General features: G+C 44.2%; 1 protein-coding gene, 1 long non-coding RNA gene and 2 pseudogenes across 5 annotated transcripts; all 4 read right to left on the bottom strand.

The window, feature by feature from the left end:
* Positions 1–1,949: 1,949 nt before the first annotated feature.
* LOC139377344 (GPI mannosyltransferase 2-like) lies at positions 1,950–5,352 on the bottom strand (annotated as a pseudogene).
* On the bottom strand, positions 4,487–30,354 carry LOC139367621 (AT-rich interactive domain-containing protein 1A-like). Of its 4 annotated transcripts, none has more exons than XM_071105899.1 (20): positions 29,139–30,354; positions 20,503–20,721; positions 19,736–20,356; positions 19,393–19,527; positions 18,453–18,693; positions 18,056–18,145; positions 17,562–17,732; positions 16,658–16,976; positions 14,210–14,355; positions 13,610–13,716; positions 13,160–13,369; positions 11,907–12,111; positions 10,826–10,955; positions 10,464–10,651; positions 10,213–10,372; positions 9,857–9,982; positions 9,532–9,628; positions 8,466–9,330; positions 8,132–8,262; positions 4,487–7,675 (listed from the first exon to the last, which is right to left on the bottom strand). In XM_071105899.1, exons 1-20 carry the CDS (start codon positions 30,051–30,053, stop codon positions 5,753–5,755), a joined length of 6,999 nt encoding a protein of 2,332 aa, XP_070962000.1. In that variant the 5' UTR covers positions 30,054–30,354; the 3' UTR covers positions 4,487–5,752. The 4 variants fall into 4 exon arrangements, with proteins under 4 accessions (XP_070962000.1, XP_070961991.1, XP_070962006.1 ...); XM_071105890.1 differs by having other exon boundaries at positions 13,154–13,369; positions 29,139–30,274; XM_071105905.1 differs by having other exon boundaries at positions 13,154–13,369; positions 19,420–19,527; positions 29,139–30,274.
* Positions 30,355–39,215: 8,861 nt separating this feature from the next.
* Positions 39,216–49,173, bottom strand: LOC139377334 (GPN-loop GTPase 2-like; annotated as a pseudogene).
* Positions 49,174–49,223: 50 nt separating this feature from the next.
* On the bottom strand, positions 49,224–51,422 carry LOC139367650 (uncharacterized). Its single transcript, XR_011626877.1, has 3 exons — positions 51,349–51,422; positions 49,446–49,602; positions 49,224–49,265 (listed from the first exon to the last, which is right to left on the bottom strand). It is a non-coding gene; the product is annotated as an uncharacterized lncRNA (long non-coding RNA).
* Between the last annotated feature and the right edge of the window lie 9,526 nt (positions 51,423–60,948).

Below are 60,948 nucleotides of genomic sequence, written 5' to 3'. Positions count from 1 at the left end.
ATACTCTCCCTGTCCATCTGAACTTTTAAAACAGGCCTTAAAGCCAAATTCTACAGACTCTTTCTCATAGTCCTAGTCCCAATCTGCAAAGTATTTAGCGCCATCCCACTATTGCAATTTTACTTGGCTCAATTCTAAATGTGTTTTATTGGGGAATGGCCGTGGATGTCCGGCCTTTTCTGTACCTCCTTGGGGACCAATGGGATGCTGGAGCCTCAGACACCCTCGAGGCCTGATGTGAGAGGGAGCCCAGGGGTAGAGGCCTGTGGTAGAAACCCCCTGAGCTGGACCCTCAGGAGACAGGGTAGATGATGGAGCAGGAATCTCTGGAAGCAGGTGGGCGAAATGGTTGGTCAGCAGCTCAGACATATTCCTCAATAAGCTGAGTTTCCACATTGGAAATTTGGCCAGTCAATTTTATCCCGGGACTGTGCAAAATAGGTGCAGCTCCTACATGGGATGAAATGTTCACCGTAGCCTCGGAAGGTGGTAGCCGCCAATCTGGAAAAAACAGCACGATCATTGCACAGGTGCACCTTGTGCTGGGGATGGGCAGTTTTGACAACGCCACAGATGTCTCAGGTTGAGGGAGCGGGCAATTGTCATGATGACTGCAGAAATATCCACCAAAGCTAATTTAATATTAATTCCTATACCATAACGTCGTTTGAGAATTTGGCCGCATGCTTAACCGGCCTCACAATCGCAGACTACGTGTAACCATGCCAGACCAGGACCTCCACATCCAGCTTCTGCACCTGCGGATCTTCTGAGACCAGACAGCCGATGAAAGTGTGGGTTTGCACAACCAAACAAATTCTGCACAAACTGTCAGAAACCATCTCAGGGAAGCTCATCTGCATGCTCGCCATCCTCAGCAGGGCCTTGACCTGGCTGCAGTTTGGCGTCGTAACAGACTTCAGTGGACAAATGCTCACCTTCAATGGCCACTGGAACGCTGGAGAAGTGCGCTCTTCGCGGATGAATCCCAGTTTCAACTGTACCAGGCAGATGGCTGACAGTGTGTCAACTACGTTGTCTGGTTAAACAGTTTGCTGATGTCAACGCTTTGAACAGAGTGCCACATGGTGGCGGTGGGGTTATGGTTTGGGAAGGCATAAGCTTCGGACAATGAACACAACTGCATTTTATTGATGCCAATTTGAATGCAGAGGCCCATTATTGTGCCATTCATCTGCCATCACCTCATGTTTCAGAAAGATAATGCACGGCCCCATGTCCCAGTTCTTCCATGGCCTGCGTACTCACCAGACAGCTACCACTTCCAATTCAAATGAGCTCGAAAAAAGTGAATTACATTGTGTGATAATAGAGACACGTTCTAATTGAGCGATGTGTCAAAGCGGACAACCCACCCGCCCGGCTTCAGTTGGGTCATTATAATTCAAAACAATACATTCTAAAATAAACCTTGCACACTCTCCTTTGAGTTTAGACCGTTTGTTTTTAGACTATCCATAGTTATGTGCACTGCTCCCCCTTTCAAGTTTCAATGTCATTTGCTAGTAATGTTCTAGAGTAATGATGCAAGTTTTATCAGAAGGTCAACTACAGTAGCTAGCCATGTGTGGTCTGTATTAAATTCAGTAAGCTCGCTAGCTAGCTTCATTTACTTTTGATCTTCACTTTCTAGGCGTTTCAACTAGAAAGGCTTGCTGTCTCTGGTGCTGAAATCAATGGCTGAAATGCTGCAAGCAGAATCTATCAACAAAAAACGCTAATTATTTGTGATGCTTTATTACACAATATCTCTTTAGTAAACAAAAAATGTCATTAACACCTGCACTCAAAAGCACAAACTGCACCCTGTACTTTTTCCAGATACAATTTGATATAATGGAACTTTCAAGTGAATGGAATAATTAGTGCATCAATGCTGGATTGCAAATCACATTTTTTTTTTGGGGGGGGGGGGTAATATTATAATAAGCAATTTTCTGAAAGTGAGATGGAGTGCAAATAAAACGCTTGAACCTTATTGCCTAACACTAACAGAGGTGAGTAGCCAATTGCTATCTAAAATGGCACTGTCTATTTATGAAGCAGGCAGAAAATATGGACACGCTTCAGAGCTATTATTATTGCCCTCAAATAGTATTTTGTGCACACATCAGGTCTTCAGTAGAAAGTGTCAGGTCAAGTCCACTGTAAGAAGTTACAGGCCCATAAGCCAATAGGAGATGAAGTACCCTAGAATCCAACGCGTGGGGATAGAGCATGTCTTCCAGCAGGACAGTAAATGAACAATGGGGTTTTGGGATAAGTACAAGAAGACAAGTCTTGTGTAACCTGTTAAAATCCCCTTACATAAATATTTTCCACTGATTCGTTCCTTACCTGCACATGCATGCAGAATGTTCCAAATCCCAGGATCATTGTAGCATGCACCACATATAAAAACACCCTGGGGCTGTAAAATCCAGGTGTGGGTTTGTCTGGCCGTTTGTTTGCCCCTCTGTCCCACAGCCCCAGTCTCAGACACCTGGCTGGGTTATCCCTATAGTACATGTAGGCTGCCACCATGTCCAGAGTTGCCATGGGCAGCGCCAGCAGGAAGTTGGGTATCTGCTTAAGCTGGAAGTAGAGCAGGAAGCCCACATCCCAATACACATCCTGGATATGAGAGTAGAGCAGGGGGAGGGGTCGCAGGCACCAGGGTGGGGGTGGGGGTGCGTTTTCGCCAGGGACCCTGTAGCCTTTACCCTCAGCAAGCTGGATGAGGGCAGGGGAAATCTGCTCCAAGGAGAGAGAGGGTGTACAGAACGCCCTGTACCCATAGTACTGGAAGACCAAGAAGGGGAGGGCAATAACTGCTGTGCCCAATGCAGCCGTGAACAGGAGACGAGCGATGATCCAGGTGTAGTGTAGGCATTTGATGTATCCATTATTGTCCTTACGCAGTCCCCAGTACTTGTAGAGCGCCTGTTGCAGGGGCAGATACAGCAAGAATCCTACATTCACAAGTCCATTGGCTCGTGCAGCAGTGGCTATACTCAGAGCCAGGCAGGCTCGGAGGGTGTATCCTCTCTCCAGGATAAAGAGGCCCCCCGAAGGTCAGTGCAGCAAACAGGCTCTCTTAGTAACCATCCATCATGAAGACATTGGCAGGGGTGAGACAGTAGAGCAAACTGGAGACTAGAGCAAGACGCCAGTCCTGCAGTACCACACGGCCGAGTCCATAGAGTGCTATCACACTCAGCAGGAAGAGGGCGCTGTTACCCAAGGCAACAGCCAGTAGCAGGCGTCCACGCAGTGTAAGACAGCCACTGAGGGGCAGCCCCCACAGTATTACAGGGAACAGGGGGAAGGAGGCATAGTTGTGCTCACACAGGTAGCCCCTCTCAGCAATGAAGAGGAAATGCTCTGCATCCCAGTGGGAAAGGCCCCCTAGAAACCATTGCACTGCAGGGTCCAGAAGCAGAGGCTCCTCCTCTGCGCGTGGAGTGAATGCATCAGCTTCGTGATCTGGGATTGCAGCATTTAGGAGAGCCTGAAAGGGAGGCATAGCAAACATGAGATAAGCACACACCAATGATACTTTTCTAATTGACTAACATCCAAGTCTTTCAGTCTGTGGATGCCATGCTGTAGATAACCAGCAACTATTGTAAATAAATAATTATTACTGACCTGTATTAGTAGTGACAAGCCTCTTCTGGTTGCAGGGAATTGCAGAACCGTCTTTCACGTCCATCTGTCATTACTATGAACAGCCTTACCCATAACTATCTAGCGCGAGCTAGCTTGGTGTGGATGGAATGAAGGCAACACAATTTAAAATCTACAAATACTCAAAATAGACGGTGGCAAATGACAAAACGTTGACATTCATTTACACAGGGCTATTTTTCGCTTTTTTTTTTTTTTAACGTTACACATATTTACCTTTTTGATTAGAGAAGCCAGGTCAGAACCATAGACCATAAGGTCAGAAACCTTCCCAATCTATTGTCGGAACCAGTTTGTCCGCAAAATGTTACTTCCGGGGGAATTCTCGATTTCAAAAAAAAAGTTGGAGTGAAAAAGCGATCGTCTCAAGCTGTTAAACAGAGGGGAATAATATTAGCTTTGAATGATGTTCAGTTATCATTACTGCATAATGAAATTCTACAATAACTTATGACCTTTCATAAATCAACTAATTATGATACCATATAAAGTATAGATTTATAATTTATCAACAATGGACTAGTTTGTCTTGATTCAAATCCTAGAAACTAGTCATAACCAAGGAAGCTGAGACAAAGGGGGATTGCACACAAGTGTGCAGGATTTTATCCCAGCCCAGTACTAACATAATAACCTGATTCAGCTTATCAATTAGTTGAACCAAGTGTTATAGTACTGGGCTGGAATAAAAAAATACATGTACACCCAGTACGTTCATAGAGCAAGGGGTTGTAGAAAAATGGTACATCTGAAAAAGACACTGCAAGTGCAGTGGAACAAAACCAAACATCTTACGAAGATTTAATGTACATTTATTCTTACCACGTGGAACATATAGTATAAAGATTTCATACTGAATAAATGATATTCATTGAACCAAAAAAAAAGGGGATAGGAGGAATTTACATGTTTTTAGCTACAGTCTGAAATACAAATATCCATATCGCTGGAGAAAAGAATTGTCAAATGTGTGTTTCTTCATCTAGAGTTTTTTTTGTTGTACCAGGAGAACAGATTTGATCCGAGTCTGCCGTACTAAGGAGCCGTGGAGTGAGAGGCCGGAGGGGAGAGGGTCTATCAGCAGGGACTGGATGACAGGAACCAAACTCATGGGTCACCTTCCTTTCCTCATCAACAAAAAGTGTGTGAATAGTGACACAGACAGAGACAGGAAGTGTAATGTACAACATCATATATATACACCACAGCAAAGCTGCATCTTTAGTTGAAAACCAGTCCTAAGAGGTGATTTATTTTACACGGGTCAATTCATACAATCAAGGGCTAAAGAGAGGAGGTAAGGGTGTTGTAGTAGGTTCTCGGTACTTTGGGGAAAGCCTTTTAGCTTTTAACGTCAAAACTAAAATGACCTTTTAAAACTCTAGTAGAGCTGCATTGTCAACATTTTTCTGTATGAAACTTGTTTACAGAATGCCTGACACTCAAGAGCAGTACGGTACAGAAAATGCCCTACAATCTACTGCACAGGCCTCCCAGTGAAGGTGTCTCAACAGCCAACTGAGTTGTAGGCTGACTGGTAAGCATCCAATTACAGACACTATACCATCAGATCAAGCTGTTCCTCAGTCTGCTTTACCTCCAAACATGAACCAGAGTCTGACTCACTCACTGTGCTCTCGAGGAGAGAGCAAGGGCACACATTATGCCCAAACTTACTGTAAACAAGACAGCAACTTTGGTTACAGTTTGTTTTTCAGCTATTTATTCATCTTTATTAAAAATACACCCCCCCCAAACGTGTGGAACACTCCTAAACCCGGGTTCCCGCACTATGTCATCTAGTTGGCATTAATGTTACAAGTTGTGTCAGTTTGTGGAGTCTCTGGTTTGTAAATCCACCACTGCAGCTTTGTGACGTCCCTTCTCCTTGAGTGAGAACAGCGAGAGAAGGCTCAGAGAATGGAATCTGAAGGGTTTGCATAAATTAAAAACAGTCACTTGAACTTTCCCTGTCCCCTACACACATACAAGCCAGGTTGTAACCAGGGGGTGAGGGGGGGACGAAACCAAGAGGAGGTGGAGCCAAAGCTCCCTACAGCTGTCATGACTGGCCAATCAGAAAGAGTACATCGCAGATGACGTGAGACACCACCGAGTTCATGAGAGGTGACACTGAGAGGTCAAGGAGGCGTGACTCGTAGAGTGTGAACTCTGAGTGGTTCTCCTCCACCTTGGCCAAGGCGTGCAGGGCCCGGGCTGCCCGCCGCATCATGTCATTACTGGTGGGCTCAAAGTGCATCCCCTGCAGGTGCAGCAGAGAGCTCTGGCTCTGCTGTAGCTGGGTGGCCGCCAGGCTGTCCTCCAAGAAGCCCAGGAGGTTACCCACGCTTCCCTTCTGCACGGCAATGGCGCGCGCTGCCATGCTGTCTCCCTGGGCCAGGTTGGCCAACAACACCACCGACATCTCCCTGCAGACGGCCACCTTTCTCTCCCCAACCAGCCGCACCAAGGTCCCATACAGCTTCTCTAACCGACCCAACGGCGGCGTGGCTAGGACCAGGTCCACATTGTTGTCTTGGATGCTCAGCTTGCTGAGAGTCTCCAGGACCAGTCTCTGGGGTGACATTGCGCTGTGGGGCCCCAACGTGGGGAAGGGGTCCTGGGCCTCAGCCGAAGGGCACACGGCCCAGTGGAGGAGGCCGTCCAGCAGCGGAAGGCAGATGCTCTCGGGGTAGATGGAGAGGTCCAGCTGGCCAGAGATGTTGGCAAAAGTGACCAGGCAGTTCTCCCTCAACAGCGACAGGCAGTCCCACCACCATTCGTCCCTCTGGCCAAGGCAGTCATCAGACTCCTCCTCCTTCTCGTAGGTGAGCGGGGCCTGCTTCCTCTCAGGGTGGCGGTGGTGCAGCAGCACTAGGCGACCCAGCAGCAGCATGAGGCCAGGGTGTTTGGACATCTCCTGGTCATTGCCAGGCACGAAGGAGAGGCTGCGCACGATGTTGGAGACGCAGACGCAGCGGCGGGCTAGAGCGTCCTGCCAGTTGGCCAGTGTAAGCAGTGGGCCCTCGTCCTTGCTGTGAGGCTCGTCCTCCACCACACGCTGGGGGACTTGTTGATGAGGAGGGCCGCTCGGTTTGTCATTCTCCTGCTGGCTCTGGGGCTCTTCCGTCTGTGACGTTTCCTCTGTCTCAGCGTCCGAGTGCTCGGACTTCCCCTCCTTACCGTCGGCTGAGGTGTCGGTTGTTGTTGAGGCCTTCTCTGTGGATGATGGCTGGGAGGGCCTCTGATCTCCCCCACCGTTCTGCTTATCTTTCTCTGTGGGGGTAGCATTGTCCTTGTCCCCCACCATCTCGGTTTCTAGCCTTTTCCTCTTGGCTGTTGGGACGACCAGCACTCGTTCTCGTGGGACCAGAAATTCCTCCCTCCTCTCAAAGTGGGTCTGGATGTGTTCTGTGCTGTCTCCCCCGCCGGCGCTCCAGTGGAGCAGCCCACTGTCAAACTCCTGCACTTTTCCTCTCTGGCTTGCCCTGCCTGCCGGAAACGGGTCCTTCTTCCGTACCATCTTCAGGGGGAGCTTGTCGAACTTGCTAGCCTGTTTGGGTCTCTCCTGGGGGGTAGCCGGGCCCAGGGCAGGGGTGTCCGATGAAGAGCTGGGCTGCTCAAAGTTAGAGAAGCTCTTCTCCTCATCTTCAGCGTCCTTCTCTTTCAGAGTGTCCCGTTCTGAGCACGACTCCTGCTCATCCTCTTGCTTCACCGGAGCCTGTCCCTCGATTGTCGTCCCGGCCGGCTGTTTTGAAGGTTGCACCACCACCTCTTCCTCCTCATCGTCGTCATCCTCCTCTCCCTCTATGTCCTCCACCCCTGATTCCCCATCTTCCGTGCAGCTCCAGTCTCTGTCCAGTGCGTCAGGGTCCAGTAGAGTCCTCTGGCCGGGGTCGCCCACCTCGTACTCGCGCAGGATGCCGAAGATCTCGATGAGGCAGCGCCGGAAGTACTCCACCACCAGCTCCAGCAGGCCAGGCAGCTGAGGAGGAGGAAATGTAGGAGAAGATCAAAAGTTTGCATTGTATGACATGACAGAAAATATGGAAAAGGTTTTGGGAATAGGTGAAATTTTATAATTTGTGAAAGGATAAATGTAAAAACAAAAGAAGCCCTAAATAAGAAAATATTACACTTCTGATTGTATAGGTTTACCATGCAGGTTTTTTTTTTATTTTATATTTTTTTTATAAAACCTCTATCCCACATTGTGGCCAGTGTAATAATAATTTGGTGGGTGCTTATTTGTCCTATTTCACACATGTACAAGTGTGTAAATTGTTAAGCGTTTTGCATATCCGACTCTCCCAAAGACACCGTCAGAGAGTAGGGTCACAGCTAGGGTCTGGCAAAATTAGGTTTAAGCACCTTGCTCAGGGATTCGAACTAGCGACCTTTTGGTTACTGGCCCAAATCTCTAACTGTCTTGTTAGCTCACCAAATTGAGGTTGAAGGTGGAGATGCTGTTGTCGTCATACAGGAGGATGTTGATGGTGTCGAGGGCCCACGTGCTCTCAGCCAACAGTCCAGACTTGAGGGACATCATCACCCTCCAAGCCTCTGGGGTCCCTATGGAGATAAACAAATACAGTATTTTAACTCATGCTGATACCCTTCACAGTACTGATGGACCACACAATACAAACACTTTCATATAGGGCTGAAGCAACAATTGTAGTGTCCAAATGGGATCATTAAATAGTTAATACTGTATACTGCATGTATAATAATATTGTGATTATGGGTGGAGTTCTGGGTTGTGATAGCCATACCGATATCTTTCGTGGTGAGGCGTCGGCGTGGTTTTAGGATAGGGTGGGTGGCCTCCACTGAGCCTGGGGGAAAGGGCATATCTCTACGGATCAGAGGGGACTGCACAGACTGGGGCACTATGTGAGAGGCAGGGACCGGGGGCCCTGCCTTTTGCATCTTGACGCCACTGTGCATGTAGGGAGATTTACTGGGCGAAGTCCGGCTCTCCATGGGGCCCCCACGGGGCATGGGGGAGGGACTGGACACCTGTGGAATGTGGTTCTGCATGGCCTGAGCTGATTGGTAGTTGGACTGCAGGGTGCGGGTCATGGGCGGGGCCGTCCCTCCAGGAACGTAGGGGGGCTGCCGAGGACCCATCTGACCTGGCCCCCATTGGCCCTCGTGGTTCATGCGTTGCTCCGATGACATAATTTCCTCCGAACCGCGGTTCATGCCGGGGTGTCCGGGTCCCTGGGCTGAGCCCCCTGGGGGGCCACCCTGCCGGTTGGGGTAATTGCCAGGATAGTTCATCTCCCCGCGGCCCTGCCATGCGCCACCCTGGGGGCCGTCAGGGCTTGGCTGCATCATCTGAGGGGGCATGGAGGGCTGGGCGTTGGGCCCAGTGGTGGCCTGCATGCGCTCTCTGTTGAAGGGGAAGGGGAACTGGCCCTGGGGACCAGGCAGGCGGCGGTCAGTGCCCGGGAAGGAGCCGCTGCTGTACTGTGGTTGGTACATCTCTGGCTGGCCAGCAGGGGGTGCAGAGGCTGCCCCTGGCTGCTGCTGGGGTTGTTGCTGCTGCAGCCCTGCACTGAAGGGCCCGCTGTACATCTCCCCCTCGTGTCGCTTCGCTGGTGGGTAGCCCCCTTCCACAGGACGCTTGTAGTTCTGTACAGAGCAAAGACGTTTAGGTAGGCGGTGCCATTACATTGCATCAAATGAATGTTGATGACTATTACTTTCCCCCTATGGCTATTACTCATCTATACAGTAAGTACTACTTTTTGGGGTAATAACACATGGCTAGTGGTTACCACTTTACAGTGACGTCACACTTCCAGTGCATACACAGTGAGTTGGAGCCATCACCTGTTGTTGCTGTGGGTACATTCCTGGCTGTTGATTGGGATAGGAACCACCAGGGGGAGTACCATGGCCAGGATATTGATTACCATAGGAATCATTCCTGTAAACAACCACAACACATCAGCAAGACATTCCACATAAGCCGAGTGTCTAATATTGCTACAGTATACTGCTAGTGTACCAATAAACCCTCATTGTGAAATAAACCCTCACTGTAAAAACAACCTTTACAATATTGCAGGACTATAAATGCTGGGACAGTCGGTGCATGGTGTCTGTCTGCACCAGACCGCACCTGAGATAGAGGGGTACTGGGTGGTGAACTGACCGTGGCTGCTGCTGTGATGGGTAGCGGTTTGGCGAGTACATCCCTGTGTCGGCGTTAGCGGGCATCAGGTTTGGCTGCGGTGCACCAGATCCCATGCTGCCCTCTGGGCCCATCCCCTGCTCTGGCCTGGTAAACACCACCACATAGGACAATGTTGGTTGACCACACTTAGTATAATTATTTCCATGAAAAAAAGGAAATGAGCAGACTGCTACACAGTCATGATGGTGTCTATAGAAATAGAATTATACTCAATATGGCCGCCAGTCCACCCATCGTAGACACATTGACTTGCATGTGGATGTCCTTTCTAGTAATTATATTTCTATGGCCTATAAGCGTGTGTAGGGTCTTACCTCCTCTCGTAGCCTTGTCCGTAAGGGCCTGGTCCATACTGCTGTCTCTGAGCCATCGACATGTTCCCCATAGCACCTGGTGGAGGCCCACGGTTAAACTGTTGCTGCTCAGCCATCCCACTGTTAGGACCCTGACTGGCAGGCAAGAACTGCTCCCCAACTGGAAAGAAATACAAACTACGTCAGCAAGGGACCCAGCTTCCCAGCACCATCAGTTTCTAGGGATCTTTCTTGTAGCCTCTTCTACCCACCTTTCCGCATGGCACCAAAGGGGTCTTTGTTAGGCCCTGGACCCTCATAGGGCCCTGGACCCATGCGACCTGGCATCTCTGGGGTGCTCATGCCAGACTGGTAGCCAGAGTTAGAGGTCATGGAGTTCCTTCTGGGGAAAGTAGGGTCACTACCGTCAGCAAATGGGTCCTGCAGGGCCACATTGCTCCTAAAAGATAGAGGGACGTTTAGTGAGTAAATAGGGATTTATCAAAGCGTATATCAGAGTTGGGGTGAATTCCATTGAAATTCAATAAGTAAATTAAACATCCAATTGAAGAATTGAATCTCCTGAATGCAATTGATAACTCAAAGAGGATGAGATTGAAGCGCTGCGACCCACCTGGCCCCGGGTGGCATCTGGGTGGGGTGTGGGGTGGAGGCAGGTGTGGGGGGCTTGAGGTCGCTGCCCTCGGCCATAGAGCTGCTGGTGGACTGGGGGGTCTGAGGGCCCTGGAGAGAACCTGATCCAGCTACCGGAAAAAAAGAGGGACATTTCAGTAAGAGTTGACTTTCATCGGGTGGTTCGAGCCCTTGGATGCTGATTGTCTGAAAGCCGTGGTATGTCAAACTATATACCACAGGTATGACAATAATTACTATTTACAGGTCTAATTACATTGGTAACCAGTTTATAATATCAATAAGGCACCTAGGGGGTTTGTGCTATATGGCCAAAATACTAAGGCTACGCGTTGCGTCGTGCCTAAGAACAGCCCTTTAACCGTGGTATATTGGCCATATACCACACCTTATTGCTTAATTATACAGGTCATTCAATCGACATTTCTACCAATACTAGACTGTGGCGACATTATCTATATGAATGCAGCTGCCACTTCATTAAAGCCGTTAGATACATTTAACATAGTGCACTTAGTTTTTATTATGGCGTCAGGTTCAGTACACGTCACTGCATTCTTTACCAGATAGTAAGCTGGTCCTCTGAATTCAAGTAGGTCGATTCATTGCTTTATTTTGATTTATAAAGTTCTCTTACAAAAATACCGTCTCAAGGATGGCTAACTCTGGAAATCTCTTCAGTCTCCTCAGAGTTAGGTAAATCTACAGAGTTCCCTACAACTGGATGTTCTGGTGCCTCTCAGGCAGTTCAAAATGTTGACTGGGGACCTCTTTGCTGATGAATGTGATTATTTACAAAAATATATTTTTATATTGTATTTTGTAAATTATACGTATGCAGGGCTCCCTTGTGAAAGAGATCTTGGTCCCAATGGGACTCCCTGTTCAAATAAAATACATGAACTTCACAACAAACAAAAAAATGATAACCTTTTTGCAATGAAAATTGGTTTCTCATATTGGACAAGACCAGGTAGCCCCAACCAGTTTCAGTCCGGTTTCTAACGTTTGATGCCTAATAATTACGACCCAGCATAGTGTGGATAACCATCTGCACTGACCTGGGGAGGGTGGCTGGACCTTGGCCTGGTTGGCCTTCTTGTTGTCAGTGATGATCTCAGGAGGGGGGTCCTCCCCGCGTTCAATCTTGCACTCGAAGGCGTACAGACACTGGATGTACTGCTTCTTCAGGGAGCTGGCGGCGCTGCTTGACGTGCCAACGTTCAGGTTGGTGGACAGCTCACGCCACTTCTTGTTCTTGTTCACCTGGACATAGAGCATGAAGACCGGGACATTAAAACAGAGACCAGAGAGAAGGGGATGAGCAAATAATAACCAAGAGATTGTGCATGGTGTGTTTATATGTGTTTTAAGGTGTGTTTGTGCCTGTGTTATACTTATTTATTGAACCTACTCTACCGTTCAGAAGTTTGGGGTCAGTTAGAAATTTCCTTGTTTTTGAAAGAAAAGCTAATTTTTTGTCCATTAAAATAACATCAAATTGATCAGAAATACATTGTAGACATGGTTAATTTTGTACTAATGTACTTTTCATCTTGCTCAGTTATGCACCAGGGCCTCCCACTCCTTTCTATTCTGGTTAGAGCCAGTTTGCGCTGTTCTGTGAAGGGAGTAGTACACAGCATTGTACAAGAACTTCAGTTTCTTGGCAATTTCTCACATGGAATAGCCTTCATTTCGCAGAACAAGAATAGACTGACAAGTTTCAGAAGAAAGTTATTTGTTTCTAGCCATTTTGAGCCTCTAATCGAACCCGCAAAATCTGATGCTCCAGATACTCAACTAGTCTAAAGGACGACAGTTTTATTGCTTCTTTAATCAATACAACAGTTTTCAGCTGTGCCAACATAATTGCAAAAGGGTTTTCTAATGACCAATTAGCCTTTTAAAATTCTAAACTTGGATTAGCTAACAACGTGCCATTGGAACACAGGATTGACAGTTGCTGATAATGGGCCTCTGTACACCTATGTAGATATTTGATTTAAAAAATAAAATGATCTGCCGTTTCCAGCTACAATAGTCATTAACAATGTCTACACTGTAGACATTGTTAATGATCAATTTATTAATGATCAAGTTGATGTTATTTTAATACCCCAAAAATTGGCTTTTCTTTCAAAAACAAAGACATTTCTAACGGTTGTGTATATTTATCCAGGAATTCCCATTGAGGTCAGAAGACCTCTTTTATAAAGGGAAACCTGGCCAAGAGGGCACCTCAATAGGGAAATAAATAGATCAAACACACTACAGTGCATGCATGCATAGTACAGCACAAACCTACACTGACCTGTGCGAAGCCTCCAATCTCCTTGACCGAGACGTAGAGTCTGAAGAGGTCTAGGGGTTTGCGGCCCACAGCAGGCAGGTTGGTCATGCCCATGGCTTTTTCCTCGATAAAGCCCAGGTAGCGGTCCACCCACATCTTCCTCTCGAGCTCGGGGCCCAACTCGTACAGACGGGTGATCTTCTCGTTGGTTGTCGTGGAAGAGCTCGACTTCTGGAAGGCGGCAAGAGAGAGCCGTCATGAGGGAAAGGGTTGGGTTATAAACCCATTGGTCTTATTTCCCTTTAGTAGCTAGCTCATTGGCAACTGTAATAACCACGGAATAAAGTCAAAAGTATGATGGTAACACGTGTGTTAACAGTTTAAAAACAATATGGTTTATAACGTAGTTTCTTTTAACGTACACACAAGCCCTTAAACAAAATTGGACAGACAAAGCCATTATCTTATCACCTTGGATTTAGTCGGTTCCGCTTTCGGTGTTCCGTCCACTTTGTTGTTCATCTTCTGGCCCTGGTTCATTTTTCCATCCATACCAAACTCTGGACTTGGGGCCAAACCTAGGAACAAGGGTACATTGTGGGGTTGAGCACTGTTCAACAGCTTTTGAACAACAATTCTCGGGATCAGGACATATAACAAACAACTGCTGAACGACCAGAGGCAGCTGACATTTTTTTGTATTCTAATTTCAGACATTACAGACTAACAAAGATTCCCCTATAGAACTTATTCATACCGCGGCCATTGTTCATTGACCAACGTTATCTTCAAACAGGATAGGAAGTGCTCTGGTGAAACCAATGCAAAAACTTTCCTCAAGTGTGACTTAGATTAACAACGACTGCACTAAAACAATATTTGTTTTGGAAAACTTTCAGATGAGAAAAAGGTCTAGTGTGAAAACACTGCAGACAAATTGCATCAGGCCTTACTTACTGGCCACCCCAAAGCAAACCTATGCCACTGACCACTGTCCCAACCAAAGTCATCCTGACATATCAGAAATACTTGGGGCACCATGGAGCAACAGTATTGGACAACAGTACTCACCACTGGAGTTATTGGCCATGTTGGGCCCCATAGGGAAAGGCGAGCCGCCCTGCGCGTTCATCATGCCAGGCATGTTGTTCATGGGAGGGCCATAGGGGGCGCCAGGGCCCATCATGCCAGGGGGCATGTTGGGGTAGCCAGGCATCCTGAACGATGAGGGACAACCACACTTTTAGCATGTAGCATGATTTCAGAGTGAAAAACATTCCTCTCCTGCTGAAAAACAATCAGTTATGCAACAATATCACTAAATAAGAAAGACTGTTATGAGTGTCATTGCAAGGGGGAATTCCTTGTTCTTGATGTCTAGTGACTTTGTACACCTGTGAAGACCGTAAAGCCTAAAGAGAGAGAAAATATGCTGCATCTGAACTTTCCAATGTTTGTAATGTGTTTGGATGTAATGTGAGTCAGGTATTCCTCGTAGTGACGGGCTGGAGAACATCTCGTCTGCATCTGCCTGTCTACCTCTCAGTGAGTCTGTCTTCATCTCATCTGCTCTCTCCTCTGTTCTTTATTTCCTGCTGCTCTAATCACTCCTCCTCTCACTGCCTTCACAGGACCTTCAAAGTATAGGAAAATATACTAGTTAGGGCCAGATATCACATACTCAACACATTAACAATTATTTAAAAAATAACATATTGGGTGGAGGCACACACCTGTCTATATAAGGTCCTACAGTTGACAGTGCATGTCAAAGCAAAAACCAAGCCATGAGATCGAAGGAATTGTCCGTAGAGCCCAGAGACAGGATTGTGTCGAGGCACAGATCTGGTGAAGGGTACCAAAAAAAGTCTGCAGCATTGAAGGTCTCCAAGAACACAGTGGCCTCCATCATTCTTAAATGAAAGAAGTTTGGAACCACAAAGACTATTCCTAAAGCTTGCAGCCCGGCCAAACTGAACAATCGAGGGAGAACGGCCTTGGTCAGGGAGGTGACCGAGAACCCGATGGTCACTCTGATAGAGCTCCAGAGTTCCTCTGAAGATGGGAGAACCTTCCAGAAGGACAACCATCTCTGCAGAACTCCACCAATCAGGCCTTTTTGGTACAGTGGCCAGACAGAAGACACTCCTCAGTAAAAGGCAAAACAGTCTGCTTGGAGTTTGCCAGAAAGCACCTAAATGATTCTCAGACCATATGAAACAAAGATTGAACTCTTTGCCCTGAATGCCAAGCGTCACGTCTGGAGGAAACCTGGTGGTGGCAGCAGCATGCTATGGGGACGTTTTTCAGTGGCGGGGACTGGGAGGCTAGTCAGGATCGAGGGAAAGATGAACGGAGCAAAGTACAGATAGATCCTTGATGAAAACCTGCTCCAGAGTGCTCAGGACCTCAGACTGGGGACGAAGGTTTTATCTTCCAACAGGACAACGACTAAGCACACAGCCAAGACAATGCGGGAGTGGCTTCGGCACAAGTCTCGGAATGTCCTTGAGTGGTTCAGCCAGAGCCCGGACTTGAACATCTCTAGCAAAACCTAAAAATAGCTATGCAGCGATGCACCCCATCCAACCAACAGAACTTGAGAGGATCTGCAGAGAAGAATGGGAGAAACTTCCCAAATACAGGTGTGCCAAGCTTGTAGCGTCATACCTAAGAAGACTCGAGGCTGTAATCGCTGCCGAAGGTGCTTCAACAAAGTACTGAGTAGAGGGTCTGAATACTTATGTAAATGTGATATTTCAGTTCTTATTTATAATAAATAATCAAACATTTCTAAAAAACTGTTTTTGCTTTGTCATTATTGGGTTGTGTAGCTTGATTAGGAAAAAACAACAACAATTTAATCAATTTTAGAATAACATGCTGACCACGCCGCCCACGCAAGCATTGCAAAATTAATATACATATTATACATGTTATTCAATCATTGAATCCAGACTGCTCGCACATGTCTGCATAGCCAGACACTAAAATAGAACTTGGTTCTATTTATGACGCACTGCAAGTCCTGCCTCTCCCATCTCCTCATTGGTTTATAGGAGCATATAACCACGTGTGGTCCAGTCCAGTTGGTAATGGTAATGCACCTTAAAGTTGGTTGCCAACCACCATATGCAGTCTAAAGAAGAAGCCTGAAGGAGGAGAGATTACTAGGAAAAAAACTTGTTTTACCCTTTTATCTGTGGATTAATTGTCGGAGTAGAGGACCTTGTGCATTTCAGGTAAAATAACAACCCAATGTTTATATCCCAGGACAAATGTTTATCCTTTTCTTTTATCCTGTCCCCAAATGAATATTGTTGGTTCATTTTGATATTTTAACCTACGTGTCCTGATCGCGTCTAGTGTGGGTGGACAAAATCAACATGCGTGCGAGCAAGCTGTCTGGTCAGCCTGTAAGGCTGTAACATAACAAAATGTGGAAAAAGTAAAGGGCTCTGAATACTTTCCGAATGCACTGTACATGTGTAATATGGTTTAGTAAAAAGTATAGTGTACCTGCTGTGTATGGAGTTGGTAGCTGCGTGTTGCATGACTACAGCTGCAGCCTCCTGGGCCTTCCGGTTGAGGCCGGGGGGAGGGCACATCCCTGAGCCCACCTGAGGTGGCATGTTACCCATGTTGGGTGGCATGTTGGGCCCCATGTTGGGGCCATAGGGACGCACTCCCACCTGGCCCGGAGGCATTCTACCAGGGGGAATGCCTGCAAATGGCAGCCCCCCTTGCCCAGACATGGGGTTGCCAGGGTTCATGGGGTTGCCCATGCCAGGGTAGTTGGCATTGGGCATGTTGTTGTATCCAGGTTGCCGGGGATAACCTGTAATAGAATGGACAAAAACAATGTGTGTAAAAAATGTATTTTAAAAAATAAAAATAAACACTGCTCTGGTGACATTGGGAAGATTAGTTATATGCGCAAAACAACAAACTAAATCTTTAATCAACTTGGGGTTCTATTGTGAAAGGTGTACATGACTGCTAATGTCTGTTGAAGCTATGCAAGGCACTATTCCGAGCTGACAGTGGATTTGTGCACACTGAGCTATGAGCCCGCCATCATAGTGGCAGCTCTACTGACAGGGGGGCTCTGCTATGTCAGCTGACTGTTCTCCATGGCTACAAATAGCTGCGCTAGGCTCAGAGAGGGAGGGATGAGCTGATAGGAGGGAATTCCTATGAGGCAAAAATACATATTCCATGGATTTGGCTGGGGGAACAAACAAGAAGCAACTTGACAGGATGGTGAGATAATTAAGTGGGAAGCATTTATACATTGGCAGTCAAAATGATTAAAAGTCTATTTGGTATATCAACTGAGTTGTTATTTTTCAAGTGCACCAAATGTTGATATTTTGCCACCAGCCCCTTTCCTTTGTTGCACAGTGTAACCCACAGAACTCACCTTGTGGGCCATACTGCCCACCCTGAGGTCCGTAGCCCCCCATGGAGTTGTTCTGCTGCTGATAAGGTCCCATCCCAGGGTGCATCTGGCCTCCAGAGGACTGTCGGGGTGACAGGGGAGAGGCAGACTGTGGTGAGCCGTAGGGGGGCATCTGGTTTCTCTGCATGAACCCTGGCAGGGTCAGAGAAGAGAGGGTGAAAGAGATGTTAATCCTCCAACAAAACACTGGAAATCTCTCATAAGACACACCAGAAGGCTTCGGTACAGAAATTTGCCAGTATTTACTTAGAACGTACATGGTAAAAAATGGCAATTACATGTAATATTATTTGAAGTACCAGAAAGTACCTATTGTTACCATACAATTTTCTGGTAACTACCAGGTACCATAAAAGAAAGTGCAGCCAAAGTTGCATTAAAACAGAACACTGTCAGTGATCCCTGCAGAGCGGGGTAGTACTGTGTGAGGGGATTCTCAGTTAGGGTGAACTCACCTCTGTCCTGGGCCATGGGAGACTGGCTCATGGCGGGGTGCAGACTCCCGTCAGACTGAACACTCGATGGTCTAGGGGGCATCTGGGTCCCTAAACAACAGAAGGGTCGTCTCAGTATGTAAATAAGAAGTCTGAGTAGGAACAAGGCCACAAATGTCACTACTTAAATATTGTTAACTAAGGGACACTCAAATTAATCCAACAAAATGACCATAGATTGAAACAGTGGAGCAACTGCAGCCAAGCACGGTATCGTTTTAAAAGATTATTGGCTGCAGTAGCTCCACTGTTTCAATCTATGGTCATTTTGTTGTCATCGTGTATATGTATAACAAATTGCATGTGTCCTAGTACATGTCAGAAAAACCCATGTATGTGTGCGCACTCGTGTGTTCACCTGGCATTGTGGCGGGTGAGAGGGGTCCTGTGCGGGAGGTGGTGGCACTGGCAGGGGAGCCGGCGGGCGACGGCGAGGGCCCTCGGATGCCTGGCAGATGGGGAGAGGTGTGGGGCGAGAAGGGCGACTGGGCCAGGTTGCTCTGCTCACCCTGGCTGCTTGACACACCTGAAGTGCTCACGCCAGGACTCAGAGCGCCATCCGTGCCCGTGGGCAGGTCATCGATGGAGCCTGAGAGATCCTGCAGACACACAAGACAGGAGAGAACAGGGCCTATGGTGAGGAGACGCTGTGGAAAAACGCCGGCCTGATGGAATCGACATGACAGCCATTAGCTGACTGTACAGTTAGCAGTGAGACGTCTTGATAACGACTCCATGCACTTCCTGTAGCTCTGTCTACTAGCACAACAGAAACACATACAGGATGCAAGCACAATTTAATCTCCTCAGTCTAGGAAAGCATGGCAGCACACTTTCTACTAGGTTTGGAGACATGTGACACACATCGTTATGGTTATTGATCTTGTCGAGGAAAAGAGAGAGCATATTAGAGCAGGGGGTTGTCATGGTTACGATGGATGTCTGCCGACTCAGCACGGAGCAGCCCTGCCATGTAAATTTGATACAATCTATACCGTCGCTTTCGCTCTCATTTTATCCAGGCCCGAGCTCTGGTCAAATGTACTAATATTCATCTCCCAGACTGTCACACAACATTTCTGCAAGTTCGCTACGCATGCTCAATGACATCTACAGACACACACACACACTCAAATGCCATACAAAATAAACACGGGTAGCATTAATTAACCACAACACCACACACACCGGTTTGACTATGTTAAGACTAAAATGGGTCATGGAATCACGCAAACATGTTTCAATGCATTATGATTTCAGAACAATGTAATAATTAGATTTATAGGCGTATAGTATACCTTTGCACAGGTTGGGTGAGGACTCACCGGTAGGCTGGACGGCCGGCCTTGTACGCTGACGTCCTCCGAGCCACTTTTGGGCTGGTTGGAGGGAGGGGCGCTAGACTGGGAACTGAACGAGTCCTGGGATATCTCCTGGGGGAGAGAACAAGACAATCGGAATTGAAGAGCATTCACATACACATATATGCGTACATGAGAATACACAGTGACCATACCAATGCCTTCCATCTGCTGAGCAAGTATGGCAACCGGTACTGCACGTTCAATGACGATATCAAAGGTACCTCAATCATAAAACATCAATTGTGTGCGTGCACACACACACCAAATTCAGTTGTACCTGCTGTGGTGGAGGGAAGCGTTGGTAAGGTGACTGCTGTGACTGTTGCTGTTGTTGCTGTGGAGGATTCTGGGAGTAGGATGCAGGCTGGACCTGTGGATGCTGGCTGTGACCTGGTGGTTGCTGAGGGGGTTGAGCGGGTGTCTGGGGTTGCTGCTGCTGTGTGGAGAGCTGCTGTGGGCCCTGCGTGGGTGGATAGCTAAGCTGGGGCTGCGACCCTGCTGGGACCTGGGAGCTGGCCTGCTGTGGTGGCTGGCTGGGAGGCCCCTGCTGCTGGGGGTAAGGAGGCTGACCAGACTGGGTCTGAGCCTGGACAGGGCCCTGGGAGTAGGGAGTTTGAGACTGTGGGGGCCCTTGGGATGGACCTGGCTGCGGGCCCTGGGACTGGGGGGGCATATGGGGCTGCGGATAGGGCGGCCCACCCTGGGCATGTGAGGATGACGTCTGGGAAGGGTGGGGCTGCTGAGGGTAGGGTGTTTGACCACCCTGCTGTCCTGGAGGTGCTTGGGGGTAGGGCCCTTGCTGCTGGCCTGGGTGTGAAGCCTGGCCCTGTTGGCTGTAGTAGGGCCCTTGGCCCAGAGGCCCATAGCCTCCTGGTCCCTGCTGTCCATAAGATTGCATCTACACACAAATACATACCAAAGTTAGAAATCAAACAAATGGGTAGGCATATGATAAGCAAGCCATATAGTAGTGTGTGAAGAGAAGGAGGGCTGATTTCGGTGTGAGAGAATGTAGGATTAAGTCAGCTTGATGACACCACTGACCTGCTGCCCGTAATGCATGCCTCCCATAGCCCCAGGGGTGCGGCCCTGAATGGCCACCGGGTATCTCTGGGAGCTAAGTGGACCGTAGCCTTGGCCCGGGTATGCATGACCCTGCTGGGCTCCTGGGGGAGGCCCCTGCCCAGGCTGTTGGGAGTATGGACTGCCCCCAACATACGGCTGGCCTCTCATTTTAGCCATCGGATCCATTGCACCTGGGGGCTGTGGAGCAGAAGATCAAATACATGAACAACACTTCATAACATGAACACTATAAAAAATTATGAGAGGTGCGGGTGACAGGATGTACCATAGATCACAAAAGACTTGGATACGGGCAGATGACTACACTATAGTTTATAGGCACTTTAATTATCTAGCAGGGGTCTCTCATGCAAGCCAACTCACACATTTCAAGTTTCCCAACACAGCAAGAGCTATAGGGATGCATTTTCCCATCCGGATAGGTACAAAAGCAGAAAATATGACAGAAGGCAAGAAGGCAATAGAACACGTGAATGCATTACAAGAGCCAAGGCCTGTTATTACATTTTTACCACGATCATTAATCTTTTTTGTGCCATAGTTATGGAGCAATATATATATGGCCAATACGGAGCTATATATATATATATATATATATATATATACTTTGCGACCTTTTGCCACATTTCAGGCTTCAAACATAAAGATATAAAACTGTATTTTTTTGTGAAGAATCAACAACAAGTGGGACACAATCATGAAGTGGAACGACATTTATTGGATATTTCAAACTCTTAACAAATCAAAAACTGAAGAATTGGGCGTGCAAAATTATTCAGCCCCTTTACTTTCAGTGCAGCAAACTCTCTCCAGAAGTTCAGTGAGGATCTCTGAATGATCCAATGTTGACCTAAATGACTAATGATGATAAATACAATCCACCTGTGTGTAATCAAGTCTCCGTATAAATGCACCTGCACTGTGATAGTCTCAAAGGTCCGTTAAAAGCGCAGAGAGCATCATGAAGAACAAGGAACACACCAGGCAGGTCCGAGATACTGTTGTGAAGAAGTTTAAAGCCGGATTTGGATACAAAAAGATTTCCCAAGCTTTAAACATCCCAAGGAGCACTGTGCAAGCGATAATATTGAAATGGAAGGAGTATCAGACCACTGCAAATCTACCAAGACCTGGCCGTCCCTCTAAACTTTCAGCTCATACAAGGAGAAGACAGATCAGAGATGCAGCCAAGAGGCCCATGATCACTCTGGATGAACTGCAGAGATCTACAGCTGAGGTGGGAGACTCTGTCCATAGGACAACAATCAGTCGTATATTGCACAAATCTGGCCTTTATGGAAGAGTGGCAAGAAGAAAGCCATTTCTTAAAGATTTCCATAAAAAGTGTTGTTTAAAGTTTGCCACAAGCCACCTGGGAGACACACCAAACATGTGGAAGAAGGTGCTCTGGTCAGATGAAACCAAAATTGAACTTTTTGGCAACAATGCAAAACGTTATGTTTGGCGTAAAAGCAACACAGCTGAACACACCATCCCCACTGTCAAACATGGTGGTGGCAGCATCATGGTTTGGGCCTGCTTTTCTTCAGCAGGGACAGGGAAGATGGTTAAAATTGATGGGAAGATGGATGGAGCCAAATACAGGACCATTCTGGAAGAAAACCTGATGGAGTCTGCAAAAGACCTGAGACTGGGGCGGAGATTTGTCTTCCAACAAGACAATGATCCAAAACATAAAGCAAAATCTACAATGGAATGGTTCAAAAATAAACATATCCAGGTGTTAGAATGGCCAAGTCAAAGTCCAGACCTGAATCCAATCGAGAATCTGTGGAAAGAACTGAAAACTGCTGTTCACAAATGCTCTCCATCCAACCTCACTGAGCTCGAGCTGTTTTGCAAGGAGGAATGGGAAAAAATGTCAGTCTCTCGATGTGCAAAACTGATAGAGACATACCCCAAGCGACTTACAGCTGTAATCGCAGCAAAAGGTGGCGCTACAAAGTATTAACTTAAGGGAGCTGAATAATTTTGCACGCCCAATTTTTCAGTTTTTGATTTGTTAAAAAAGTTTTAAATATCCAATAAATGTCGTTCCACTTCATGATTGTGTCCCACTTGTTGTTGATTCTTCACAAAAAAATACAGTTTTATATCTTTATGTTTGAAGCCTGAAATGTGGCAAAAGGTCGCAAAGTTCAAGGGGGCCGAATACTTTCGCAAGGCACTGTATATATATATATATATATATATATATATATATCAAATTGTGTTAAACTATAGTTTTGGGAAGTCGGTTAGGACATCTACTTTGTGCATGACAAGTCATTTTTCAACAATTGTTTACAGACAGATTATTTCACTTATAATTCACTGTATCACAATTCCAGTGAGTCAGAAGTTTACATACACTAAGTTGACTATGCCTTTAAACAGTGTGGAAAATTCCAGAAAATTATGTCATGGCCTTAGAAGCTTCTGATAGGCTAATTGACATAATGTGTCAATTGGAGGTGTACCTTTGGATGTATTTCAAGGCCTACCTTCAAACTCAGTGCCTCTTTGCTTGACATCGGAAAACCAAAAGAAATCAGCCAAGACCTCAGGAAAAAAAATTGTTGACCTCCACAAGTCTGGTGCATCCTTGGGAGCAATTTCCAAACACCTGAAGGTACTACGTTCATCTGTACAAACAATAGTACGCAAGTATAAACACCATGGGACCACGCAGCCGTCATACCGCTCAGGAAGGAGACACGTTCTGTCTCCTAGAGATGAACGTACTTATGCGAAAAGTGTAAATCAATCCCAGAACAACCGCAAAGGACCTCGTGAAGATGCTGGAAAAAAACGGTACAAGAGTATCTATATCCACAGTAAAACGAGTCCTATATCGACATAACCTGAAAGGCCGCTCAGCATGGAAGAAGCCACTGCTCCAAAACCGCCATAAAAAAAGCCAGACTACGGTTAGCAAATGAACATGGGGACAAAGATCATACTTTTTGGAGAAATGTCCTCCGGTCTGATGAAACAAAAATGGAACTGTTTGGCCATAACTACCATCGTTATGTTTGGAGGAAAAAGGGGGAGGCTTGCAATCCGAAGAACACCATCCCAAATGTAAAGCAAAGGGGTGGCAGCATCATGTTGTGGGGGTGCTTTGCTGCAGGAGGGACTGGTGCACTTCACAAAATAGATGGCATCATGAGGGAGGAAAATGATTTGGATATATTGAAGCAACATCTCAAGACATCAGTTAGTTAAAGCTTGGTTGCAAATGTGTCTTCCAAATGGACAATGACCCCAAGCATACTTCCAAAGTTGTGGAAAAATGGCTTAAGGACAACAAAGTAAAGGTATTGGAGTGGCCATCACAAAGCCCTGACCTCAATCCCATAGAAAATGTGTGGGCAGAACTGAAAAAGCGTGTGCGAGCAAGGAAGCCTACAAACCTGACTAAGTTACACCAGCTTTGTCAGGAGGAATGGGCCAAAATTCACCCAACCTATTGTGGGAAGCTTGTGGAAGGCTACCCGAAACATTTGACCCAAGTTAAACAATTTAAAGGCAATACTACCAAATACTATTAAGTGTATGTAAACCTCTGACCCACTGGGAATGTGATGAAAGAAATAAAAGCTGAAATAAATAATTCTGTCTACTATTATTCTGACATTTCACATTCTTAAAATAAAGTGGTGATCCTAACTGACCTAAGACAGAATTTTTACTAGAATTAAATGTCACAAATTGTGAAAAACTGAGTATAAATGTATTTGGCTATGGTGTATGTAAACTTCCGACTTCAACTGTATGTATGCATGTATGTATGTATGTATATATATATATATATATATATATATATTATATATATATATATATATATATATATATATATATATATATATATATATATATATATATATATATATATATATATATATATATACACATACACAGTGGTGCAAAAAAAGTATTTAGTCAGCCACCTGTGCAAGTTCTCCCACTTAAAAAGATGAGGCCTGTAATTTATCATAGGTACACTTCAACTATGACAGACAAAATTAGAAAACAAATCCAGAAAATCACATTGTAGGATTTTTTATGAATTTATTTGCAAATTATGGTGGAAAATAAGTATTTAGTCAATAACAAAAGTTTCTCAATACTTTGTTATATACCCTTTGTTGGCAATGACAGAGGTCAAACGTTTTCTGTAAGTCTTCACACACTGTTGCTGGTATTTTGGCCCATTCTTCCATGCAGATCTCCTCTAGAGCAGTGATGTTTTGGGGCTGTTGCTGGGCAACACGGACTTTCAACTCCCTCCAAAGATTTTCTATGGGGTTGAGATCTGGAGACTGCCTAGGCCACTAGGCCTTGAAATGCTTCTTATGAAGCCAGTCCTTCGTTGCCCGGGCAGTGTGTTTGGGATCATTGTCATGCTGAAAGACCCAGCCACGTTACATCTTCAATGCCCTTGCTGATGGGAGGTTTTCACTCAAAATCTCACGATACATGGCCCCATTCATTCTTTCCTTTACACGGATCAGTCGTCCTGGTCCCTTTGCAGAAAAACAGCCCCAAAGCATGATGTTTCCACCCCCATGCTTCACAGTAGGTATGGTGTTCTTTGGATGCAACTCAGCATTCTTTATCCTCCAAACACGACGAGTTGAGTTTTTACCAAAAAGTTATATTTTGGTTTCATCTGACCATATGACATTCTCCCAATCTTCTTCTGGATCATCCAAATGCTCTCCAGCAAACTTCAGACGGGCCTGGACATGTACTGGCTTAAGCAGGGGGACACGTCTGGCACTGCAGGATTTGAGTCCCTGGCGGCGTAGTGTGTTACTGATGGTAGGCTTTGTTATTTTGGTCCCAGCTCTCTGCAGGTCATTCACTAGGTCCCCCCGTGTGGTTCTGGGATTTTTGCTCACCGTTCTTGTGATCATTTTGACCCCACAGGGTGAGATCTTGCGTGGAGCCCCAGATCGAGGGAGATTATCAGTGGTCTTGTATGTCTTCCATTTCCTAATAATTGCTCCCACAGTTGATTTCTTCAAACCAAGCTGCTTACCTATTGCAGATTCAGTCTTCCCAGCCTGATGCAGGTCTACAATTTTGTTTCTGGTGTCCTTTGACAGCTCTTTGGTCTTGGCCATAGTGGAGTTTGGAGTGTGACTGTTTGAGGTTGTGGGCAGGTGTTGTTTGTACTGATAACAAGTTCAAACAGGTGCCATTAATACAGGTAACGAGTGGAGGACAGAGGAGCCTCTTAAAGAAGAAGTTACAGGTCTGTGAGAGCCAGAAATCTTGCTTGTTTATAGGTGACCAAATACTTATTTTCCACCATAATTTGCAAATAAATTCATTAAAAATCCTACAATGCGATTTTCTGTATTTTTTTTTCTCATTTTGTCTGTCATAGTTGAAGTGTACCTATGATGAAAATTACAGGCCTCTCATCTTTTTAAGTGGGAGAACTTGCACAATTGGTGACTGACTAAATACTTATATATATATATATATATATAATAATAATAATCTCAAATGGAGGGCAGTCTGCCCAATCTTAAATAAAAACATCCTTAGCTGTGCTTCTGTTTGGTTCGAGGCCAAGCCGGTTTCCCATTTGGGGGGGGGGCAATTCTGGCTCTGAATGAATGACATCATAAATGGAGGGAGAAGTAGCCTACTCACTGTTCTCTGTTATGATGCGAACACAACTATGAGTCAGGTATCGTCTCAATGGAGAAAGTTCTCTTAAATCTCTAGGCCTCCATCTCCTCAACGTTATAATTTCACTCTGTAAAATCGCTAACCTTAGGCCTATCCGTTTAACTTGCTCAACTCAAAACAACCTAAACAAGGGTCATCAAAAGATTCCATGTCGATAACAACATTAATAACAACAAATGGACAAGCTAATTAAAACATAAGCATTCATTTACCACAGTCGATTCTTATGGGCTTGGATTCTTTATCTGTACCCTTGTCAATGCACACTGCTAAACAAAGGCCTTTAGAAATGGAGGGCAAAAAGCGTTTCTTGACATTTCCCAGCTTCCAGATAATTAATTGAAATAAATAAAAGCAGCACATGGCTAATCTGCATAAGACAGAGTGGAGACTCCCTAGGCGGGGGAGAGGCGGCTGGACGGTCTCTGTGATTGGCCAAGGGGGTTAGAAGGAATTCTTAGTCACACAGAGACAGAGTGGCACATGAGATACAGCAGCTACTCATGCCACACACACGGCTCATGTTCACCTCACTATGCAGTGTCAACACAGGAATGTCATTGATAGATAAACCCATCAAATGGGACATAGTGGATGATGTCTCCCTAACATGTTAACATTGGCATGCATTACCATTACCAACCTAACAAAGATCCTATTGATGACCAAAACATTGTCAGGTAGAAGTAAAGGTGAGTGAGTATTACTGCTTTAATATGCTAGTGAGTTATGGCATGTAACCAAAGACAACTGGGCATCCATCAGATTGGCCACACTGTTCGAAGCATGTATATATATATATATATATATATATATACACATATTTCATGACAGTTGGTTAGTTCTGGGCGATATTCATGCGTAGATAAATCTGCTCTGACGACCTCAGCTTTCTATGATATATAAAGTGGTCACGCCCAAATATGATTGCGCCAGATTGGGTTCTCAGGTACTGCAGCAAGTTCTTGTTGTAGCCTACATAAGGGTTCCCCAAACTTGGTCCTAGGCCCCCCCCCGGGTGCACGTTTTAGTTTTTGCCCTAGCACTACACAGCTGATTCAAATAACCAACTCACCATCAAGCTTAGTATTTGAAATCTGCTGTATAGTAAAAGAGCAAAAACCAAAACGTGCACCGAGGGATGCCCCATGACCGAGTTAAGGAAACTCTAGCCTACAGTGGATCAAATTCAGTTGCTTCCAAATGTGAAAAATCCTGTCAAAATGGTCTGCGAACCTGACCTTCAAATAATGTTATTTTAGCAATGTCTTTATTTCATTCATATCACACCCAGTCTTTGATCCTTCAAATTGTTGTGTTAAATGTTTAAATGTGTATGATGGATTGCTCATCATCTGGCATCTAGTGTACACATCTCAACCACTAAGAAAAATTCCTTCGTTTCAAATTTGTAGCTCATAAATGCATGGTGCAGATACAAAAACTATTTAAAAGGACTGTAATAATACATTATTAACTTGAGTGATTTACCTTGTCACTTTACTTTGATCCAAAATGAGAGGAGATAGTGGATGCTTAACAATGAGGGTCAAGATACTATAGCCATTTTCATCTGCCTTTCTTTATAGGATGGTGCAAATACGGTTAGGAACTTATACGTGAAGGCTACAAAGTTCCGTAAACTCTTCTATTTGCCATGTTGGTCACGGTTGCAGTTTTGTTTATGAATCTAGAAATTCAACAGGTATGGGTTAGGCTATAGCATGTAAAATAAAATAAAATAAAAAACAGTGCCACAGAAAATGGCACACAATATCAAACTGGATTGACAAAAGTTAAAAGTAATTAACTTGATCAATGGGCCAAACTCTGATCATCTCTCATTATAGAATGCATGTGGAATAGTGCAAACAGGCGTGTCATACGTGTGGGAAACAGATGATTGCAAAGTAGTAATTTAGAGAAATTGTCAAAAATGCGTTAAGTATGAGCACTCATGGATTTGTGCAGTGTGGAGGAGTGCACTTATCAGGATTTTTTTTGCTTTACAGCATATGCAATTATAAATGGCCAAGAGCACAGGATGAGGAGCCAATCAGATCTCAGCTAGCATGTCAAACCAAGACCAACTGTCTACTGGGTTTGACAGCAGGATTTTTACCTCCACAATTCAAAACCCAGAGCAAAGCAACCTGCAGTCAGTCACTCAAATCACTAGGCCAATGTTTACATGCAGAATGCAGTGGTGGAAACAGTTCCTGACATCAGAGGCGCCAAATGACACTCATAAATAGGCCAGTGTGTGTTGATTAAAATGTAACATTTTACATAATTTAGTTACTCGTACGGTCCACTTAAAATCACTTTCAAACACACGTGTACACTTGAGTCTAGGCTAAATCTGTGTTCTGGGCTTGCTAATGCTGTGCATTGACTTCACAATTTCCATAATGATCAAAACAGACTTGTGGACATAAAAATGTATAGTCTATTCATAAACATTAAACTGTATTACAAAACGACTGACGTTAGCATTGCAAACGATAAGAAATACACTATTAAGGAATAACTGTTTAATTACGTTATATACCGTCCTTCCGAGAAACAAGTCTGAGTAATGAATATAGGCCTTTAGAGCTTTTTCACCTCTTTCAAGATTCGGGCCTCACTTCTCTCAACGTTCGAAGTTCAATCTCATAAGGAGGATTGCCGAAGAAGAGTTGCCTGAAAGTGATAGAATTCATACCAACTAAATAAATACTGTTTAATGTGATGGTGTTGGAAAAACGAGAGGCAGCCATTTTAGAGTGTCTTTGCAAGCGAACTGGCTTGCAACAATGGCTGGCCTGTTACGTTGTGAATTACATACATAAGATTACACCAAATGTACAGTAAAAAAGATTCGTTAGAACATGGGCCTTTACCTGGCTTCTACCTAGGGGTTGCCCTGTACTTCCAGGGCTCATAGGCGGCGGATGATGGGTCCTTTGTTGCCAACCCGGATTTCCCCCTCCATACTGACCGCTACTGCCCGTGTCTGTTGGTCCCTTACTAGCTCCTTCCTGATTACTATATTCACTAGATGGGTAATTTGGATATACCCGCGTGGAGCTCGGAGAGGTTAGGAGCTGGTTGAGGGTTGGGGTAGATGTTGGCTGTGGATTCCCCATATTATATCTCTGATTGTTGTAAGATGCAGCCATTGCTGTGGGTCCTCCTGTTGGTTGCTGCTTAACGTTAGCTGGCTGTCCCCCAGCAGCCGGAGCCTGGGTATTACGCGAGGAGTTCATGCCGTATCCTTGGCCAGAATAGGGAGTTCTGTTCGGGAATGGATTGTAATTGTTAAACTGGTGGTTAGAAAAGCCATGATCGTGCGAATTGGGTTGATATGGGTCCATCATATTGCTCGACTGCACGGCTGGACCTGCAGCAGCTGCCATGCCAGGGCTTTGTTGTCCGCCATGTTGATGAAAAGGGGCCCGGCCGTAGTGTTGACTGTATCCATAAGAAGGTGGAGGAAAACCGGACCCATGGTGGTGTACCATCCCGGGATGGTTATTCCCCTCGGATCCGATGGAATCATTCTGATTATTAATAGTCCTGGACGGGTTCCCGTTCCCGTTCTTCATCTCAGGTTCCCCTCCTCCCCCTGCATTTCCAACATCGGCCCCGTCCTGCAGATCCCCCCGGCCCGGAGATCCGCGCTCTAATCCCGACTGCTTGTTTTCCTGCTGCTTTTCCCCCAGTATAGAATCCTCATTTGGGTCTCGATCCGGCTTCTTTAGTTCGGAAGGCGGGCTTGTGTTGAGAGTGGCGGCGCTGGCGACCTGAGCGGCCATAATACCCCCCTCTCTCGGCGAGTCAGTCACAATCAAACGCTAGCATTGAATATAAATAATTGTTTATAACCATTTATCCTTGTCCCGATTCATTCCCACCCCTTTCACCGGACCGAATCCGGTTGTCTCCTGATTCCGATGTGAAAATAATTGGACACGTAATAATAAACCTCAAGGATGCATAAACATACATATATTCTGGGGGTTCTATTACTGAGCGAGAGTAGACGCAAGGAACGGAGCGAACCAGCACGAGGCTCCGCGAGATACAGCCATTTTACTGAGCCGTACAGGCAGAAGTAAAGTACGGATTGGCGCACAGTGGGAACACGGAGTGGATTCGTTCATTTTTACATTGCATACGGGCACAAGAGTGGTTGCATTTGTAAAGTAATGCTTGGGTTTTAAATGTAACTATTCTCAAAACATGCATAATTTATTTGTTCCATTCTATCGACAGTTTTTGAACAATTCAACATGCGACAGGCCAAGCAGGCACCTGATGATTGAGTGATTGTGTTTCATGATTTGGAAGTCTGAATAATAATTACTATTAAATACATTGTTTCATTATGATGTATCCACGTTCAAGGAATATCGTTTGGTTGAAAGACTCCTGCTCTGGGCAAGGACTGAGGGGGTAGCATTTCACCAGTGTCGATGTGTCATCGTGTGCGAACTACGGAGCGCATACTATGGGATGAGGTCGCAAGAATTAATGAGGAAGTGAAAACAATTAATAAGATAGTCACACAAATCAGCTACAATCTGGTCATGTTAGCATGTTCTAAATATCAAAATTCAGTTGAGCCTAAAATTAATATTAGCTCGGAATTTTAGAGGGAAAACCTTGCCTGAACGAGACTAATGCACCCTCTCACTAATTCCACGCCCTCTCCTTACCCACCCCCTCTCTCTCTGTCCGTCTCTCTCTCTCTCTCTCCTAACGGCAGCCGCGCAAGCAGAAACACTCCTCTTGTGAGTGTGGGGGATGGGCAGTGAACACAGCTTTCTCAGCCGCCAACATTGAACTACGCTGGCCAACCCTGACCTTGCCCTGAGGTGGGGAATCCCACTCACAACAAGAGTTAGTCATTTTTTAAATTAGCATTTTGCATCTTGTTCTTTGAGTGTATCACAATTCCTTGAGGGGTGGGGGGTGAATTGGGTTGTTGCATTTAAACCATATTCTGATCAATGTGAGGTTAATCTACAGTCCCCCCATGTACACACACACACACACACAGTTGTAAAGGGAGAGCTAATGAAAAAGGCAGTAAGTGGCAGTCAGGAGGCACAATCACATGTATAAACATTGACAACGACAACACACTTCATGAATGATGGACTTTGCCCAGTACTCTAAAATTAACAAAATCCCTTGAGCAAGGCACTTAACCCTAATTTGCTCCACGGTTGGCGTGCTACCATGGCTGATCCTGTAAAACAGCACATGTCGGTGCACCTATTCTGTCTATGTGAAAATAAAACATCTTATAGATTTGTATACCAGACAAGCAAAGTTACTTCTATGCTTGCTTCGAGGCAAGTAACACTGAAACATGCATGCTGTTCCGGACAACAGTGATCAAATCAAAAACTTTATTTGTCATATGCGCCGAATACAACAAGTGTTGACCTTACCATGAAATGCTTACTTACAAGCCCTTAACCAACAGTGCAGTTCAAGAAGAGTTTACCAAATAAACTAAAGTAAAAAATAATAATAGAAAGTAACCATAAAAATAACGAGGCTATATACAGGAGGTACCGGTACCGAGTCAGTGTGAAGGTGACAGGTTAGTTGAGGTAATTTGTACATGTAGGTAGGGGTGAAGTGAATATGCATAGATAATCAACAACGAGTAGAAGCAGTGTACATGGGGGGAGGGGGGGGGGGGGGGTGTAAATAGTCCGATGGCGATTTTATTACTTGTTCAGCAGTCTTATGGCTTGGGGGTAAAAGCTGTTGAGGAGCCTTTTGGTCCGAGACTTGGCGCTCCGGTGCCGCTTGTCGTGTGGTAGCAGAGAAAAGGGTGACTTGAGTCTCTGACAATTTTATGGGCTTTTCTCTGACACCGCCTATTATATAGGTCCTGGATGGCAGGAAGTTTGGCTCCAGTGGTGTACTGGGCCATACGCAGTACCCTCTGTAGCACCTTACGGTCAGATGCAGAGCAGTTGCCATAGCAGGCGGTGATGCAACTGTTCAGTATGCTCTCGATGGTGCAGCTGTAGAACCTTTTGAGGATCTGGGGACCCATGCCAAATCTTTTCAGTCTCCTGAGGGGGAAAGGTTTTGTCGTGCCCTCTTCACGACTGTCTTGGTATGTTTGGACCATGATAGTTTGATGGTGATGTGGACATCAAGGAACTTGAAACTCTCAACCTGCTCCACCACACTGAGCTGTAGTCAATGAACAGCATTCTCACATAGGTGTTCCTTTTGTCCAGGTGGAAAAGGTTATTGTGGAGTGCGATTGCGTCATCTGTGGATCTGTTGGGGAGGTATGCAAATTGGAGTGGGTCTAAGGTGTCCGGGACGGTGCTGTTGATGTGAGCCATGACCAGCCTTTCAAAGCATTTCATGGCTACAGATGTGAGTGCTACGGGCGGTAATCATTTAGGCAGGTTACCTTCACTTCCTTGGCACAGGGACTATGGTGGTCTGCTTGAAACATGTAGGTATTACAGACTCTGTCAGGGAGAGGATTAAAATGTCAGTGAAGACACTTGTCAGTTGGTCCGCACATGCTTTGGGTACACGTCCTGGTAATCCATCTGGCCCAGCGGCTTTGTGAATGTTGACCTGTTTAAAGGTAAAGGTTTTGTTCACATTGGCTACTGAGAGCGTTATCACAGTCATCCAGAACAGCTGGAGCTCTCATGCATGCTTCAGTGTTGCTTGCCTTGAAGTGAGCATAAAAGGCATTTAGCTCAGCTGGTAGGCTCGCTGTCACTGGGCAGCTCGCGTCTGGGTTTCCCTTTGTAGTCCGTAATAGTTTTCAAGCCCTGCCACATCCGACGAGAGTCAGAGCCGGTGTAGTAGATACAATCTTAATCCTGTATTGATGCTTAGCTTGTTTGATGATTTGTCTGAGGGTATAGCTGGACTTCTTATAAGCATCCGGATTAGTCTCCCACTCCTTGAAAGCGGCAGCTCTAGCCTTTAGCTCAATGCGGATGTTGCCTGTAATCCATGGCTTCTGGTTGGGATATGTACGTAAAGTCACAGTGGGGACGACGTCGTCGATGTACTTATTGATGAAGCAGATGACTGAGGTGGTGTACTCTTCAATGCCATTGGATGAATCCCGGGAAACATATTCCAGTCTGTGCTAGCAAAACAGTCCTGTAGTGTAAGCATCCGTGTTATCTGACCACTTCCGTATTGAGCAAGTCATTGGTACTTCCTGCTTTAGTTTTTGTTTGTAAGCAGGAATCAGGAGGATATAATTATGGTCAGACTTGACAAATAGAGGGCGGGGGAGAGCTTTGTATGCATCTTTGTGTGTGGAGTAAAGGTGGTCTAGGATTTTTTTCCCTCTGTTTGCACATGTGACATGCTGGTAAAAATTTGGTAAAACCGATTTAAGTTGGCCTGCATTAAAGTCCCCGGCCACTAGGAGTGCCGCTTCTGGGTGTACATTTTCTTCATTGCTTATGGCCTTATCGAGTTGGTTCAGTGCGGTCTTAGTGCCAACTTCATTCTGTGGTGGTAAATAGACAGCTACGAATAATATAGATGAGAACTGTCTTGGTAGATAGTGTGGTCTACAGCATATTATAAGGTACTCTACCTCAGGCGAGCAATACCTTGAGACTTCTTTAATATTAGACATCACACACCAGCTGTTATTTAAAGTAAACACACCCACCCACCCCTTGTCTTACCAGACGAAGATTCTCTGTTCTGCGGTGTATGGAAAATCTCGACAGGTCTATTTTATCTGTATCATCGTTCAGCCACGTCTCGGTGAAACATAAGATATTACAGTTTTTAATGTCCCGTTGGTAGGATAATCATAAATCGTAGGTCATACATTTTATGATTGCACGTTAGCAAGAAGAACGGATGGCAGTGGGAGTTTACTCGCTTGCTTACGGATTCTCAGAAGAAAGCGACCTTCCGCGGACCCTTTTATTCAAACAAATTACAGGGATCTGGGTCTATTCCAGTAAAGCAGTATATCCTACTCGTTGGGACTCATTAAAGGAAAAAAAGTTTATTGCGGTGAGTAATTGCTTTTCTGATGTCTAGAAGTTATTTTCGGTCATCACGCGCCCCGCAGCCAATGTGAGTAAGACCATTCAAATAGGTCAATATTCACAAGGCCGCAGGGCCAGACAGATTACAGGATGTGTACTCCGTGCATGCGCTGACCTGACATTTTTAACCTCTCCCTTTCTGAGTCTGTAATACCTACATGTTTCAAGCAGACCACCACAGTCCCTGTGCCCAAGAACACTAAGGTAACCTGCCTAAATGACTACCAACCCGTAGCACTCACATCTGTAGCAATGAAGTGCTTTGAAAGGCTGGTCATGGCTCACACCAACACCATTATCCCAGAAACCCTAGACCCACTCCAATTTGCATACCGCTTCAACAGATCCACAGAGGATGCAATCTCTATTGCACTCCACACTGCCCTTTCCCACCTGGACAAAAGGAACACCTATGTGAGAATGCTATTAATTGACAACAACTCAGCGTTCAACATCATAGTGCCCTCAAAGTTCATCACTAAGCTAAGGACCCTGGGACTGAACACTTCCCTCTGCAACTGAATCCTGGAATTCCTGATGGGCCGCCCCCAGGTGGTAAGGGTAGGTAACAACACATCCGCCACACTGATCCTCAACATGTGGGCCCCCTCAGGGGTGCGTGCTCAGTCCCCTCCTGTACTCCCTGTTCACTCATGACTGCACGGCCAGGCATGACTCCAACATCATCATTAAGTTTGCTGATGACACAACAGTGGTAGTAGGCCTGATCACCGACAACGACGATACAGCCTATATGGAAGAGGTCAGAAACCTGACCGTGTGGTGCCGGGACAACAACCTCTTCCTCAACGTGATGAAGACAAAGGAGATGATTATGGACTACAGGAAAAGGAGCACGCCCCCATTCTCATTGACAGGGCTGTAGTGGAACAGGTTGAGAGTTTCAAGTTCCTTGGTGTCCACATCAACAAACTAACATGGTCCAAGCACACCAAGACAGTCATAAAGAGGACACGACAAAACCTATTCCCCCTCAGGAGACTGAAAAGACTTGGCAAGGGTCCTCAGATCCTCAAAAGGTTCTACAGCTGCACCATTGAGAGTATCCTGACAGGTTGCATCACTGCAGGGCATGGCAACTGCTCGGCCTCCGTTCGCAAGGCACTACAAAGGGTAGTGCGTACGGCCCAGTACATCACTGGAGCCAAGCTTCCTGCCATCCAGGACCTCTATAGCAGGCGGTGTCAGAGGAAGGCCCTAAAAATTGTCAAAGACTCCAGCCACCCTAGTCATAGACTGTTCTCTCTGCTACCGCACGGCAGGAGGTACCAGAGTGCAAAGTCTAGATCCAAGAGGCTTCTAAACAGCTTCTACCCCCAAGCCATAAGATCTAATCAAATGGCTACACAGCCTATTTGCACTGCCCCCCCCCCCCCCCCCCCCTCCCTTACGCCACTGCTACTCTCTGTTATTATCTATGCAGTCACTTTAATAACTCTACCTACATGTACATATTACTTAAGACTAACCGGTGCCCCCGCACATTGACTCCGTACCGGTACCCCCTCTATATAGTCTCGCTATTGTTATTTTACTGCTGCTCTTGAATTATTTGTTACTTTTATTTCTTATATTTTGAGGTATTTTTCTTAAAACTGCATTGTTGGTTAAGGGCTTATAAGTAAGCATTTCACTATTGTATTCGGCGCATGTAACAAATAACATTTGATTTGATTATAATGGCAGTCGGGATATGACCTTTCAAGGTACTACAGTCTGCCATTATTTTCCCAATGTTAGCACTATCTGTGTCTGCGTCTACATCCCCAACTGATATGAGAAGAGGCATCTATATAGGAGGTCCATACTAAATATCAATCTTAAACGGCCATTTTTAATACCAGGGAATAGTAGCAGAAAAACCTGGAAGGATTTTGACCTTTCACTAAGGACAAAAGGTCTCAGAGGAGAGATGGAAAGAATTGTCCACGTTCTCTCAAAGCCACTATACTGTTAATACATAAGACATGCAGGGCCTTCCCATCCCAGAGAACAGACACAGGGCCAGTTGTGCAGAAACACAGATTTACTGTGGCTTCCTCTCCCCTCCTGACTTTTTTTTTGTTGCTTTGGCCACCTGTAAAAGCTGGAGTATAATTTTTTAAGGGATCTTGGGAAGGGGATTTGGATACACTGGTGCCATCTCCTGGTCAGAAAGAAACTTAAAACAAATACGTTTGTACAAATACAGTACCCAAGATCTCCTATTTATACTTAACAAAATATAAAATGCAACATTTAAAGTGTTGGTTTCATGAGCTGAAATAAAAGATCCCAGAATCTTTCCATACGCACAAAAAAGCTTATTTCTTTAAAATCTTGTGCACAAATTTGTTTACATCCCTGTAAAATAACATTTCTCCTTTGCCAAGATAATCCACCACCTCAACAGGTGTGGCCTAAGCCGATTAAACAGCATGCTCATTACATGGGTGCACTTTGTGCTGGGGACAATAAATGGTCACCCTAAAATGTACATTTGTCACAACACAATGCCACAGATGTCTCAAGTATTGAAGGAGTGTGCAATTGGCATGCTGACTACAGGAATATCCACCAGAGCTGTTGCCAGAGAATTTAATGTTCAGTTCTCAACCATAAGCCGCCTCCAACGTTGTTTTAGAGAATTTGGCAGTACGTCCAACCGGCCTCACAAGCACAGACCATGTGTAACCACGCCAACCCAGGACCTCCACATCCGGCTTCTTCACCTACAGGGATCGTCTGAGACCAGCCACCCGGACAGCTGATGCAACTGAGGAGTATTTATGTCCGTAATAAAGCCCGTTTGTGGGGGAAAAAATAATTCCAATTGGCTGGGCCTGGCTTCCCAATGGGTGGGCCTGGCTCCCAAGTGTGTGGGCAGGCCCACCCATGGCTGCGGCCCTCCCCAGTCATGTGAAATCCATAGATTAGGGCCTAATTAATTTATTTCAATTGACTGATTTCCTTATATGAACTGTAACTCAGTAATATCTTTGAAATTGTTGCATGCTGCCTTTATATTTTTGTTCAGTACACATAACTTTAAATAAAGGTATATTGTCACATTAGGCCAGAGTTATGCTTGGTCCAGTCTCCTTCACCAGCCATGAGTTTTAATCAAATCAAATTTCGGGAAGCCATTTGATTACCTTTTCGGGAGTCTTATGGCTGGGGGTAGAAGCCGGTGCCTTTTGGACCTCGACTTGGTGCTCCAATACCGCTTGCCGTGCGGTAGCAGAGAGACAGTTGCAGAGGGAGGTGTTTAGTCTCAGGGTCCGTCCTTAGTGATGAGCTTTGGGGGCACGATGGTGTTGAATGCTGAACTGTAGTCAATGAATAGCATTCTCACATAGGTGTTCCTTTTGTCCAGGTGGAAAATGGCAATGTGGAGTGCAATTGAGATTGGGGTAGTATGCAAATTGGAGTGGGTCTAGGGTTTCTGGGATAATGGTGTTGATGTGAGCCATGACCAGCCTTTCAAAGCACTTCATTGCTACAGACGTGAGTGTTACGGGTCGGTAATCATTTAGGCAGGTTACCTTAGTGTTCTTGGGCACAGAGACCATGATGGTCTGCTTTAAACATGTTGGTATTACAGACTAGGTCAGGGACAAGTTGAAAATGTCAGTGAAGACTGCCAGTTGGTCAGCGCATGCTCAGAGTACACGTTCTGGTAATCTATCTGGCCCTGCGGACTTGTGAATGTTGACCTGTTTAAGAACAGCTGATGCTCTCATACATGCTTCAGTGTTGCTTGCCTCGAAGCACACACAGAAGTTATTTAGCTCGTCTGGTAGGCTTTTGTCACTGGGAAGCTCACGACTGTGCTTCTCTTTGAAGTCCGTAATAGTTTGCAAGCCCTGCCACATCCAACAAGCATCAGAGCCGGTGTAGTACGATTCAATCTTAGTCCTGTATTGATGCTTTGCCTGTTTGATGGTTCGTCGGAGGGCATAACGGGATTTCTTATAAGCTTCCGGGTTGGAGTCCCACTCCTTGAAAGTGGCAGCTCTACCCTTTAGCTCAGTGCGGATGTTGCCTGTAATCCATGGCTTCTGGTTGGGGTATGTATGTACAGTCACTGTGGTGACAACGTCATCGATGCACTTATTGATGACTCTAAGTAGGGTTAGTTTTGACTGCCAATATCCTGACAGTGTATTGTTTTTACATGGAATAAAGGTTAACAAGAAAGCAATTCTCCATGGTTAAAACATATCAACATTAATCTATTTATTGGTTTCCCAACAAGCCTCTGGACACTGCTGGTATGAACTGTTTTCTGAGCATATGACGGTCAAGATTACTTCTACCTTTCTAGATGTACAGCAGCATTCGTTCCATTTTAGCTACATCTTTGAAAGGTTGGCAGACAACAAATCAGGACAGTGTGACTAATACTTTGGAGATAGAACTCCATTCCATGTTTTGAAAACAGCTCTACTCTATGAGCTAGGTGATTTACCAAGGTGGTTGGTTATAAGTGTATATTTGAAACCTCTATCATTTTACATCCTTAAAGCGAGCATCCAAATCAGGACTGGTTAAGAATCTTGCCTACTACGTTGCACACGTCTATTGTTTTAATCCGCCTGTGAGCTTCTTTCTGTTGGCTATCAGCTGCCACCTTTGGAGAACAAAAGGTACCTGAATAGATTCAGTAGAGAAATGAAGGGAACAGCTGCATCCAGGGACCAGTACCTATGCTGCTGATCTGACTCAAGCTCCAATCTGAATTCTCCCTCTGCCTCATCTAAATGTGTCACAGGTCTGGGGTAGATAGGGAGATAATGCTCAGTTTGAGATAGTCCACCTCACCCTCTCCTGGTCTGCACCTATTACACAGAGCTATAGGTCCACACAAACACACAAGAGGGCACATCTGTAAATGTCTGTTGTACATGCATGTAAGACCAACTCTTTAAACTTTATTCATTTAAAAAACACTTATTAACAGTTGATTTTTCTGATCTGCAAAGGGATTCATACCCAATGTACAGACTAAAGGGCTGACCAAACTGCCCTCACACACCAGGGTATTTCTCATTACAAAATGTAAATAATTTTCTGTAGTCCAGAGCTCCTGGATTTGTCCATCTTTTTCACTGGCAGAATAAGAGATGAGCATTTGCATCCAACTAAACAACACACTGTAGTCCGTACTAACACTGGAATTATAACCCAGCCACAAAGCCAAGGATATATGAATTCAAATTCTTAACCCAGACTGATCTAATTCTTGGATTGTGGGGTAAGAAGCAGTTGGTTTGGATTCTGTTTGCAGTCTGATGCTTCTAACCCTTTCTCTCCTCTATATAACCAGAACCAGCCATATCAAGTTAAAAGAGTGAACATTTACGTGTTCAGGAAAAGAGCAAAAGAAGAATAGCATTTGCTGCGTTTGACACACCACTTCCACTGGACAAATGTACTGTCAGTCCTTTGCTGGCACAGTGCAAGCAACATGGAGGTCAGCAGCATCCATTGATTGGTGTCTGGTGATTTACAGATCCATCACCACCTCCTCCAGTCTTTTCACCATCTCCAACATGCCTCTCTTGCACTCCTAGAGTTCTAGGGGTAAAATTTAAGAAAATCGAATCAAAATTATATTTGTCAAAGGCACCGTAAACAACAAGTGTAGACTAACAGTGAAATCCTTAGGAGTGTAGACCAGTCATCTATGGTAGGCAACACTCTACAGGCAGATATGTTAAGAACAGAACACACTATTCAAACCCAAATAATTGTCATCACTTGCTGAGAGACTGCTTAAAAAAAAGGTCCAAATGCAACAGTTAGTATCACAATATAAAATCCTTTCTGGGTAACTATTAAGTACCTTACTGAGATTGTTTCTTTTTTTTTTTTTTTACAATTTTTAAATAAAAACAAAAATAGATTCTTAGCAAATATCAATTTCTCAAGCAAGAATTTTGCGAGGACTGTCTGGTAGTGGTCTAAGTGGGGAGGGGAAAACGGAAAACTAGCTGCTATTGGCCTATTTAAGTGATAATGCCCGAGAAGCCGGTGTCTGGATTAATGATAATGGTGCCGCAGGAGAAAGAGACAGAGATATCAGGGACGTAGGTCTGGGTGACTTGGAAGGATCAGACGGCGAGTGGGTAATCTGCCTTTACCATCAGTCCTATTAGCCAACATACAATCACTGGATAATAAAATAGACGAACTACGAGCACGCAGGATAGAACAGCCGCCTCTGGTTAGACAAGGGGTGGCGGTCTATGTACATTTGTAAACAACAGCTGGTGCACGAAATTTAAGGAAATCTGGAGGTTTTACTCACCTGAAGTAGAGCCTTGTCATAAGCCGTAGACCACACTATTTACCAAGAGAGTTTACATCTATATTTTTCATAGCTGTCTATATACCACCACAAACCAATGCTGGCACTAAGACCGCACTCAATGAGCTGTATATTGCCTTCAGCAAACAGGAAAACGCACATCCAGAGGCGGAGTCTGGGACTTTAATGCAGGGACACAAATCCGTTTTACCTCATTTCTACCAGCATGTTAATGTGCAACCAGAGGGGGGGGGAGGACTCTAGACAACCTTTACTCCACACAGAGACGCATACAAAGCTCTCCCTCGCACGCCATTTGGCAAATCTGACCATAATTCTATCCTCCTGATTCATGCTTACAAGCAAAAATTAAAGCAGGATGCACCAGTGACTCGGTCAATAGAAAAGTGGACAGATGAAGCAGATAATTACCTACAGGACTGTTTTGCTAGCACAGACTGGAATATGTTCCGGGATTCTTCCAATGGCATTGAGGAGTACACCACATCAGTCACTGGCTTCATCAATAAGTGCATCGATGACATTGTCACCACAGTGACTGTACCATATCCCAACCAGAAGCCATGGATTACAGGCAACATCCACACTGAGCTAATGAGTACAGCTGCCGCTTTCAAGAAGCTTATAAGAAATCCTGCTATGCCCTCCGACGAACCATCAAACAGGCAAAGTATCAATACAGTACTAAGATTGAATCGTACAGGGCTTGCAAACTATTACAGACTACAAAGGGAAGCACAGCCGCGAGCTGCCCAGTGACACTACCATACCAGACGAGCTAAATTACTTTATGCTCGCTTCGAGGCAAGTAACACTGAAACGTATGAGAGAATCAGCTGTTCCGGACGACTGTGTGATCACGCTCTCGCAGCCAATGTGAGTAAGACCTTTAAACAGGTCAACATACACAAAGCCGCTGGGCCAGACGGATTACCAGGACGGTAATCTGAGCATGCGCTTTTCAACCTGTGCCTGATTGAGTCTGTAATACCAACATGTTTCAAGCAGACCACCATAGTCCCTGTGCCCAAGAACACTAAGGTAACATGCCTAAATGACTACCGACCCGTAACACTCACATCTGTAGCGATGAAGTGCTTTGAAAGGCTGGTCATGGCTCACATCAAAACCATGCCCTTTCCCACCTGGACAAAAGGAACACCTATGTGAGAATGCTCTTCATTGACTACAGCTCAGCGTTCAACACCAAAGCTCATCAGATCTAAGCTAAGGACCCTGGGACTAAACACCTCCCTCTGCAACTGAATCCTGGACTTCCCGACGGGCCACACCAAGATGGTAAGGGTAGGTAGGTAACAACACATCCGCCACGCTGATCCTCAACATGGGGGCAACTCAGTGGTGCGTGCGCAGTCCCCTCCTGTACTCCCTGTTCGCTCATGACTGCATGGCCAGGCACGACTCCAACAACATCATTAAGTTTGCTGATGACACAACAGTGGGAGGCCTGATCAATGACGAGACTGACCTCACAGGCTGAGACCTGGCCGTGTGGTGCCAGGACAACAACCTCTCCCTCAACGTGATCAAGACAAAAGGAGATGATTTTGGACTACAAGAAAAGGAGGACCGAGCACGCCCTGATTCTCATCGACAGGGCTATAGTGGAGCAGGTTGAGAGCTTCAAGTTCCTTGGTGTCCACATCACCAAAAAACTATCATGGTCCAAACACACCAAGACAGTCATAAAGAGGGCACGACAAAGCCTATTCCCCTTCAGGAGACTGAAAATAATTGGCATGGGTCCTCAGATCCTCAAAAAGTTATACAACTGCACCAGTGAGAGAATCACTGCCTGGTATGGCAACTGCTCGGCCTCTGACCGCAAGGCACTACAGAGGGTAGTGCATACGGCCAAGTACATCACTGGGGCCAAGCATACTGCCATCCAGGACCTCTATAGCAGGCAGTGTCAGAGGAAGGCCTTAAAAATTGTCAGAGACTCCAGCCACCCTAGTCATAGGCTGTTCTCTCTGCTACCGCACGGCAAGTGGTACCGGAGCACTAAGTCTAGGTCCAAAATACTTATCAGGTTCTACTCCTAAGCCATAAGATCCCTGAACAGCTAATCAAATGGCTACCCAGACTATTTACCCCCACCCCTCTCTTTTACACTGCTCTTACTCTGTTTATCATCCGTACATCCTCATTTTAACTCCACTTACATGTACATATTACCTCGACTAACCGGTGACTCTGTACCGGTACCCCCTGTATATAGCCTCGCTATTGTTATTTTACTGCTGCCCTCTAATTATTTGTTACTTTTACTTATAAATTGTTACTTTTTACTTTTTCTATTGTTTACTTAACACTTTTCTTTTCTTAAAACTGCATTGTTGGTTAATGGCTTGTAAGTAAGCATTTCACTGTAAGGTTGTAACCTGTTGTATTCGGCGCATGTGACAAATAACATTTGATTTGGAGAGTATATTGGCAAGGTGTTGTTAGGCCCGAGACGAAGTCGGCAAACCATGCCAATATATCCTCCAAACACCACCTTCAAGGGCATTATCACTTTTATACAACGGTTTACCAACATATTAAAATGATATATTTTTTTTTAAATTGGGGGATTAATTTATTCATACCATTTCATCCTTCCACGAGATATAGTCCGTACACAAATCTAGGCTTTGCTCCCCAAGTCATTAAATATTTTTGTTCTGTATCAATGGACGCGACCCAGTCGTTCTATTGCCATACTGCCTGGCAACGTTCTTATCCCTTGCTTGCTAGCCAACTACGGCTAACTTAGTCACGTCAAACAGCGCAGCCATAATAACAGCAAAGTAGCTGCATTTGCTTAAGCTGTTTTTTTGTGACATTTATCTGGATACATTCATAAGACTGAGCTAATGATGCTCGATTTAACCTGGCATAGAAAATGTGCTCTCGTCAGAACACTGTTGTTCAGGAGTTAGCCTAACGCGTCGTCCGGGTTAGGGTTTGGCCAGGGTAGGCCTTCATTGTAAAAAAGTATTTGTTCTTAACTGACTTGCCTAGTTAAACAAACGTTATACTAAAAAAGAAACAATCACTTCAAACTGAAGCTGAAAAGACCGCAAACTAGCTGCATTTCATTTCACCTGTTTTCTATTGACATTTCTTTGTATATATCCATATAAATGATGCCGACTCATGATTGACTGGCTGAGAAAAGTTGGCTGCCTGTCTCGTCCCCACCCCTGAACGTTCATTACTATGGGACTGCTGGAGATTAAATGTCAATATTGAAACAATGTTGCAAATATCAGAGAGACGGACAGCAAATTTCCATTATTGAAAACCAATTGCTATCCTAAAAGAAATAGGCAATATTGTTTTTATGCTTTTTACAGTGGAGATTAAGTTAATAAATTGTCTGACTGGATTGAGCAGTGAGATGGAACAGAGGCATTTCAACAGTGGTAACTTGTTGAATAGACACCAGCTGGAATGCATCCAGGAATAGACCCACCTGTTATATAATAACTAACTACGTGATGTCACCAGGCAGACCTTCCATCCCATTTTTTTTTTTACACCTTTATTTAACTAGGCAAGTCAGTTAAGAACAAATTCTTATTTTCAATGACGGCCTGTTCAGGGGCAGAACAACAGATTTGTACCGTGTCAGCTCAGGGGTTTGAACTTGCAACCTTCCGGTTACTAGTCCAACGCTCTAACCACTAGGCTACCCTGCCGCCCCATCAAAACAAGCTGAAATTTCAGGTGGTCTATTCAAACAGCTCGTACATGAAAAGTACCGGTATTATCAAAATTTTACAGTATTATTCCAACCTCAGTGTGGAAATATGTGGAGTATATTCCACCTTTAAATGGACCAGAAATATTTTATTGACATACAGTACCAGTCAAAAATGTGGACACATCTACTCATTCAAGGGTTTTTCTTTATTTTTACATTGTAGTATAATAGTGAAGACATAAAAACTATGAAATAACACATATGGAATCATGTAGTAACCATAAAAAGTGTTAAACAAAATGTTATATTTGAGAACCTTCAAAGTAGCCACCCTCCGCCTTGACGACAGCTTTGCACACTCTCGACATTCTCTCAACCAGCTTCATGAGGAATGTTTTTCCAACAGTCTTGAAGGAGTTTCTTCATATGAGCACTTGTTGGGAGCTTTTTCTTCACTCTGCGGTCCAACTCATCCCAAACCATCTCAATTGGGTTGAGGTCAGGTGATTGTGGAGGCTAGGTCATCTGATGCAGCACTCCATCACTCTCCTTGGTCAAATAGCCCTTACACAGCCTGGAGGTGTGTTTTGGGTCATTGTCCTGTTGAAAAACAAATGATAGTCCCACTAAGCGCAAAGCAGATGGGATGATGGGACCAGTGCAGAATGCTGTGGTAGCCATGCTGGTTAAGTGTGCCTTGAATTCTAAATAAACCACAGTGTCACCAGCAATGCACCCACTACACCACCATACCTCCTCTTCCATGCTTCATGGTGGGAACCATCCGTTCACCTACTCTGCGTCTCACAAAGACACGGCAGTTGGAACCAAACATCTCAAATCAGACCAAAGGATAGATTTACACCAGTCTAATGTCCATTGCTCGTGTTTCTTGGCCCAAGCAAGGCTCTTCTTATTGGTGTCCTTTATTAGTGGTTTCTTTGCAGCAATTCAAACATGAAGGCCTGATTCACGCATTCTCCCCTGAACAGTTGATATTGAGATGTGTCTGTTACTTGAACACTATGAAGCATTTATTTGGGCTGCAATCTGAGGCTGGTAACTCTAATGAACTTATCCTCAGCAGCAGAGGTAACTCTGGGTCTTCGTTTCCTGTGGCGGTCCTCATGAGATCCAGTTTCATCATAACGCTTTTTTTCCTTTTACCTTTATTTAACTAGGCAAGTCAGTTAAGAACAAATTCTTATTTTCAATGACGGCCTAGGAACAGTGGTGTTTTTTGGTTTTCACGACTGCACTTAAAGAAACTTTCAAAGTTTCTTAATTTTTCAAGATTTACTGACCTTTATGTCTTAAAGTAATGGTGGACTGTCATTTCCCTTTGCTTATTTGAGCAGTTCTTGCCATACTATGGACTTGGCCTTTTACCAAATAGGGCTATCTTCTGTATACCACCCCTACCTTGTCACAACACAACTGATTGGCTCAAATGCATTAAGGGGGGAATAAATTCCACACATTTACTTTTAACAAGGTACAACTGTTAATTGAAGTGCATTACAGGTGACTAGACTACCTCATGAAGCTGGTTGGACCGCAGAGTTAAGGAAAAGCAGCCAAAGTGCTTCAAAACTGTTGGAAAATAATTCCAGGTGAAGCTGGCTGAGGGAATGCCAAGAGTGTGCAAAGCTGTCATCAAGGCAAAGGGTGGCTACTTTGAAGAATCTCAAATATATTTTGATTTGTTTAACACTTTTTTAGTTACTACATGATTCCATGTGTGTTATTTCATTGTTTGTCATCACTAACATTCTACAATGCAGAAAATAGTAAAAATAAAGGAAAACCCTTGAATGAGTAGGTGTCCAAACTTTTGACTGGTACCGTATGTATGTATGTATGTATATACACTGCTCAAAAAAATAAAGGGAACACTTAAACAACACAATGTAACTCCAAGTCAATCACACTTCTGTGAAATCAAACTGTACACTTAGGAAGCAACACTGATTGACAATAAATTTCACATGCTGTTGTGCAAATGGAATAGACAACAGGTGGAAATTATAGGCAATTAGCAAGACACCCCCAATAAAGGAGTGGTTCTGCAGGTGGTGACCACAGACAGAGGTCTGTGACAGTGGTCTCAGATCCTATGCTTCCTGGCTGATGTTTTGGTCACTTTTGAATGCTGGCGGTGCATTCACTCTAGTGGTAGCATGAGACGGAGTCTACAACCCACACAAGTGGCTCAGGTAATGCAGCTCATCCAGGATGGTACATCAATGCGAGCTGTGGCAAGAAGGTTTGCTGTGTCTGTCAGCGTAGTGTCCAGAGCATGGAGGCGCTACCAGGAGACAGGCCAGTACATCAGGAGACGTGGAGGAGGCCGTAGGAGGGCAACAACCCAGCAGCAGGACCGCTACCTCCGCCTGTGCGCAAGGAGGAGCAGGAGGAGCACTGCCAGAGCCCTGCAAAATGACCTCCAGCAGACCACAAATGTGCATGTGTCTGCTCAAACGGTCAGAAACAGACTCCATGAGGGTGGTATGAGGGCCCGACGTCCACAGGTGGGGGTTGTGCTTACAGCCCAACACCGTGCAGGACGTTTGGCATTTGCCAGAGAACACCAAGATTGGCAAATTCGCCACTGGCGCCCTGTGCTCTTCACAGATGAAAGCAGGTTCACACTGAGCACATGTGACAGACGTGACAGAGTCTGGAGACGCCGTGGAGAACGTTCTGCCTGCAACATCCAGCATGACCGGTTTGGCGGTGGGTCAGTCATGGTGTGGGGTGGCATTTCTTTGGGGGGCCGCACAGCCCTCCATGTGCTCGCCAGAGGTAGCCTGACTGCCATTAGGTACCGAGATGTGATCCTCAGACCCCTTGTGAGACCATATGCTGGTGCGGTTGGCCCTGGGTTCCTCCTAAAGCAAGACAATGCTAGACCTCATGTGACTGGAGTATGTCAGCAGTTCCTGCAAGAGGAAGGCATTGATGCTATGGACTGGCCCGCCCGTTCCCCAGACCTGAATCCAATTGAGCACATCTGGGACATCATGTCTCGCTCCATCCACCAATGCCACGTTGCACCACAGACTGTCCAGGAGTTGGCAGATGCTTTAGTCCAGGTCTGGAAGGAGATCCCTCAGGAGACCATCCGCCACCTCATCAGGAGCATGCCCAGGCGTTGTAGGGAGGTCATACAGGAACGTGGAGGCCACACACACTACGGAGCCTCATTTTGACTTGTTTTAAGGACATTACATCAAAGTTGGATCAGCCTGTAGTGTGGTTTTCCACTTTAATTTTGACTCCAAATCCAGACCTCCATGGGTTGATAAATTTGATTTCCATTAATAATTTTTGTGTGATTTTGTTGTCAGCACATTCAACTATGTAAAGAAAAAAGTATTTAATAAGAATATTTCATTCATTCAGATCTAGGATGTGTTATTTTAGTGTTCCCTTTATTTTTTTGAGCAGTGTAAAATAACACGCAGGAATATTTTGTTTTGGACTGAGCTGGGCCTTAAAAAACCTTTTACATTTCAAATTGCTTTGTTTCATAGGTTTAGCATGTGAAATAGACTGGTTAATAACAAACACATAAATCAAAATAGCAGCTGTGAGTAAAGGATACAAGGTGAACTGAAAGTCTGCTCCCACAGTGGCTGACATCATTGCATGCCAGGTTCCTCTCCTCCAGGTCTCCGAAGCAGCAGCCGTTGGCTTTGTCCACTGTCCACAGGACCTGCGTCATACTCTCCCTGTCCTGGAGATAGAGCAAAGTGCAGGATGTCAGTGATTAAGTGGCAAAAAATGTAAACGCAAGCTTCATCCTCCAGTTTGAGACTACAGTGTTTTCCCTTACCTTCTAAAATGGACCAGTATTTATTATGAGTTTAGACAAAGTGTTGTCAAGGTTGTGTTCACTAGTAGGCACAAAGTGGAATAAAAATATCTGAAACAGAGGTACTGAACTTTATGTCCCATAATAAATATGACCCAGAACCAGCAGATGCCCAAGAACCAGTGAACTTCTAAAAGGTAGCAGCAAAGTCTCACCTGCACATTGAGAGGCACAAAAGAGACAAGGCCGTAGTCTTGTATGACCCCTGCGAATTTCTCATTTAGTTTGAAGAACTTCCTAAAGAAAGGGTCCGCAGCCAAGTGATCCCTCCAGGACACCTACACCACCCGATGTCACAGGAAGGCCATAAAGATCATCAAGGACATCAACCACCCGAGCCACTGCCTGTTCACCCCGCTATCATCCAGAAGGCGAGGTCAGTACAGGTGCATCAAAGCTGGGACCGAGAGACTGAAAAACAGCTTCTATCTCAAGGCCATCAGACTGTTAAACAGCCACCACTAACACTGAGTGGCTGCTGCCAACACACTGACACTGACTCAACTCCAGCCACTTTAATAATGGGAATTGATGGGAAATGATGTAAATATATCACTAGCCACTTTAAACAATGCTACCTTATATAAATGTTACTTACCCTACATTATTCATCTCATATGCATACGTATATACTGTACTCTATATCATCGACGGTATCCTTATGTAATACATGTATCACTAGCCACTTTATACTATACTATGCCACTTTGTTTACATACTCATCTCATTTGTACATACTGTACCCGATACCATCTACTGTATCTTGCCTATGCTGCTCTGTACCATCACTCATTCATATATCCTTATGTACATATTCTTTATCCCCTTACACTGTGTACAAGACAGTAGTTTTGGAATTGTTAGTTAGATTACTTGTTATTACTGCATTGTCGGAACTAGAAGCACAAGCATTTCGCTACACTCGCATTAACATCTGCTAACCATGTGTATGTGACAAATAAAATTTGATTTGATTTGATGTCAGGTCCATAACATCTGTGTAGAAGTCCAGGTTGAAAGCTATCCCAGAGACAAAGTGCAAAAAATAACTAAATCCCCCAGCTAAAGTCAAACTGTCAAATCAAACACTTCGGAGTGAAACTGTGGGAATATAGCCATACAAAGCCCATATTCATCATCACTCAGGACGTCTCATCAAATCAAATGTTATTGGTCACATATGCTAACCATGTGTCTCACCCAGTTTGCTGTACCGCTCGATGAGGTCCATCTTGGAGAGGATGTTGACGTGGGGTAGCTCCACGTGTAGCATGGTGGACAGGTGCACAAGACCGAGATGAACGTAGCTGGGTCAGCGCAGTAATGAGAGTCCACAAGGTGTACGTACTGCAGTCAGCTGAGTGTTTAAAGAGGGAGTGTTAGTGAGAGTGCAGGGATTCAATTATCTGGCTCAGGTTATCCCGGTGGAACGAGTTTGCACCTGGTGAAATGTGATGACATTCATTTTTGAAACTGGCTGCCCCCTCAGAGGTGCCCTGTTCAAAGCCTAGGCTAGATTATAAAGCATGTGGAGTAATGAGTTGGCTTCTACTTTTATTAAAAGCAAAAGTGATTGCTTTTAATAAAAACGCTTTATCTGCCTTCCCAATGAAAACTAGTTTGAAAATTCAAACATATATTTTATGGAAAGGGATGCGTTTCTGAACAATGAACCATGATGTTCGATTTGAGAAGGGCGCTCCTCCCTCACCGATTTTGCCCGTTAATGTCACAGGCCATTGACTGGTGCACTGCTGCTCAGGTTATTAGAACTCGCTCAGTGATATGAGCACAACCTCTAGGCCCTATGACTGAACACTAATAAAGCACAAGCCCATAAAACACCAATACAAATAGCTAGGCCTACTTGTCAACGCACCAAATTCTCCATCAATACATTTCTTAAATTAGGCTAAATTGTTAGCGGAGTTGAGTTTTGATAACTTTCGCTAGCAACAACAACATCCGCCTCGATTAAAGAGAACGGAGATGAGCGTTCATCAGCTATTATGGGCCAAGCGCAGGGTTTCCCAAACTCGGTCCTCGGGACCCCAAGGAGTGCACGTTTTGGGTTTTGCCATAACACTACACAACTGATTCTAATAATCAGCAGGCTTTGAAAAAAATATCAACGAATCATCAGGATTTGTATCGGCTGTGTAGTGTTCAAAAACCAAAACGTGCACTCCTTGGGATCCCGACGTGGACTGAGCGGGTATAATATGTGGAATGTTCCAACAACTTCGTAAATAACAAGGTGGCCAACAAACAACGCAAAGTTGTATAGCGGCAGCGTAGAATACCAGGTAGGGAGCGGGCAACTTTGTTGAGTTTTTCCACACACCACGTTTTTTCCGAAAGATGTCGGTCCACACTGGTAGCTGGAGTTGATGCCTATTCGGCAGCTAGTTAGCTAGGTGGATTTATCATGCTACTTTTGTATGCGTTTGTTGGCATCCTTGTTATATACGAAGTGTTTTAACAGATTCCTGATGGAACGTTCCACAAATTATACCTACCATGGGAAATAGATACGTGTAAACATCTTTTACGGACAAAACATCTTTAAATTAATATGCACATTTTTTATAATTTTGCTAGTTAACACCAGTGGTGGAAAAAGTACACAATTGTCAAACTTTAATAAAAGTAAAGACACCTTAATAGAAAATGAAGTAACAACGTTACTACTTGAGTAAAAGTCTTAAAGTATTTGATTTAAATATACTTCAAAAGTGAATGTAATTGCTAAAATACTTTATCAAAAGTAATAAGTTAGCGCATTGTTTTTTTTTTTCTTTAGGAATGTAGTGAAGTAAAACGTGTCAAATCTAAAGTACCGATACCAGCCAAAACTATAAGTAGTACTTTAAAGTAATGTTACTTAAGTACTCTACAACACTGTGCATTGAATGCTATTCTAACCAATGTCATGCGTAGTGATGATGCGTTAGCTAGCTATTCATATTGCAGCCAGCTTGCTAATTAGCAGCGTAGTAAAAGTATCAAGATAATAAGCTAAAATAACAAGCAAAGTGCTACTCAAAAGACATAATAACAAATACGTGTTGTAAATGTTACTGCATGAGTGAAATGTACTAACCAGCACCAACTTCGCCACCTGCCGCCGTTAAATTTGGTTATTGGAAAACTTAGACAACACTGCTGTGAAATAAGTAAGAGTAACTACTTTCGGGTCACGGTTTCCGGAATCCTTCAGAATAAAAGTCCCACCCTGTATACTAAGTAAAGGAATAGTTAGGGCCAAAATGAGCACAATTATCGATATCTTTGACTTATCATACAAATAACTACTTATTTATATAAGATTATGTAAGAAAAAAATGTTCAAGCCTAAATGGTCAACGTTTTGTGTGTGTACGTGTATCATTAGTTGCAACTTTAAAAAGTGTATTGTAATGACCATTGTTCCTTGTAAATGAATGAACAATTGTCCAGAGAGAGGCTTGAGTTTACGAATTGACGGTTTATTTATTTATTTTTTATTTTACCCCCCTTTCTCCAAAATTTCGTGGTATCCAATTGTTAGTAATTACTATCTTGTCTCATCGCTACTAGGGGCTCGGGAGAGACGAAGATCGTAAAAGCCATGCGTCCTCCGAAACAAAACCAAACCAAGCCGCAGTGCTTCTTAACACAGTGCGCCTCCAAACCGGAAGCCAGCCGCACCAATGTGTCGGAGGAAACACAGTGCTACCTTGGTTGGCGCACACTGCGCCCAGCCCGCCACAGGAGTCGCTGGTGCGCGATGAGACAAGGATATCCCTATAGACAAGGATATCCGGCCAAACCCTCCCTAACCCGGACGACGCTAGGCCAATTGTGCGTCGCCCCACGTGGCCGGCTGTGACAGAGCCTGGGCGCGAACCCACTGCGCCACCTGGGTGGCCCGAATTGACGGTTTATTAACCCAACTTTACACAGGCTACTGTTTGGCCGTAGCCCACGCCAAATAAATGAAAGATACCCTACAAACCAACCGTGACCTTCTCTTGTGAAACCCAGACGTAAGAGAGAACAATGGCTAAACCTGGTCTTAACTTCCAATGCTCCACCCCCCTGCCCAACCCCCCTCCACGCCACTCCGCCAACGAACAGGATGCCCGGCATCAGAACATTCCAGGCATTCACTTGATTGGCAGATAGCAAGTTGATTGGCATGTCAGACCCCGCGAACACTGGGTACTGGTAAGTACAATACAACCAACTAATAGCCTAACACACAGCTGTCTGTACGGGTCGCTACAATATGTATGTTGTCGCATTAACTCTCAACTTACAATGGCTAGTCCGAAATCATAATATTTTTTTATTGTGCTTTATGCTATTTGCCTCATGAGAACCTCACTACTCTGGATGGTTCTGACCTAGAATATGTGGACAACTACAAATACTTACGTGTCTGGCTAGACTGTAAACTCTCCTTCCAGACTTATATTAAACATCTCCAACCCAAAATCAAACCTAGAATCTATTTCACAACAAAGCCTCCTTCACTCACGCTGCCAAACTTACCCTAGTAAAACTGACTATCCTACCAATCCTCGACTTTGGCGATGTCATCTACAAAATAGCTTACAATAATCTACTCAGCAAACTGGATGCAGTCTATCACAGTGCCATCCGTTTTGTTACCAATGCCCCTTATACCACCCACCACTGCAACCTGTATGCTCTAGTCGGCTGGCCCTTGCTACATATTCGTCGCCAGACCAACTGGCTCCAGGTCATCTATAAGGCGGAGCTTTACCTAGCATAGACTTATCTCAGCTCACTGGTACGCGCTACAGCAGGTATATCTCACTGGTCATCCCCAAAGCCAACACCTGCTTTGCCCACCTTTCCTTTCAGTTCTCTGCTGCCAGTGACTGGAACGAATTGCAAAAATCGCTGAAGCTGGAGACTTATATTTCCCTCACTAACTTTAAACATCAGCTATCTGACAAACTAACCGATCGCTGCAGCTGTACATAGTCCATCTGTAAATTGCCCACCCAATCTACCTACCTCATCCCCATATTGTTTTTATTTACTTTTCTGCTCTTTCGCACACCAGTATCTCTACTTGCACATCATCATCTGCTCATCTATCACTCCAGTGTTAATCTGCTAAATTGTCATTACTTCACTACTATGGCCTATTTATTGCCTTACCTCCTCACGCCATTTGCACACACTGTATATAGACTTTCTTTTAAAAAATGTTGTTATTGGGGTGGCAGCATGGCCTAGTGGTTAGAGCATTTGACTAGTAACTGAAAGATTGCAAGATCAAATCCCTGATCTGATAAGGTACAAATCTGTTGTTCTGCCCCTGAACAAGGCAGTTAACCCACTAGGTCGTCACTTAAAAATAAGAATTTGTTCTTAACTTACTTGCCTGATAAAATGTGTAACTCTGTGTTGTTGTTTATATCGTACTGCTTTGCTTTATCTTGGCCAGGTCGCAGTTGTAAATGACAACCTGTTCTCAACTAGCTTACCTGGTTAAATAAAGGTTAAATAAATGCATTTACCCAACCGTGGGTCAGACTGTTTGTTCCCACACTCGAGACCCTGACTCTCTATTCTAACCACCTCTCGCTGGCTTTGTCTTCATGTTACCTGATGAAATTGCTGTACAATATGATCTTGTTGCCATCTAATACACATTCAAATGTCATAAATCAACACTGCAGAGCTCTCCCTGTCCTCTGCAGTGCCCTGATTGTATTAGTGCTGATGATATCTGGAAATGTGCATCTACACCCTGGCCCATCTACTGTCGCTAGCCCCAATTATAACCTGTGCTCTGATATCTGCCTCACTGATTTCTGCACGCTAACACTAGAAGCTTAAAATGTATCAATTGAAAGTGTGTGTTCACAGCTCCAGTCCAGATGTGTTGGTCATTACTGAGACGTGGTTTAAGAAAGTGTTTTGAACACTGATGTTAACCTTTTCTGGTTATAATCTTTTTCGGCAAGACGGTGGCAATCTTTACCAATGAACACCTTCAGTGCTCGGTTGTCTCAACCATCTCTGTCCCCAAACAGTTTGATTTGCTGGTTTTAAGCATTAAACTTTCAAATAGCTCTTTGTTGACTTACGAACATAGACAACCGAAAGCAATTTACCTACACATTATACTCTGTCCAGCATACATAGCAAGCACACATATGAATTGCCTAGTGTAATCACATTTTCAGATAAATATACATATACAAGATGTACACCAAATGATCAAAATCTACAATAGCCTATACCTTTGAATTAGTCAAACATTTATTTTCTGACACTTCATTTGTTGTGGTAGCATATAGAAGAACACAGAGCACAAACATACAGAATTTCCATTGACGCAGTGATAAACATTCACCTGGTGAAATGCCCAGTCCACCTAAGTGCCTACCATCGCCACTATCTAGAGGAGATAGAAAGTGGTTTAGGAAAGTGGTTTAGTGGTGGGATTAAATATGTTTACAACAATCAGGTGACATCTCACAATAACTAAAATAATGTATTAATGGCTACTGTTTCTTTTGTTAGCCAAGAATTGCGTAACCTCTATTAGCAAACAGATGCTCTGACAAAGGTCTCAGGAGCAGTGTTCAATTGGTGGTGTTTTGAGGTAGTGAAAATACCTGTGAATGTGAAATCCTCACATTGGGTGGCCATAGCAATTGACATATAAAAACAGAGTGTTTGTTTTCCAAAGCATTCCTTTTGGAGGAAGTATTAATCAATTTTGTCTCAAGGGTATGAGAGAGTGTATGTTGTATGAGTTGACAAAAAACAAAGTACTTAGAAAGTTGGAGCTGAATAATGAATGAAAGCTCTATACTTTCATATGAATTTAAGATAACTTATTCATTTTGAACGACTTGAATGAAATAAGTCACTTTATGAATTGTTTTTACATAAGTTATTAAAAGCATTTATTTTATTTATTACTAATGAGTTCAAGGAAATCATGAGTTTGAGGACAATCAAATTTTATGGAATGCCTTTTATGTAATGAATGATGCATAAAATTAATTAAGTCATCTTATCAATTGTATTGGAGGGTTTATTGAAAATCTTTATGCACATATTCTGGATTTGAAATGATCATCTGTTAAATGTTATATGGTGCATGATTCTCTAAAGTTTCATTTTGTCTTTCAGGAACTGAAAGCCTGGGACATTTGAGATGTTATGTGACTCGCCAAGGGCATTTGCTGAAATCAGAAAGAGAACCAAGTGGAAGTTGTTGATCTTTTTGTAAATATAAATATATTGTTTAAATTCATGAGTATTATTTTTAATGAATTAGCCAAAAATTCTAAACTTGTTTTTCAATTTGTCATTATGGGTATTGTGTTTAGATTGAGGAAGAAAATGATTTGAATCCATTTTAGAATAAAACTGAAAGTGACAAAGTGGAAAAGTCAAGGGGTCTGAATACTTTCCAAATGCACTGTAATTTGTAATTGATGAAATGTCAGTACTTCAGTGTTATGGAATTAGTTGCTTATTAGGCTATATATCGATGTGTGCCCGATACCGCCCTTCATCTCTGATTCTCTGCTGGGCACACAATATCAAGTGCCGTGGGAAGATGTTTGGGGATAGGGGTGCTGCACATTTTTTGGCCCGTGCTATAGACGGCTATGTCGGTCCGCTAATACAGAACTAGTAAAAGCCCAGTGCACTACTTTTGTGAGAGAAAAAAAGCATATATACAGCACCAGTCAAAAGTTTGGACACACCTACTCTTTCAAGGGTTTTTATTTTTTTAACTATTTTCTACATTGTAGAATAATAGTGAATACATCAACTCTATGAAATAACACATGGATTCATGTAGTAACCAAAAAAGTGTTAAACAAATCAAAATATATTTTATATTTCAGATTCTTCAAAGTAGCCACCCTTTGCCTTGATGACAGGTGTGCACACTCTCGACATTCTCTCAACCAGCTTCATGAGGAATGCTTTTCCAACAATCTTGATGGAGTTCCCACATATGAGCACTTGTTGGGTGCTTTTTCTTCACTCTGCGGTCCAACTCATTCCAAACCATCTCAATTGGGTTGAGGTCGGGTGATTGTGGAGGCCAGGTCATCTGATGCAGCAATCCATCACTCTCCTTGGTCAAATAGTCCTTACACAGCCTGGAGGTGTGTTTTGGGTCATTGTCCTGTTGAAAAACAAATGATAGTCCCACTAAGCGCAAAGCAGATGGGATGGCGTATCGCTGCAGAATTCTGTGGTAGCCACAATGATTAACTGTGCCTTGAATTCTAAATTAATCACTGACAGTGTCATCAGCAAAGCACTACCACCTCCTCCCCCACGCTTTACGGTGGGAACCACACATGCAGAGATCATCGATTCACCTACTCTGCATCTCACAAAGACACGGCGGTTGGAACCAAAAATCTCAAATTTGGACTCATCAGACCAAAGGACAGATTTCCACTGGTCTAATGTCCATTGCTCGTGTTTCTTGGCCCAAGCGAGTCTCTTCTTACTGGTGTCCTTTATTAGTGGTTTCTTTGCAGCAATTCTAACATGAAGTCCTGATTCACGCAGTCTCCCTTGAACTGTTGATGTTGAGATGTGTCTGTTACTTGAACACTATGAAGCATATATTTGGGCTGCAATTTATGAGGCTGGTAACTTTAACAAACTTATCCTCTGCAGCAGAGGTAACTCTGGATCTTCCATTCCTGTGGCGGTCCTCATGAGAGCCAGTTTCATCATAGAGCTTGATGGTTTTTGCGACTGCGCTTGAAGAAACTTCCAAAGTTCTTAAAATTCTCCATATTGACCGACCTTCATGTCTGAAAGTAATGATGGACTGTCATTTATCTTTGCTTATTTGAGCTGTTCTTGCCATAATATGGACTTGGTCTTTTACCAAATAGGGCTTTCTTTATACCTTCTCAACAACTGATTGGCTCAAATGCATTAAGGAAAAAAACACACCTGTTTATTTAAATGCATGACTCCATGAAGCTGGTTGAGAGAATGCCAAGAGTGTGCAAAGCTGTGAAATCTAAAAAAAAATAAAATAAATTAAAACACTTTTGGGCACTACATGATTCCATATGTGTTATTTCATAGATTTGATGTCTTCACTATTATTCTACAATGTAGAAAATTGTACAAAAATAAAAACCCTGGAATGAGTAGGTGTGTCCAAACTTTTGACTGGTACTGTTAGTCCAATATGAAAAACGTATTGCATTGAAGGTGACAGGCCACTTTTTAAGTGCAGCAGGAAGAGCAGTGACACTCCTTGTACACTATGAATTTGGAAACTAGAAGTGCTCCTGATTAGAATTGACCACCATTTTACTGTGACACAATGTTCAGGAAATTGTGTACTATGGTGCAGTATGTCCAATATGAAAAATGTACTGAACATCATGCAAATTTAATAAGTTCATTAACAATGGGATTTAAGTGTTTTCTAAAGTTGATTATAATATTATTAATAGCATTGTCTTATTTGTGTTACTGTTACCATGATATCTAGTAATTTACTTTTAATACTGTTAATGTCATTGCTATTACATGTGCTACACTTATTCCTTCTTTCATATTGTTAAACAAAATTCTAAGTCTGCCAACATTTCCTCATAAAATGTTACAAATTTCGACCATTGGTATAAAACATTTTACCATCATTGCGGGACTTTATTGAAGGAAAATCGCTGAGGTCACGGCCTTATTCTTGCAGGCGGAATGCAGGTCTAGCCAACTACTGGCTAAAATAATTACTTCTGGTTCAATCATACTATGGTCAAATTTATAAATGTGTAATTAATTTAGGAGACAAGATAAAATCATTTAAACAAATTCCTTGTATGATAAATGCTTTGATATAAACAAAGCATGAATTCTAATGGGAAAAAAGGTATCAATAGCAATAAGAAAAATTGTATCAACATGTAAATAGTTGTTGTCATCTTTTTGGTCCAATGCTGCTACCTGGCTGCCAGCCTCTGTACTTCATGCTCGTTTTGTGATGGCGTCTCAATAAGGGATCTCCTTGGTCTATGTCTTTGGGTTTATAATACACCGTGGATATGCACAAGTCTGGTTTGGCCTTTTCACAAAGTAGGAGCTCAGCTTCTCTCCATGGTACCTGCACAAAACAGCATATTGTAATCAGGGTTTTTATTTGCCTGGTTGTCAACAAGAATAACTTGTAATATCCCTTAACTTTTCGTTACTTTCCTACATATCCAAGTTACAAAGGCCATAGATTTAATTGTTATTGTAATTATTGTGGTAGGATAGTAAATGCTGCACTCACCCAAAGCCCCTCTTGCATTTGGGATGCTGTCCTTCATTCTCCAGGGCTTCTGGAATCCCTGCCCGACTGTTACCCAGGCCCTTTCCCTCCTTCCAGCCCTGCTTCTCCATCACCTGGCGACCAACGCCCTAGACAACGACAACAACATACAAAGATCAGTACTAGTCCTGGTACCAGACTGTGGAAAAAGCCATTCCTGCTTTTATAAGGAATTCAGACCACGCCAGTTACATTCTGCCCACTAAATGAGAACAGAGTAATAGGTAAATGGGTAGACATTTCAGCAAATGCCATTGGTAGACATTCCAGCAGTACCTGATGCACCTTAAGGTCTCAAAATGGCCCATGGAACATAATGGTTCAACAATGAGCAGATTTGTATTTTTTTACATTTAAAACGCATCTCCTGCAATTCTACACAGTTTGACATGACTTATGTCTCGATGAGTATATAGAGGGGTATTTTCAAAACACAGTATAAGTGGATAGCCCCCTCCCCCCTGAATATTGGACATATTCCCCCTTGGCAACTTCGCCTATGCTTCAGACACAGTAAGTGCTGAGTAAAAATGTTTTCAGGCCGAAAATGCAAACATAAGCTTTTCTCGGCAGTGACTTTTCTACCAAAACCAAAGTGTGGATTGCAGTCTCTCCTTAGAGCAGTCTAATCTTGGTTTGCCCAGAAAGTCAGTTTGTCAAATTTCTGCTCTGCTAGAGCTGCCCTTTTTACTGTAAGTGCTGTTATTTAGAAGTCAAAACATCTAGGAGCAACAACGTCTCAGTCGCGAAGTGGTAGGCCACACAAGCTCACAGAACGGGACCGGCAAGTGCTGAAGTGCGTACAAATCATCTGTCAGTTGCAACACTCACTACTGAGATCCAAACTGCCTCTGGAAGCAACGTCAGCACAAGAACTGTTCGTCGGAAGATTCATGAAATGGGTTTCCATGGCAGAGCAGCCGCACACAAGCCTAAGATCACCATGCGCAATGCCAAGCATCGGCTGGAGTGGTGTAAAGCTTGCCAACATTGGACTCTGGAGCAGTGAAAACTCGTTCTCTGGAGTGATGAATCACAATTCACCATCTGCCCCAATGCATAGTGCCAACTGTAAAGTTTGGTGGAAGAGGAATAATAGTCTGGGGCTGTTTTTCATGGTTCAGGCCACTTACTTCCAGTGAAAGGAAATATTAACGCTACAGCATACTATGACATTCTAGACAATTTTGTGCTTCCAACTTTGTGGCAACAGTTTGGGGAAGGCCCTTTCCTGTTTCATCATTACAATGCACAAAGCAAAGTCCATACAGAAATGGTTTGTCGAGATTGGTGTGGAAGAACTTGACTGGCCTGCACAGAGCCCTGACCTCAACTTCATCGAACACCTTTGGGATTAATTGGAATGCCGACTGTGAGCCAGGTCTAATCGCCCAACTTCAGTGCCCGGCCCCACTAATGCTCATGGCTGAACGGAAGCAAGTCCCCACAGCAATGTTCCAACATCTAGGGGTGTCCACATACTTTAGGTTATGTAGTGTAGTTCCTTTAACATCCTGTGTTGCGTGTTTTACCATTGATATGATCAGGTGCTGCTGGAATGTCTTCCAATGGCATTTCCATTTTTTTTGTGAGAAATTACTGGTCAGTCAAAATATTTCTAAAGTATAAATTGCCCACACTTTAGATAAGGCCACTCAAAAAGACTTAACTAATGGTTAGTAAACCTACATTAAACACCTTATAAATTAAGTAATCATTAATAAATTAACTATTTACTAATCCATTATAAATGCTTTATTAAGTGGATTGGCGCAAGGACTTCCCTACCTTAGAACTTCTCAAAGTTGCCGATTGGCTGATCTTGTCCACGGGAGTCCATGTCACCCCATCTGTGTGGAGAGAGTGGCCCCACGAGAGGTATTCTCTATGTACACCATTACTACCTTTTTGCACTTTGTGCTGTTGTCTGTGCCTGTACCATGTTTGTGCCGCTGCCGTGTTGTGTTGCAACCATGCTATGTTGTCATGTGTTGCTACCATGGGTTGTCGTTTTATGTCTCTTTTTATGTAGTGTTGTCTCTCGTCTTGATGTGTGTTTCGTCCTACATTTTGAATCCCAACCCCGTCCCTGCAGGAGGCCTTTTACCTCTTGGTAGGCCATCATTGTACATAAGAATTTGTTCTTACATTGGACTTGCATAGTTAAATAAAGGTTAAAAATGTTCCATCAAACCCCGATTTCAAATCAGTGTTATATAAATATTGATACACATAGCTCATATAAACAAAGACATTCCGTCGTAAGAACACATACACCCAGCCATAAGACTGACCCCCTCTTCCTTGTAGAAACACACATCTCATCTCCCTCTACTGGCCGGTCCCAAGAGCAAA

Source organism: Oncorhynchus clarkii, chromosome 2, assembly GCF_045791955.1.
Source record: "Oncorhynchus clarkii lewisi isolate Uvic-CL-2024 chromosome 2, UVic_Ocla_1.0, whole genome shotgun sequence".
NCBI classification, from domain to species: Eukaryota; Metazoa; Chordata; class Actinopteri; order Salmoniformes; family Salmonidae; genus Oncorhynchus; species Oncorhynchus clarkii.
The sequence above is the reverse complement of the archived record's forward strand: the minus strand, read 5'-3'. Positions and strand labels throughout refer to the sequence as shown.

Coding starts and splice junctions, on each gene's coding strand:
- LOC139367621 (XM_071105890.1), bottom strand. CDS start 30,053: ATGGCCGCTCAGGTCGCCAGCGCCGCCACTCTCAACACAAGCCCGCCT. Junction 20,357..20,502: donor GCATGCATTACGGGCAGCAG/GTCAGTGGTGTC, acceptor ATTTGTGTGTAG/ATGCAATCTTATGGACAGCA. Junction 14,356..16,657: donor ACCAACTCCATACACAGCAG/GTACACTATACT, acceptor CTCATCGTTCAG/GATGCCTGGCTACCCCAACA.